Consider the following 71804-nt stretch of genomic DNA (forward strand, 5'->3'; position numbering starts at 1 on the left):
GATTACTTCCCAATACTGCTTGATTTTATCGCATGTCGACCACATGTGGTAGAAATCACCGTCCTTCACCTCACATTTCCAACATTTCTTATCGTAACTTCTATACATTTAAGTTAGTAAAACAGACGGAAATAAGAAAAAGCGAGGAAGTAGAGAGAAGTTAGAAAACCAGAGAAGAGAAGGAGGGAAGTCAGAAAACTCGACGGAGTTTTATGTAATACTGTAAAATACTGTATGTTCAACTTGTTTGTATTTTATCTGCTGAAAAATAAAAAGATATTGAAAAAGAAAGAAAAAAAAGAAAGAAAATGTTTTAAGCAGGTGCCAACAAGAGTACAACAAAGGCGCCTGCTTGGCATCAGTAGGCAGGGAGTTCCAAAGTATAAGTGCTGCCACACTAAAATATCAAGTTCATGAAAGTACGGAACAAGTTACCAGTGCCTGAGCCACTGTGGTCAAGCTATTACTGTATGTTCTTATGCTGTTGGGGGTGGGGGTGGGGTAGGGGGTGATGCTACAACACTCGCACTGTCTGTTTACTCACACCTGCACATTTTTGGGCCAATTAGATGTGATGTGGGGGATCTTGATCATGGAGGCTCCAATACGTTATGGCTTATTTGGCCTGAAGCTGAACAGGGAAGAGCAAACAGATAGTTTTCTGAAGGAGCATCACTTCTCGCGAAGCAACAAAATCTTGCCACTGTGCCTTGCCTGTCCCCAGCCGTCTTTCCAAGTAAATAACCTTCAGCAGAATTTTGCCTCTGTGATGACTAATGATCAATCACGCCTTAATTGGACATGCAATGTTGGCTTAACAACAAGAGTGTAAGATGTCTCTGGGATGTGCTAATGGAACAGAAATGCCTGTCCACTGGGACTGCTTGAAGCCTTAACGTCCACTAGTTCTCCACTTGCAAAAGCAACGCTTGACCGCAAGGCATCCTTTGAACTAGTTAGCAGAGGAGTAAATTGTTTTGCATAGGCAGGCATAGGGTGGGTGTTCTTGATGAGGGAAGAAGCAGGGATTACAGTGAGGCAATGCTAACCATTACTTATACACATGCACTCACACAAGGGTGTATGTTACTGCATTTAAAAAAGAAAAACCCTCCATTTGGGTGACTTTAATGGTGAGGGGAGGGCTTTTCTCCCAAGCTGACTATTATGGAGAAATATTTGGATTCAAGCCAGTCCAATGAACAATAGATTAAAGCATTAACATCATTCTTAACTAGATCGTTCAATACCAAGCAAACGATAGAGTGAGTGTTCTTGATTCTAATCTTCTTAGCTGCTGCCAGACATAAAAATGCTTTTGTAAATAACATATTTAAGCCACATTGGCCAGAAAATAAATAAACTTGTCAGGACCCATAATTCCAGAGACATTTCTAAATGGTACCATAAGGAAATTGTCTCCGGGATCCTTGCATAACGAGCAACAAAAAAAACGTAAAAGCTATCTTCTGTAGAATATGTAGGCACACCAGAGGATTTGCCAATGAAATTTAACCCTCCTTAGAGGGTTAAAGGCAAATAGCCAATCATCAGGGATGAGGGAAGTTATTCAGCAATCTCTGGTGTGTAATTGAACATACAGCACCTGCTGAAATGCAAGGGTTTTTCTACTTCCTGCGTTTTCCTTGTTTTGTGCCAAGACAACCTCAGCTGGTCAGGTTTCCAGTCACTGAAGCCACTTGGTTCCATATCCATTCTGTTTCCCTTTTCATTGCAAACTACATAGCCCGTGTCCAGTGTATCTAGTATCTCTGAAGCAGAGGTAGCCAACATGGTGCCCTCCACATGACCTTTGACTTTGGCTGATGGGACCTGCAGCCCAGCAACATCTGGGGCACACCACATCGACTACCCAAGAATTTGTCACTACTCACACTTGTCTTGGTGTATGCAGTAGTGAACAGACTTTGAACAGGGAAAGCTGGGTTTAAATCCCCACTCAGCCACGAAGTTCACAGTGTAACCTTGGGCTACCCAGTCTCACACTCGGCCTAATCTCTTGCGGGGTAGTTGTGAGATTAAAGTGGGTGAACTTCATGTATGCTCAATGAAGGAAGGGTGGAATAAGCATGCATTTCTCTAAAACGACGCTTGCAGAGGTATGAATTCTGTCAGACTATAGCAGGCTTCCTCAACCTTGGCTCTCCAGATGTTTTGAGATTACAGTTCCCATCATCCCTGAACACTGGTCCTGCTAGCTAGGGATCACGGGATGAACACTGGTCCTGCTAGCTAGGGTGACACCTGACTTGAGAGCAGTACATGTGAAAAGGATCTAGGAGTCTTGGTAGACCACAAACTTGACATGAGTCAACAGTGTGATGCAGCAGCTAAAAAAGCCAATGCAAGTCTGGGCTGCATCAATAGGAGTATAGCGTCTAGATCAAGGGAGGTAATAGTACCACTATATTCCGCTCTGGTCAGACCTCACCTGGAATACTGTGTCCAGTTCTGGGCACCACAGTTCAAGAAGGATACTGACAAGCTGGAACGTGTCCAGAAGAGGGCAACCAATATGGTCAAAGGCCTGGAAACGATGCCTTATGAGGAACGGCTTAGGGAGCTGGGTATGTTTACCCTGGAGAAGAGAAGGTTAAGGGGTGATATGATAGCCATGTTCAAATATATAAAAGGATGTCATATAGAGGAGGGTGAAAGGTTGTTTTCTGCTGCTCCAGAGAAGTGGACATGGGGCAATGGATTCAAACTACAAGAAAGAAGATTCCACCTAAACATTAGGAAGAACTTCCTGACAGTGAGAGCTGTTCGGCAGTAGAATTTACTACCAAGGAGTGTGGTGGAGTCTCCTTCTTTGGAGGTCTTTAAGCAGAGGCTTGACAGGCATCTGTCAGGAATGCTTTGATGCTGTTTCCTGCTTGGCAGGGTGTTGGACTGGATGGCCCTTGTGGTCTTTTCCAACTCTATGATTCTATGAGTTGTAGGCCAAAAACACCTGGAGGGCCGAGGTTGAGGAAGCCTGGACTATAGTGTTACAAACACAGAACTTCCTAATTAAAAAATAAATAGGAATATCTGAGGCAGAGGTATTATGCTCACATTATTACATTGTTATGGCCGACGTCACTGGCTGTTGTGAAAATTGCCTTATAAATTACAATAATGAATAAAGGGTCCAACTCACAGACGGCAAATCAGATCACACCTGAAGTTTTACTTAGTCAATTCTGAAGCTAGAAGGGATTCTCTGTTCAAGCAAGTCTGGAAAAAGCCCGCCTTTCCTTTTTTTTGTTTTTGCTAGTGCCTTGACTCCCATCCATCAGAACTAAACTCTTAAGTATTTTGCTCAGCTGGAGCTGAGTTCTCGTCTTCTTCAGCCTCCATTAGCACCAGTCTCTCTGAATCCATTTTAAACTGTTCCATTTACCACCACACGGCTCAAAGCACATACAGGTATTGCCTCCTACACACACTGTCTCTCCCTTCCTCTAACAAAGGAGAAGACAATGGGGGTCTTGTGATTCAGTAGAAGTGCTGTCAAAGCTTGGAGAATTAGTAATCCATCTTCAGGAGAGTTGGATATCCATGGAAGAAAGTGGATTCACCAGATGAATAGCTCCTCGCAAACTGAGTTACCAGGTGATGTTTTTAAAAATTTAAACATTCTAAATTATTTTGTCTGTTTCCTTTCAGAATGCCAGAGCTCTACAGAACATAACGGACTCAATATATTTTGGAACATGATGGTTCCGTGATATCCTATATATTGGGATGTTTGGATAAGGTGACCTTCTCTCTGTGTCAAGTGGAACCGAACAAAGCTTGAGATTAGTAGATAGACTGAGAGCTCTATTTTTAATCCGCACCCCAAAACTTGGGGGAAAAAAGCATTTTGCTGATGAACAATGATCTGAAAATTGCTAGGGGAGAAAGTAAACAGAATAAGTTTGCAAATGTATGGCATTGGTTTATTGGGTATACAAGAGTATAGATAGATAGATAGATTTATTTATTGTCATTGTCCGTATATACACAGTATACACAACAACGAAAATCAAACACCCAAAGACCGGATTTACCATACACATTTGCACATATCTCCAACACTCTCATCCTTATTAAAACATAATCTATTAAAACATAACATAATCCAGAGTATAACATAACCTATTAAAAGCATAGCATAACCTAAAAGCCTGTCTCATTCCTTACTACTCACTGCTTACTATTACTTACTACTGACCCTGAGATCATTATTAAGTGCAATCAAAGCTCTTGGATAGAAACTATTCAGAAGGCGTGTGGTTCGAGTTTTCATTATCCTGTATCTTCTGCCCGAAGGCAACAGTTCAAAAAGGTTGTGAGCAGGATGGGTGGGATCTCTCAGGATGTTGTGTGACTTCTTCAAACAGCGAGACGTGAAGATCTCATCCAGGGTTGGTAGTTGGAGCCCAATAACATTCTGGGCAATTTTAATTATTCTCTGTAAAGCTTTTTTATCCGTTACAGAGCTGCTCCCATACCACGATAGTATACTATAGGTTAAGACACTCTCAATGGTACTGTGATAATAGGACAGGAGTAGGTGCTGAGATAGATTCAATCCCCTGAGCATTCTCAGGAAATACAACCTCCCCTGCACCTTCCTCACAGCCATATTAATATTTACAGTCCATGAGAGGTCCTCGGAGATGTGCCATGTAAGGTCATGTAAGGTCATCCCCTGCCTGCAACATATTCTTGTTTGTAGTTGCAATAATAATTTTTGGCCTGGGAAGGAAGTAAAGAGTAACCTTGAACCTGCAAGGAAGATTATTATTAACTTGAAATTGTCAACAAGCTAGATTGTATTTGTCTGCTCAATTTTTCCAACTGTAATAGTAGATGATCTACAATTTGTAACCATCCTTGACCATGCTTTTGTAATTTGTTTTGTACTGGTTGAAATTGCTTTCCCTTATAAATTAATAAAAACTATTGAAACAGAAAGAAAAGAACCAGGTCCCCAAGTAAGTTGCAGTCAAATCGGGTCCTCATTGAGGAAATCTTGCCGTTAATCCTATACACTGTCTACTCCCATACAAGCCCCATTAAGCTCAATGGCACTTCCAAGCAATTGTATTTAGGCCTGCAGATTTACTTGTTTAATTGTATGATAAATTCTACAATTGATAAATCTTCATACATTTGTATGTGGAAAACTTGACTATTTCAAAGAAGAGGTGGCTAACCTGTTTGGCTGAGGGTTTCATTTGTTGCTGGTCAACCCTCTGGGGTCCCCAATGGGGGCCCTTATGCCAGTAGTAAAGGGAACCCTGGCCATTAGGTACAGTCATGGATGAATCTGGGGTTGCAGCGCTCATCTTGCATTACTGGTCGAGGGAGGCGGTGTACAGCTTCCGGGTCATGTGGCCAGAATGACTAAGCCGCTTCTGGTGAACCAGAGCAGTGCACGAAAATGCCGTTTACCTTCCCGCCGGAGCGGTACCTATTTATCTCCTTGCCCTTTGATGTGCTTTTGAACTGCTATGTTGGCAGGACCAGGGACGGAGCAACGGGAGCTCACCCCGTCGCGGGGATTCGAATCGCCGACCTTCTGATCGGCAAGCCCTAGGCTCTGTGGTTTAACTCACAGCACTACCCGCATCCCAGAATATGCCAGTAGTAGCTGTGGCCAAAAGTGGGTAAGTCCATCTCTCTGCTCTCACATATACAAACATAAAAACCCTGCTGGATCAGATCAAAGGCCTATCTAGAACAGCATCCTGCTTCCCACAATGGCCAATTGGATGCCCGGAGGAAGCCCACATGATGTAGAGACATCATGATTATTCCAAATATTTGATGTAGCAGCATGGGGATAATGATTTCAGCAAGTTATTTCAGCTCTCTGACATAGCAGGCAGGAGACAGCTTCTTCATGTCTTTATTCAGGCAAACAAGACTGGGGAACTGAGGAGAGGGAAGCTACATTTATAGGAACAGAAGACTGGCTAGAAAGGATACATTTTGGAGGGAACAATCTCAAGCAATCACAAAGCTGCCTTTTGGTGGGAACCAATAAGACTGAGGATCCAAATGCAGCAACTTGAATGAACCAATAGTAGCTGTTCCTTCTGGAACAGGAAGGCAGTTACTTTCCCCTAATGTGAATACAGACAATAGTAATACAGATATGATAACCCTTGAATCAATACACAACATTTGAGAGGCACAGAATATAGATAGATAGATAGATAGATAGATAGATAGATAGAGTCTAAAACAGTGATATCCAAACAACAATACTAGATGTAAACTTTTAAGTGCAAGCAAGTGTACAGTGATGCATGTTGGTGCAAATTCTCTACCTTAATTTCACATATACACTTATCGGGTCTGAACTGGTGTTGACTGACCAGAGAAGAGATATTAGGGTCATGCTGAATTTCTTGATGAAAATGTGAAGCTAGGAATCAATGAAAGGGGTTTTAAATAAAGCTTCCAGTATCATAATGCCATTATACAAATCTACAGTGCAGGTACGCTGGTTGTTGTTGTTGTTGTTCAGTCGTTCAGTCGTGTCCGACTCTTCGTGACCCCATGGACCAGAGCACGCCAGGCACGCCTATCCTTCACTGCCTCTCACAGTTTGGCCAAATTCATGTTAGTAGCTTCGAGAACACTGTCCAGCCATCTCATCCTCTGTCGTCCCCTTCTCCTTGTGCCCTCCATCTTTCCCAACATCAGGGTCATTTCTAGGGAGTCTTCTCTTCTCATGAGGTGACCAAAGTACTGGAGCCTCAACTTCAGGATCTGTCCTTCTAGTGAGCACTCAGGGCTGATTTCTTTGAGAATGGATAGATTTGATCTTCTTGCAGTCCATGGGACTCTCAAGAGTCTCCCTCCAGCACCATAATTCAAGCCCTTTTCCAGCCCTACAATATCCTTTTTGAGGAGTGGTACGCTGGTTGCCACTCCTCAAAAAGGATATTGTAGGGCTGGAAAAGGTTCAGAAAAGGGCAACCAAATTCATCACTGGGCTAGGACAACTCCCCTAAGATGAAAGTTTAGAAAATTTGGGGCATTTTAGTTCAGAAAAAGAATGTGAGTAGTGGGACACCAGCAGGTCTAAAATTATGCATGGCTTGGAGAAAGAGATATTTTTTCTCTCCCTCTCTCAACTCAGGAACATCCCATGAAGATTCAGGACAGACAAAAGGAGATGCGCCTTCATTCAAATACATAGTCAAACTCTGTAATTCACTACTGCAAGATGTAGTGATGGCCACCGACTTGGACGTATCAATGGCTATTTCATTTATAACCTGAGCTGATGGTCTGTCCTCCCTTTTCCTCTCACCCCCCCCCTGTATTCCTTGCTGCTGCTTCTCTTTGTTAAGTTTGTTATTAACGTTTGATTGAAAAGAAAGGGGATTAGACAAATTCATGAAAAAGGGCTGTTAAAACCACAAGTTTATTATAGGAATAGGAATAGGAATAATTTATTATTGGCCAAGTACATTTTCCAACATACTTGGAATTTGTTTCGGCTACATTGCAATGTAAACATACAGACACTGTTCATCTCACAATACAAAGAAGCAAAGAAACCCCGCCCATATTGTACCTCCCCTTAAGCTATACAACTATGAATTTAACAATTTAATGGCACAAGGGAAAAAACTATTCTTGTGCCTGGCCAATTTTGTATATGAAGTCCTGTAGCGACGTCCAGATGGAAGTAAATCAAGCAGATGATGACCGGGATGTAAGGTGCTACTGGAAGGATTTTTTTTATTTTGTTTCGACTACAGCAGGCCAACACGGCTACCTACCTGTAACTAGAAATAATCTTATCAGTGCAATCCAGTGCATGGCTATGTAGAAGCAAGTTCTTCTGAGTTTCAGAGAACTGATTTCCCTAGTACATAGGATTATGGTCTTAGTAATGCATTCAAAACAAAACAAAACAAAAACCTCACAATACTTGGGTGTAATAAATGCAGGGGGCAGGGATACTGAAAAGTTACCACCTCTGCATCTTAACTGCAGTGCAAACACAATGTTGCTGTTGTACCGTTATATACTGAGTGTGTACAATTCATGCAGTGGTTTATTTAAAATTCACCTGTATTGTGTCTGTCTCCCCCCCCCCTCACCCACTGCTGCTATTAAGTGAGGGTGTTAAGTGGGTGAAATAGTGCAGGAGGAAGTGTTAACTCCCCCTCCCCAGCACTGTGACCCTGTTTCATATTGGGTTCCCTAAACCTGCTTTTAACATTGTGCGATCTCATCACAGTGCAACCCCCTATGTCATATTTAGTTTAGCCCCTAATAAGGCTACTTCCAGGTGTCAGTCTTTCTAGGTCAAAAGCGTGGGTTGTGAAAAACAGAGCAGTCAAATACAACATTCCTAGAGTGGACATGTTTGGACCAGTTACAGGTAGGTAGCTGTGTTGGTCTGCCATAGTCGAAACAAAATAGAAAAATTCCCTGCAGTAGCACCTTAGAGACCAACTAAGTTAGTTATAGGTATGAGCTTAGTTGGTCTCTAAGGTGCTACTGGAAGGAATGTTTGGACCAGCCAGTCGGAACTTCCTGTTTTCCCCTAGGCTGGGACAAACTTCCTCTACATGTGACCAGAGGTGGGTGTAACATAAGCACAGGGCTGGCTGGCCACCATCTCTCTATCATCTCCATCTTGCTTTCGTCGTAGAAGCATCAGCTGCTTAGCCTGAGATGCTCTCTTGGCCTCCAGCCAAGAGAGGACAAAGGAACTATCTCCTTACGGGATAGATTCCAAGTGTATATATTTTGTAACCTAAGTCTGCCTTCTGGGATCCATCTGTGAACAGAATGTGTGAGTAAATTATTTTATACCTTTTATACAACACTGTGTCATGTCTGTTTCTTTTTAGGAGGGAAAGAAGGGGAATTAAGCAAGCCTGGCAACAAGTTATCCGCTGTGTAAGTTTAAAAAGGCAATGTTACTCTGCTAAATTATAGAACTTGCTAACACAAGCTACGAAGGGTGTTATTAAACAATATATCCTCTCCTGCCTCCCTGAACATTCCCACAGAAAGAAGGATGCAGAGTAGTAGTCAGAGTGGCCGCTGCTCCCTTCTGACAGCTGTTGCATGAAATTCATCCCCGATATAAGATGCATCAAACACCAGGATGTGAATGTGTTCTTTTGTTACATTTCCTCTGCACCTGTATGCAGGCTGGTGAGTCTGCAGAGGATCTCCCCCCTTCACCCTAAACTTGCACTTGCTTTGATGTCTGTTTTCCTTTATTCCTACTGCTTGTGTCAAAATTGTTAAGAAATTTTCTGTCCTCACATGTCACACCCTCGCGCTGACAGCTTATCATCTTGTCGTCACAAGTGGGCTGTAGGGGTTTTGCAGTGTGTATCTGCGCACGCATATGCATGTGTGTAAATGCACATCTACAGCGCACCTTGTTCACTCCTTCCCTCTGCTTCTAATATGCGCTAGTTTAGACAGTGTGGGATAAATTGGTGGGAGAGAATAATGAACATGTGAGTGATCCTGTCTTGGGGCAAAGGCAGTAGGACATTAGAACTTTATAAATTCTGGTTCCTTCCAACATTGTGCTGTGTGAGACCACAGGTATATGCATGTGTGCTCCTGACACAATGCATATAAATATGTTTAACGTGTGTGGCATGCACAGAAATAAATACATGCAGTGCTTTTCTACTAGAAAAAAGGTGCCAGTACTCACCAGGAAGTTGCTACAGTAAGTGCCATGATCCTAATAACATTTACAGATTTTGAGGTGTTCCAAAGGCATTTGTGTTTTCTCTTAGTAACACTGTGCTGTATCCATGGAACTGCATATTTTGTGTGATTATGACTAGGGATGCCAGAGAATTCTGAAAGAAACAGAAGTAGGAATGGAACTTGCCAGGTTTGCTTATTTGTCCTGTATCCGGAATGCAAATCAATCCAGTGAATACGATGTGAATATTCAATGTGAATATTCATTGTTGACAATGGATCCCGCCGCCGCCCCCACCTTGGCCCATTTGCACAGAAATGAATGATGTGGAACAACATGATAATATAAATAATTGCATAATTAATTACATAAAACCCCACCACAGCGAACAGCAAGCCGAACGTCAGTGGAGATAGCACTGCATCCTTCCACGACAGATCAGAATGGAAATCAAAGACTTCTCACAGCCCTAATCATAACATGCAGTGCCTGTATATATCCATATATGAATATATATCCATTTGAAGGGTGTGGCATATACAGTGTAGTGTATTTATTTATCTATGAATTGTGGGGCTTGTGCAAGCATGTTACAGGCAGTGAATTTTTATATGCATAGTATTTTGGTTAGGAATGACCTCATAGATGCTACATGGGGTTCTACGGGTTGAAGATGGAGAGTTGTGCATTAGTAAACATGAATAGCTGCTTTTAATGTGTCATTTTATTTGTCACACTTATTTGTCCCACCCTTCCAAAGGAGCTTAAAGTGGCATGAAGCTACCTCATTTTCATCCTTGGTTAGCCCAAGAGAGAGTGACTTGCCCAAACCCGTTCACTTTTTATTCCCTGCTCTCGTCCCTCTATTCCACACAGTAACTTTCTCCCCCCCTCCTAGAAACAGTGTCTGGAGTTTTCTTTTGGCCTGCATAAGCCTATTCCTTTAATTCCACTTTGTGGGAGAGTTCTTTCAATTCCCTTATACTCAGCACATCAAGGATTCCCACTGTCTTGGCAAATCAGCTTCATCAAGGTCCATAATTCATAAATGTCTCATGTGGTGAGATTTGCAACTGGCTCCCCTTACTGGTACCAGTGAGGGGCTAAGCTGCCAACCGGTGGGAGCAATATTCTTCTGAGTATCCTTCTTGCAGGGAGGTAGAGGAGAGTAATGATTTTGACTTCATATGCATTGGAAATAAATATCTGCATCTAAACTGTTGTCTCTCCATAGTGCATAAACAAGTCCATGCAAATAACTTGCTCACTTCTGACATGGCTCCATTTACCGGTATTCATGTCCAGTGGCGGAGGAAGCCTCCGCACCACCTGGAGCGGCATGTGGAGGACGGGGTGTCACGAGGTCATGAAGCACATCAGGACGGGCTGCGCATGTGCAGAAAAGCCGCTACGACCAGGCGGGCCACCGGGTGGGCAGCGGCTTGTGGGCTGCCCTGTCAGTGCCACTTTACGGACGGGGCAGCCCCACGAGCTGCCACTCACTTGGTGGCCCGCCCAGTTGCCGCGGGAGCAGTGACGCCGACTCAGATGCACTGAGCATGCCCGGAATTTCCGGGCATGCGCAGTGCATCCCGCCCAGCGCTGCTGCTCCCGTGGCGACTGGCGGCTCGGGGGGCTGCCCCGACCGTCCGTGGAACAGCATGGACAGGGGGCCAGGTGGTGGGGAGTGGCGGGAGGGGCCGCCAAGTGTCATCCCCCTTTCCTGGAATCCGGGGCGCAGCGCCCCCTACGCCCCGCCCTTCCTACACCACTGTTGATGTCCATCTATCTAGTTATCTAGTGGTTTCCTAGAATTCAGGTATCCTCGCTCCAGCTACCAACCCCACCTATGAAATCTTATTCCTTACCTAGTCAGGGACAGAACACAGAAGTTCTGGAATGTAAAGCAAAGAAGCCATTAACACACAAATTAGCCAACCCATAATACATGCACCTTGACAAAGTCACTTGCCCCATAGGTGTAGGGTTTGCATTGTCAACGGTAGGACCTATAGCAGCAAGAACAACAAAGAACTCGTTTTATCATGTTGTTAGGATGAGACCCTAATATAATGTTCCAAAACTATTTCAGTATTTTTAGATCAGTCTCTCTCCCTCTCTCTTTTAAGTATAGCTCTGCTAGGGACTGCACTATGTTTGAGGTTCATCTACATCATATGACTGGGAAAGGATTAATAGGAAAGTGTCTAAGATGCTCAATTTTAGAAAGATGGCTTTTTTTAAAAAAATGACGGAAAGTTGGGGATAGAGATACCAGCAGAAGTGTGGGAATAGGTTTGGGCCAATGTAACAAAAATATTAATTTAAATTACGCTAAAGCAGAGTGTTCACAAAATATTGGTGGTTTCTTACTCTGCATCTTAACCTAATCTATAATGCAATGAAAAGCTCCCACACCCTTGACATTGTGAGGAGCTGCATACTGATTTCTTACATAAGTTTTGGAAATATTTTATTACCCCTTCCTTTTCTGTTTCCCCTGTGTCCATATTAGACTGATAGCTCCTTTGGGCAGGGGCTTGTCGAACCTCAGGCCTTTTGCATTATTTCTCATGATTCAATGTGGCCCAGTATTTGATATTAACTTCTTAACATTAGTACCTTATTTCTGATTATATTATTTACTGAACAGAGTGTATGTGAATGATTCTGTGTTTATTTAATTATGATACACTTGTTCTTGCATGTGTGTGTATATTTTTTTTAAAAAAATAAGATTCCAATTATGTATGTTTCTTTAAACTGCAGATCTAAACTCCACAGGGCTGGTCTAATCACTGAACTTTAATATCTTCTGGTGCAGTAGGTGGTTAAGTATTCTGGAAGAAAGAGCTGATAGTTCCAGAAAGATTTATAATTGATGTGTTATTGATTAGCTAATCAAAGTTGGAGCTTGTTTCTCAAGTGGTATTCTGGACTGTTCAAAATCATACTGGAATTTCAATACTAAAGTGTAAGCTAAAACAAATAAAAGAATGGTATCTTGTCAAATTAGAAACATGAGGAAGTAGAGATGGAAAATGTAGAACTTTCTGACACGGTTGTCAAGAATTAATTCACTGTGGGTGCACATGTGTGTAGTACACAGATTGGATCTGGGACTTATTAATGTTCTGGTGTAGTCTTGTGAGGATTAACAAACCTGTGTGGGGTTACACTATAGCATGAATTTAGGATAACTATGGATAGCTTCCGTTGCTTGGTCCCAGCTCCTTCCTAGCAGTTCGAAAGCACATCAAAGTGCAAGTAGATAAATATGGACCGCTCTGGCGGGAAGGTAAACGGCGTTTCCATGCGCTGCTCTGGTTTGCCAGAAGCGGCTTTGTCATGCTGGCCACATGACCCGGAAGCTGTCTGCGGACAAACGCCGGCTTCCTTGGCCTACAGAGCAAGATGAGCGCCGCAACCCCACAGTCGGACACCTAATGGTCAGGGGCCCCTTTACCTTTACCTATGGATTATCTGCTATCTTTCATACTCAAACAGTTAGTTGTTGTACATTTTAAAAGAATTATGTAACATTTATTCCTTGAAATGAATTGAAATGAGTATCCATGAAATGAATTGACCAGCAATCTCTTTTAAGGTTGGGGCAGTTTCAGAAATTAAGGCATATTTCCTTTCATCCTCTGCTGCTTTTATATTAAAGTGGGTCTGAATCAGCCGGCCCAATTAATGTAATGAGATCAGGTTGTGTCTGGCAGCACCAGCCGGCATGGTACGGTCCTTGTGCCATGAAAAATGAATGTCACATAACAGCAGCCATCAGATTGGCAAGAGCAACACCCAAGGTGGTTGTTTCCCTCGCAGGAAGTTTTCAGGGGGAGAGCCATTGCAGAGCTATTACGACTTTGCAATCAGGTGGGGCAATGCGTTTATTAATTAGGCCTTCTCTTCCCAAGACTCATTTAATTATCATCCCAGTCTTCACAGATGCTCCCCTTTGCTTGGGGCTGAGAGCTGGATTCGTACATGACTCACAATGTCCCAGTTGTTGCCACATGTGTGTTCAAGTGACACTTTAGACTGAAGTGGTCGTTGTAATGGAGATGATGACAAAGCGGATGGAGCAGATGTGTGAATCCTAAAGTGGCAAAAAGAAGGGGGAGGCAAAAGAGAGGGGTAAACAGAAGGCTAGGAAGTTGAAAGGTGACTGTGGCCGTCCTTGCATCTTGTTGTTTCATATTTATGTGGTTTGCATTATCAGCACAGCAGTACAACAGCTTTGGGTAAATTATAAACCTTAAAAAAGTAAGTCACTGTCAAGGACTGGGCAGAGGTGGAATGGTGGAGACCACCTCCCCATCCTGACCCTTCCAGGGAGGAGGAGGAAGAAGAAGGTATAGATTTTACAACAGGGAGTTGAGAGAGGTAGCAGCTCAGAGGCAGATGAGGGGGAAAGCTAGGAAATCATGGGAGAGTCAGGACAACACCCAACTGACATGTTGTCATTAGAAAGCATTCCAGACCTTCCATCTCCCAGAACCCGCTAAGCCTTAAAAGTAGGAGAGCAAACAGCTCAAAGACAGAGGGCGTGTTGCAGCACCCGTAGAGGAGATGATGATGACGAATGAAGAAGTGGGAGAGAAGAGGGTGGGGGTGGAGATTCACTCAGGAGAATGACATTATCCAAGGGGCTGGGGTCTATAGCCTCTCTCTGTTAAGGTAAAGGTACCCTTGACTGTTAGGTCCAGTTGCAAACGACTCTGGGGTTGCGGTGCTCATCTCACTTTACAGGCCGAGGGAGCCGGCGTTTGTCTGCAGACAGTTTTTCTGGGTCATGTGGCCAGCATGACTAAGCGACTGCTGGCAAACCAGAGCAGCACACGGACACGCCATATACCTTCCCGCTGGAGTGGTACCTATTTATCTACTTGCACTTTGACATGCTTTTGAAATGCTAGGTGGGCAGGAGCTGAGACCGAACAACGGGAGCTCTCTGTAAAGGTTGAAATAAAAACGGTCTGTAAGAAACTTTTCCTTGTCTTTATAATTTCCTGGGCAACCAGCCAGGAGCTGCTGATAGTATCCTGACTGTCACATAGTTTTCAGGCCCACTTTGTGATTGGGAGGAACTTTCTTGACAGGTGATTTTTTAAAAAGTGTTTGCTTGGTGTTCCAAGTGCTCCAACATGCCAATATGTATGAAGAGTAATGGACTCAACAGCTCAGTCCTATGCATGTACATTCACAAGTTCTGCTGGGTTCAATTAGACTTATTCCCAGGTAAAAGTTTATTTTTTTAATCAATGGGAGGGGATCTTCAGTCTGTTCTCTGTTGTTTCTCAAATGAATTTTCAAAACACAAAACCACCATCTAGATGAACATGCACTACTGGTTCAGTTGGAGTATTTTAGCAGTGATGATTTCTATGACAGTGATTTGTTAGCTTCTTTACAATATGGGGGCTGTTGCAGAGACTGGCAGAGTCAATGTTATCCTATGCATGTGTTATCTTACTCAGAAATAAGTCCCACTGTGTTCAATGACAGCATGGTGTGCAACAAAGCAGTATAATTCCAGTCTCATACCATAGCTGTCTTCTGCTGGTCACCTCTATTATATACTTCAATTGCATTAGAACATTGATGTCTCATAGAAGCTGAGAATCCTTGAAGTATATTGACAATTGCTGAGCTAAGGAGAATGCAGTAGCCTGCATATACAAAACCAGCCTTCTCCAACCTGCTGCCATCCAGATGCTTTGGACTCCAACTCCCATCAGACATCAAAACATCATCAAAAGTCAGAGATGATGGGAGTTTTAGTCCAAAACATTTGGAGAGCATCAGGTTGGGGAAATGCTGGACAAGATAAATAGATGCTTCAAACAGTCATTTTTGCAAAATGGTTGGAGAAATGGCCTCCATAATGTAACATAATGTCCCGGGAATGACATGGTAATATGATTCCAGTTACAGGTAGGTAGCCGTGTTGGTCTGCCATAGTCATAACAAAATTAAAAATTAAAAAAAAAATTCCTTCCAGTAGCACCTTAGAGACCAACTAAGTTTGTTCTTGGTATGAGCTTTCGTGTGCATACACACTTCTTCAGATACACTGAAACAGAAGTCACCAGACCCTTATATATAGTGAGAGAGTGAGGAGGGGTATTACTCAGAAGGGTGGTGGGAATGATGTAACCACATGAGATTGCACTCTGTTTGCACAAACAATTTGATTCCTAAAAAGTGGTCTTGTGAATCAGCTCAAAAAAGGAAATGTGGGTGTGGATGGGGAAACAGGGGGGCTAGTTCATGCACAAACCACTCCTTAATTAGAGAGATGAAACTGCACGAGATAGCGTATGGTTCCAGGAACAAAGCTGATGTTCTGGATCCATTCCATATGGAATTCAGTCCTAGTTTGAGGACCAACAGAGAACCTAGGAGGAACATCAGAGATGGAAGCTGATAGTACAATTCTCTTTGTTATTCTAGACCTCTCAGCAGCTTTCAACATAATTTGAACACTAAACATCACTGCATCATCAAATATTGACTCAAAATGCTCTATCCGTTTGTCATGCTGGCTGCCTTTCCCTCTGCCCTTTCCATCAGTTGCTTGGGAGGTGCCATATATCAGGGGTGGCGAAACTTCTTTTTTTTCTGTTGAGGGCTGCACTCAATTGGGGGTAGTGTCTTGAGGGCTGTATACTGGCAGCACAAGAGGTCAGTGTCAAAAGTGGGCAGGGGTAGAACCCAAACACGCCAGGAGCTCAGTCTTTCTGCCACTTATCTCTCTTTCTCTCTGTTTCTGCCGCCCTCTTTTCTTTCTTGCTCTTATTGGCAAGAGGATGGAAGGAAATCTATACCAAGGTCAACATTTTGTGTCTTGACATGTGCGTTTTAATAAATTAAATAAAAAAGACGTTAATAGAATCATAGAATTGTAGAGCTGGGAGGGACAAGGATAATCTAGTCCAACTCCCTGCAATGCAGGAATCTTTTGCCCAACGTGGGGCTCAAACCGATGACCCTGAGATTAAGAGTCTTATGTTCTATTGGCTGAGCTGTGCACTAGAGTTAAAATAGATCCCCATTCATTCAGATATTTAACTTCTTAAGACCCAGGGAAGGGACCCGAAACAGAAAGCTCTCCAGTGCTAACATTATCTGAAGAAGTGTGCATGCACACGAAAGCTCATACCAAGAACAAACTTAGTTGGTCTCTAAGGTGCTACTGGAAGGATTTTTTTTATTTTATTTTGTTTATTCTTTTAAAAGTTAGACAACAAAACAGGGGAAATGTACCTGAACACAGAAACATTTGGAGCATGAATGATGTGTGAAAGATTCATTAGGATGGATTCTATTGTTTACAAGTGTGACAGTGTTATCTCTGTGTGACTGAGTGACATGTGCATGAAAGTGAAAGTGTGAGTGGGTAGCACTGAGATACAGAATTTTTTAAATTTTACATAAAAGAGGGGAAGGTATATGAGCAATACACAGTGAGAAACAGCGAGGAGTAATATGTTTGGTTTTGAGAACAGGAATGCATATGTTTGTTGAGGCTGAAATTACAAATGCATTTTTACACACTTTAATCATCATAACACAACAATCTTCCCCCTACTTCTGTTAATGTGTGTTACCACCACTATTCACAATGCATGCTTTCCCAGCTTCAAATGTCATCACGTCATCCTTCAGTTAGCAGGTGCAGAAGACTCCCCAACTTGCCTTCTCCAGATTCATGGTACATTGTCATCAGACTCTGATCATGATGTGGCTGGTGACAGTCCTGACAGTGTTGCCATCCCATTTTCTGCATCACCTGCTTGCTGCACTATTCTCTCCAATCCCAGAGCTAATGAAATAGTAAGCTGGCAGGATAGTCCTTGTCAATTTCACTGATGCCTTCTCGGTGTTTCTAACAATTATTGCTATGCTTTAATGAAACTGAAAAATGCTTTCTACTGACATCTGCGGTGACTGGATAGCAAAGTGTAGGAGGTGCTTCCAGGTGACCCATTTATTGAGCATTCACCCTGATTCGTTTGCAGAGAGGTTTGACGGTGCTGCATCAAACCAAGAGTTATCACACACTTTCCAGTGCATTTTGCTGTCTCTTTCCTTATTGCAAAAAGTCTTCTATTTGGGGGAAGTGTGCTTGTTGCACATGACCTCCCAATTTGCCAGTATGTGGCTGAATCCCAACCAAAACTAGCAACAGTCCAGAAGTGCCCTAATATAGGGTCATGCCACAATTGAAGGCCATGGCAGACTTTAGGCTTTCAAATTTCAACGGTGACTCCTGTGTGACTCCAAAATTCACCTCCCCTCACCTCTCACCTTCCGTTCTACATCATTGTTTCAGTGTGCAGTGCAGGCAAACTGGTTTCACTCCCCTTAACCTCCCACCTCTCTCCCCCTTCTCTCCCTAATGTCTCAACAACAACAACAACCAATCTGTAAAAATGTTATATGGAAAAATACGAGAGAGACATTGCATTACCTTTGTAAATCAAGAAAATCTTTAATAAAAATATTTTTATTTTAAAAAAAACTAAATCCAAAAAGCAAAACAAAAAACAAAAAAATCCACCTCTGATGGAAAATTGAGGGAGCTGGTCTGCTCCTGTGAGTGATCACTGTCAAAGCAGCACTTTTGTGATGTGAGAAACTGTGAGCAGGTGAGTGGGGCGGGGGGAGTCACTTCCACGTGTATATAAGTACATTATAGCAATGCTGGATCACATGAGCGCAATAACCTTCTCCTGCTCATGTTCCCCAGAAACTGGTATTCCGAAGCATGGGAGTTAATATACCCACCATAACTAAGAGCAGGCATAGGCAAACTCCGGCCCTCCAGATGTTTTGGGACTACACTTCCCATCATCCTACAGGACCAGTGGTCAGGGATGATAGGAATTGTAGTCCCAAATATCTGGAGGGCCGGAGTTTGCCGATGCCTGACTAAGAGCCACTGACAGCTTGAAATGGTGGAATCCTCCTTTAAAGCAGTCCAGATTGATGGCCATCACTACGTGGTGTGGTGTTGAATCCCCCAGCAAGCCAGTGTAGCCTGGTCAGAGCATTGGGCCACGGATCAAATGCTCACCCATCCACCAGGTTCACTGAGTGACCTTGGGCCAGTCACAGACTCTCAGCCTAACCTACCTCACAGGGTTGTTGTGAAGACAGAAATGGAGAGGGGGGGGAAACCATGTCGGCCGGGCCACCTGAAGCTTTGCTTTGGAGGAGAAGTGGGACAGAAGTGTCACAAATAAGCAAATAATAGCTCAACCATGCACTGTGTGAAGAACTGCCTTTCATTTTGGTGTGCCTTCCAGCATTCGGCTTCCTTTAATGGCCATGGGTCCTGCTGGTGTCACCACCACGGCAGAGGGAGAAATGTTTACCTCTTGCCACTTGGGATCACTCACTTAGATAGACATGAGAACCTTCGTCTCGGGGTCCAGGGTTTGAGCCCCATGTTGTTGGGCAAAAGATTCCTGCTTTGCAGGGGATCGGACCAGATGACCCTCGTGGTCCTTTCCATTCACTACAATTCTATGATTCCTCTGTAGAAGAAGAAGAAGAGTTTGGATTTGATATCCCGCTTTTCACTACCTGAAGGAGTCTCAAAGCAGCTAACATTCTCCTTTCCCTTCCTTCCCCACAACAAGCACTCTGTGAGGTGAGTGGGGCTGAGGGACTTCAGAGAAGTGTGACTGGCCCAAGGTCACCCAGCAGCTGCATGTGGAGGAGCGGAGACGCGAACCCGGTTCCCCAGATTACGAGTCTACCGCTCTTAACCACTACACCACACTGCCATGCTTTATCTTACGGACCTCTTACCAGGTCCTCTCCTACGACGAGCCTTCTTCACGGGCGAGTTGTTCCGGGCCCTTGGTCATCATTTGCCCTTTTCTCCACTTCTACAAGGTGAGCTAACGGCGCAAAGTATCCCTGCGCATTCCACACACCTCCCCCTCCGTGCGCGCGCGCGCCTCCTTTCCGCGCCTGGGGTTTCGTGGGGTGCGGGTGCGGGTGGGGGGCTGGAAGGCGCGCGCGCAGGCGGCGCGTGGGCAGGAAGGGGGCGCCGCTCCCAGACCCGTCCCCCGCCCTCCCCGAGAGGCGCTCTCCAATCCCCGGCAGCCAGCCTCTTATTAAAGTGGCGCGGCGGACGGGCGGCGAGGCACTCACTCTTCGCCGCGGCTCCTCCGACTTCGAGCGCGCTTGCTTCTTCTTCACCTCGAGCTTGCTTCTTCTTCACCTGCCGCGCGAGCGGGGGCCGAAAAGGCGCTCGGAGAGCAGCGCCGTCCTTCGCTGCAGCCGCCCTCAGCCGAGGCAGCGCTTGCCGTCCGCGCGAGAGCGCGCGCCGCGGACTTCCCGCCAAATCGCCCTCCTCCGCCAGGTGGGTGATTCTCACGGCCCCAACTCGTGGTTGGGAGAGGGGGGGGCGGGGAGGGGGCGGCATACCCCAAAGTGCGGGAAATGGGTTGGGTGTGTATCCATAAAGTGTGGGGCAAACAGTTTTAGAGCTCACCTAACTTCGTTTAACAGGGAGACCGGATCTTCTAAGAGTACTGCCACTTTCTCCTCCTGACGAGGCTTTCGGAGCTTTTGAACCAATACTGTGTAGTAATACAGTAATAATAATAATAATAATAATAATAATAATAATAATATACTGTGTAGAGCACAGGGCAAAAATTCGACAGAAGTTTTCCCATCCCTGAGTTTCTGTCATGAGGAAAGCTCCACCTGTTGAATTTCCGCTTGCAAAATAATTTGCTCAAGGCAGAGGGCGGGTGTGTGTGTGTGTGTGTGTGTGTGTGTTTGGGTTTGGGTTTGTGCGAATGCGACTCATTGATCTCCCTGTCATATTCTCTGGTTCAGCATGCATTTGAGATTGCTGAGTGATGCTTAATAAAGGGAGAAACACAAATTAGTCGCTTCCTAAAAACTGCTAGCCATCCTGCCATATTCTCCATTTGTTGTTGTTCAGTCGTGTCCGACTCTTCGTGACCCCATGGACCAGAGCACGCCAGGCACGCCTATCCTCCACTGCCTCTCGCAGTTTGGCCAAACTCATGTTAGTAGCTTCAAGAACACTGTCCAACCATCTCATCCTCTGTCGTCCCCTTCTCCTTGTGCCCTCCATCTTTCCCAACATCAGGGTCTTTTCAAGGGATTCTTCTCTTCTCATGAGGTGGCCAAAGTACTGGAGCCTCAACTTCAGGATCTGTCCTTCTAGTGAGCACTCAGGCCTGATTTCTTTAAGGATGGATAGGTTTGATCTTCTTGCATTCCATGGGACTCTCAAGTCTCCTCCAGCACCATAATTCAAAAGCATCAATTCTTCGGCGATCAGCCTTCTTGATGGTCCAGCTCTCACTTCCGTACATTACTACTGGGAAAACCATAGCTTTAACTATACGGACCTTTGTCAGCAAGGTGATGTCTTTGCTTTTTAAGATGCTGTCTAGGTTTGTCATTGCTTTATTCTCCATTAGCAGAGGTTTATGGTTGCTCCAAAGTGTGGGGAAATGTGGGTTCTAATCTGCATGAGTGGCTCTGAGGCTGCCACTACACATTGAGGGCACTTTTGAGGGACATGCTTTTCCCTCAAAGAATTCTGGGCACTGTAGTTTTACCCCCCCCCCCAGTTGCAATTGCCAGGAACCCTTACCAAACCACAGTGCCCAGAATTCTTTGAGGGAAAGAACATGCTTCAAATGTGCCTGAGAGGCATAGTATGGAACCAGTGGGTGGGAATCAGTCGTTTTGAATCAATTGCCACAGAATACGAAGACGCCATGTGCATGTGTAGCAGAGAGGGAAGGGCATGTCCAGGCAGAGGTGTCCTCCTCATATACCTGGAGAAGAGAAGCTTAAGGGGAGACGTGATAACAGTCTTCTTCAAATACCTGAAGAACTGCTGCACAGAAGACCAAGCAGAATTCCTCTCTCTCTTGCACCGGAGGGTTTGGGCTAGAATTTATGGGTGGAAATGGTAGGGAAGCAGATTTCAGCTAAATAGTAGAAAAAATGACTGTTTGTCTGGGGAGTGGACTGCCTTGGGAGGTAGTAGCCTGTCATTCACTGGAGGTATTACAGTTGTGCTGTGTTTCTCCTAAAATAAGACACCGTCTTATATTCCCCCCCCCCAACAAAACACAGTATGGCTTATTTTCAGGGGATGTCTTATTTTAACCGCATTGCATCGGTACGCTGCATAGCCACGCCTCTCCAGGCTGTTTTAATGAAATTAACTATATCAAGATTAACAGACCAAAGTTTCTACATGAGACCCAGCAACTAATTATTTATTTGTCTGACCAATGAACCAAGTTACCCCAGGGATAACAGCGCAATCTCCTTTTAGAGTCCATATCGACAAGGGGGTTTACGACCTCGATGTTGGATCAGGGCACCCCAATGGTGCAGCCGTCACTATGGCTTATTTTTGGGGTATGCCTTATTTTCAGGGAACGGCTTATATTTCGCAAATGCATAGAAATCCTGCTATGGCTTATTTTATGGCTATGTCTTATTTTAGGAGAGACACGGTACCTCAGGTTACATACGGTTCAGTTTTACATGCGCTTCAGGTTACATACCGTACTCCGCTAACCCAGAAATAATGCTTCATGTTAAGAACTTTGCTTCAGGATAAGAACAGAAATTGTGCTCTGGTGGCGCAGTGGCAGCGGGAGGTCCCATTAGCTAATGTGATGCTTCAGGTTAAGAACAGTTTCAGGTTAAGAACGGACCTCCAGAATGAATTAAGTTCTTAACCCGAGGTACCACTGTATTTACATAGAGGTGGTGCTGTCGGAACGTGGGTGGCACTGTGGTCTAAACCACAGAGCCCTAGGGGCTTGCTGATCAGAAGGTCGGCAGTTCGTATCCCCATAACGGGGTGAGCTCCCATTGTTCGCTCCCAGCTCCTGCTCACCTAGCAGTTCGAAAGCATGTCAAAGTGCAAGTAGATAAATAGGTACCGCTCTGGTGGGCAGGTAAATGGCATTTCCGTGTGCTGCTCTGGCTCACCAGTAGTGGCTTAGTCATGCTGGCCACATGACCCAGAAGCTGTCTGCGGACAAACGCCGGCTCCTTCAGCCTATAGAGCAAGATGAGCGCGCAAACCCAGAGTCGTACACGACTGGACCTAATAGTCAGGGGTACCTTTACCTTTAAAAGATGCTGTAGCATCCAGGGTATATGAGGACCCCTTTGCTTTGCCGAAGAGACATACATTCAACTCAGATTTCAGGTGATGTGGCCACGCCTATGAAAATGCACGATATTCCGGCACAGGAATCCAGAGACTCAATGGTTGTCGGTCCCCGCAAGGGTCCGGCCAGTGCCCGAGTCCAGGGGACATCAGGACGGCTGATAGGGGTACCCCTACCAGCAGCTGTCCCTGGTGTTCATCCTTTTCTGTCCCACGAACCTAGCTCTGGGACAGGGCTGCCTGCAGGGGTGCAGGGAGATAGTCGAACCAGAACCTATGCAACCACTCACTTGGTTGTAATCAATAAAGTTGTGGCCTAAATTCTGCCCAAAACCAAACCAAATATCTGTCTCTGGTGTGAATTCATTTGGGGAGGGTTAAAGGTCTAAACATGCAAGGATGAACTGTTTGGTAGGCAGGATCAAGTGCTGCTGAGTGCCCAGTTTACTACTACCTTGCATCTCTGGCAGGACAGCTGCTGAAACTTTGTGCAAGTTAACTGTTTGCTAACAGACTGGCTGCATTTTAGAGGAGTAGCTAGAAAAGACCCTGATGTTGGGAAAGATGGAGGGCACAAGGAGAAGGGGACGACAAAGGATGAGATGGTTGGGTGGTGTTCTCGAAGCTACTAACATGAGTTTGGCCAAACTGCGAGAGGCAGTGAAGGATAGGCGTGCCTGGCGTGCTCTGGTCCATGGGGTCACGAAGAGTCGGGAACGACTGAACAACAACAACAACAACAACAGCTTCTCTTTTGGTAGGAACTGTTTTTCAGTGTAAATGAGTGGGGCTGCTATTTTCAGGGTTATAGCAATTTTGCTGTAAGTGTGGGGAGGTGAACTGTTAGTTTACCAAATGATTTTCCTTTAATGGAGAAAACACTTGGCATCAGACCAAGCAAGTAAGTTTTGAATACCGCCTTTAATCTGGTATATTTGGGGGTATTTCTCCATGGATTACAGTACCTCATTTCAGACATAACACACTTCTGCTTCAGGTATGTGTATAAGCAAATGTCCAAGTGGCATTAGATGGCTGACCAAGGCCAAGATAGCATGAGGGTGAACATCAATGTGCTGGTTACAGGTAGGTAGCCGTGTTGGTCTGCCATAGTCAAAACAAACAAACAAACAAATCCTTCCAGTAGCACCTTAGAGACCAACTAAGTTTGTTGTATCAATATGCTGGGACAATATCTAGGAACAAGCAGCAATATGGGTGCAGGAAGGAGTGTGTGTGTGAGAGAAAACTTTTTAAATAACAGTGTGTTTGTTTAGTATGGCATACACAATGCATACAGTAAGCAGGCATATGTATGCATCCATGTAATGTGAATATATTGATAAGCATGGATCAAGATGTGTAAGAGCATCTATGTAATTGCACACTGCAGTTATGTAAAGACTGCAATCCTCAAAGTTAGGCTCCTTATGTTCAGAATAACAGGATGGCAGCCAAAGTCATCAGCCCTTGCATGCTCTCTCCTCTCCAAGGATCTCATGACTATCGGCTATTTAGAATTAGGGTTGCATTTTTAAAGGACCGGTAAGAAGCAATTGCTATGCATTATATGGGGCACTTTCATAACACCTTTCCTATGAACAAAGACACGTGCACAAGCTCAACACCAGCGGGCAGCCCAGTTGGGCACTGGCTAAGGACTCCAGAGGATCAGAAGGCCCATCACCAGCCTGCCCTGCCACCCGCCACCCACCTTACTAGGCATCTAGAACTACTTTTGAATGGGAGCAACCTTGGCTCCCCTTTGCAGTCACCACCAGGGGCATAGCAAAGGGGGGGGCGGGCTGCCCCAAGTTCCATAATGGAGGGGGTGACAAATTATGAAGGAAAATTTGTTTTTGTTTTTTTTGAAAATGCCTGCTCCGAAGGTCTTATCTTACTATACTAGGGATTATATAGCTATATATGAAATTTCATGCATATCGGTTAATATCTTGACCCTCCTCCACCAAAATAGCTGTTCACTTGGCTGTTTTCCTATAAAGGCTGAAATTTCAGTTCAGAGAACACTTACTGTTCATCAACCCTAACCCTGTGGAAAGCCATCTAATTAGACTTTAATTTGATTTCGAGATGTTTTTAGAAGGTAATTTAATTATTGTTTGATTTTATACCAATGTTATGTATCTGATGTTAACCACCCTGAGCCCGACTTTGGCTGGGGAGTATGGGATATAAATAAAAGTTTATTATTATTATTACTTGTTATTATTCCTTTGTAAGAAAATATGAAATAATGTAAAACCATTTTTTTGCAGGGGGGGGAATCAATGGGGGGGTTGACAAGAAATTTTCCGCACCAGGTACCACCTGACCTTCCCATGCCGGGGGGGGGGGGGACGGACAAAAAATTTACCTTGCTAAGCCCCTGGTCACCACCCACTAAGTTTAATAACGAAAAATGCATTGCCCTGGCCTATAGAGGTATAAAATTCATTCCCAAATATACTGGGGCCAGGAGGTGGAACTGGCAGGGAGGATGGTGAGTGGCAGCCCAGAATAAGGGGAAGTTGTGCTGGTGCTCTCCCTATGTGTGGTGGCAAACAGGACAGGTGTCCTGTCCTGGTTTGGGGCAGGGACAATGTTGGGAGAATGGGGTGACCCAGTGAGAGAGGCACATTGCTATCACTGCATGCAGAAATGGGAAAGAGTCCTGCCCTAGTCTGGAGCGGTGAGGGACTTGTCAGCAGCACTGGGCTGAGAGTCCCCTTTAAGTCTGGCTCTGGCCCTGCTTTTTCATAGAAATGTACATATGCGGGGGAGGTAAGTTGTTTGCATGCATATGCTTGATTTAAAATATAGTTGTACTAGCCTTTTAATAAAAGAATACTTTTTTTTTTACAAAATAATTTAATATTTGGACAAAATAATTTAAGAACATTAGTAAAAGCTGTCATTCCATCTCTCCTGTTATCCTGCTTAAGAAAATGGCCTGGAATTGTAAATGTATGAAATTGTCTTGCGCAGAGTCATAACGTTCTGGCTGAAATTAGCTCAAAGACTAAGGCAGAGGCTTTTTCAGGTTTTGCCAGAGATCCTTTAAATGGGGGTGTTAGAGGCTGAACCCCAGACTACAAACTACAATCCTTGTCTTAACATCATGTCTGAAATAGGGATTGCTGGTGGGTTTTTGGCAAAGTTATCCTTATATACGTTTTGTCCCTTTAATGATGATGACATTTACACATTTCTATGTGCATCTATATACATTACATGGTGCTTAAATTAAAACACCATAGGTGTAAGGAATTGGGAATTGAGTTTTTAAGGATTGTGTGCAAGGGTGAGTATGTGTACATGCATATACGTTGTAGTTATTGCCTGGAGTTTGGTGAATGACAGTATCCATATGTGAATATTGATAATCTGGCATCATTGTGCGTTTAATTTATAATTATTTTATAAATAAATAACTTATTTTATGCTGACAGTTTATACGGTTGTTTATAATATCTCTTGAGTAGCCACCCACTTGATTTATCATTCTGCATTGCTTTAATATGATTTTATGTTCCTGCACATCACCCTGGTGTTTTGCAAAAGGGCAGTACAGTGGTACCTCGGGTTACAGACGCTTCAGGTTACAGACACTTCAGGTTACAGACTCCGCTAACCCAGAAATAGTACCTCGGGTTAAGAACTTCGCTTCAGGGTGAGAACAGAAATCATGCGGCAGCGGCGGCGTGGCGGCTGTGGGAGGCCCCATTAGCTAAAGTGGTACTTCAGGACAGGTTAAGAACAGTTTCAGGTTAAGAACGGACCTCCAGAACGAATTAAGTTCTTAACCCGAGGTACCACGGTATATAAATACTTCTATAAATAAATGAATAATTTTCAGTGTGTAATGTTGCATATTCACACTCGTCAGACATACACAAGAGCTTATCAGCCCACCTGGTACCTTCCATATGGTGTTGGACTCCAGCGCCCATCAACCCTGAAAATTGGCCATCCTGCTGGGGCTGATGGGAGTTGTTGTCCAACATCATCTGGAGGCCACCACATTGACTAACCCTGCATTAGAGAATGCTAATAATCTGATTTGGGTTACTGTGAACCATTGCTACTGTACCTCCAAGTTTTTGTAATCCACCTAGAGGTCCTTTTTACAATCAAGCAGTATATACTTATGGTTAAATAGCTAGCTGAATAAAGATATGTTACCTCACCAGTTTTAACACTGCATTCTGTTTTTGAAAGCATTCTTTGTGTGTGTAAACTCACAGAAAAGTTTGTAATCCTGGTTGAGATGAGTTTAGAAAAGCTTTGAAACTGAAAATGGGAAAGTAAGTGATAAAAAGGAAAAAAAAACATGCAGGAGGAAATGTAAAAACGATTAATCTTGTTTACAACTATTTTATTCATATAAAACATTTTAAGCTGTATTCTCTGTCTGCTGCCTCCAAAGTTGCAAACAGTTACAAATAATAAAATACTGAAATAATGTGTAACCATATAAAACCTGACAGGAAGACAGTAATAGTAGCCAGCAGATTTAAAAGTTACTATCTATTAGCTTCCTTTACAAGCCACATTTCCCCTTGTTTCTGGAAGGAAGCTGGGTAGACTTAAAGTGGGGAACGTATCATGTGGGTGCCATGGAGGAGACCAATGCCCTCGCTGGGCTTCCTTGTCTAAAAAGATTGGTCCCAGATTTTAAAGGGCTTTAAAGGTTAACTATCAGCACTTTGTAATGAGTTCCAGAAGGAAACAGGCAGCCACAGTGGTTGAATCTGAGATATGAAAGCTAGGAGCTAAATGGCACATTGAACCTAGGTTATCGGCACAACAATGGAATATCTAGGTGCTACTGGAAGGATTTTTTTATTTTTTTATTTTGTTTTGTTTTGTTTTGTTTTTTTATTTTGTTTTTTGTTTTTTGTTTTGTTTTGACCAACACAGCTACTTACCTGTAACTGGAACAATGGAATATCTAGGCATGCTATTTTTATAACAAGGATATAAAGCTGAAAATGAACGAACGGCAGCTAAAACATTATGTTAATTTTTTTCACATGGTCTAGTCCTTTCCCTGCCCACCCCCCCTAATATTCTTAAGAGGGTCTCCAGTCTCCAGAGAGTAGCTAGAAGTGGGGAGGCAGAAAAGGGCCCTCCTTTCCTTCCACTCTGCAGTTTTAATCTGAAATCTTAGGTGCAGCCAGAGCTCAGAAGCTACTTGCGCTAATGAAATTCCCTGTCGCAAAATGAACAATGGGAGTTTCGAACTCTGGAACCAAAATGAGAATAATGCATGTGCCCTGTGACATGCCTCTCTCAGGCTGCTGCATTTTGCACCAGCGGCAACTTCAAAAAGGCAGAGCACATTGCAGTCACCCAAGTGCATTTTAGGCACCCATCTGCGTCTTAGAAAAGGGCAAAATGACCCATTTCCCTTCTTAAATTTTAAAATTTTAAATTATTTGTTTATTACTTCCCCCTTGCCATGCACAGGGATTCCACACCTGCCCACATTGTCATCTGTTCAGGAGCACAATCAGTAAGGCAAAAAGCTTATCATGGTGCATCCAAACAGAATTCATAAACTGAGCCAGTGTGGTGTAGTGGTTAAGAGTGGTGGACTCGTAATCTGGGGAACCGGGTTCGTGTCTCCACTCCTCCACATGCAGCTGCTGGGTGACCTTGGGCTAGTCACACTTCTCTGAAGTCTCTCAGCCCCACTCACCTCACAGAGTGTTTGTTGTGGGGGAGGAAGGGAAAGGAGAATGTTAGCCGCTTTGAGACTCCTTCGGGTAGTGATAAAGTGGGATATCAAATCCAAACTCTTCTTCTTCTCTCCTTGCTGGTGCTACAGTCCAGCTTTGGTGTTGTATAGTGGCCTCCAGCCAGTGACACCCTCTTAGCTAGGAACAATGGCGTAAATTTCACCACCTCATCAGCAAACCTGAATTTGCAAGCTGCTGCTAGCTTATTAAGGACTTTATTCTGAAGCTTAATTAGGAACACAATATTTTAAATCCACCAGAGTAGAAATCCTACTTCATATATTTTACATGAGGTACATGCAAGTCACCAGATGAGATTCTTGCAATGCCCCCTGTGTTGGCATACTCACGGGGTGCAGAATCCTGTTGCTTGGCTGGTAACAAATATGAGCCTGTGCTGAAACAACTGAGTTGGTTACTGTACTAGTTTGCTTCCAATGCTTCTGTGGGCTGTCCATTCATTTGCCTCTTTAATGAAATGAATCTTGTTTTGCTGTCCCGTTGGAAGTCAGTCCCTTTCCAATTTTCTGCTGTTGATGCTTTTGTATCGAATCTTGTTTCACTTTAGTTTATTTTATTATTTATATTCTAATTGCTTTTATATTATTGCTTGCATATCACTTCAGAGCCATAGCTGTCAACTTTCCCCCCTTTTAAGGGAAATTCCCTTATTCCGAATAGGATTACTCGCAAGAAAAGGGAAAAGTTGACAGCTATGTTCAGAGCATAAGCTGAAAAGAAGCATATGCATCTTTTAAATAATTTCCAAACAATTGTGGCCAGTGTACCAAATGTTTCCTGCTACCAAGGAGACCTTTTTTATCTTACTGTGGCCAATGAAGCCAGCTGAGACTGTACCTTCTTAATTAAATATCAGGGCAGACAGCGTTCTTGATCCATGGTGGTTTTATTAGATTGTGCCCACAATTAACCTAGGCTTGTTAATCCAGTGATGGGTTCCAAATTCTGACACATGGGCTGATTGGCTGGGGAAGTTATGCCCTTGTCTTCAGTAGAGAGGATATGTCTGGCTGATAAAGGTTAATACAAATATTATATTGGGTTGTATCAAATGCCATAATCTGTGAGTCCAGATTGCATGCCACTAGGTAGGTAATTTCAGTTTGATTCGTTCTGTTCCTGAGTAGGAGACAGAAAGCAACATTTTGATTGTGTGCAAAGAGAGCAGCAGAGGTGGAATTTAAGTGTAAGAGTTCAAAGAAGGGAGGTAGCTAAGAAAGCATTGCTTTATTGTCTTCTAAGGCTGTGCAGAGAAACTATTTCTGTGGAGCAACAAGAGTAACTTCACATCACTATCAGATTCCGTTTCAGTAACTTGATATTTTTTTTTTTTAATTTAATGAAAGAGAATGGGAGCCTTTTTGTAGGTGGGGCTGCCTGATGTGACATTTTCATTTAAAAGAAATTTAAACACTCACAAATGTTGTCCGCAGTTCATGTGTCTTGCTGTAGGAAATAACCAGGTTTGCATATGCAGTAAACATGTTTGACAGGTAAAGTATGGTGGTGTTCTGTTTCTAGCTTTAGAGAGGATTCAGTATAATCTTTTTTTAAAAAAAAAACAAAGTGCTAGCTTTCCCAGAAATTAATTGGCCAGCCATTTTGTAGTACTTATAAGGGTATAATAGGCAATGACCTCTTGTTCCTCTTACAAATCTGAAGCGTGAAAATGGCAGTGTGCTAATTAAAGTCCCACACAAAAGTGCTTGCTATTATTTATCTGCTTTCTTTTTCTTTCCAAGATGAAGGGATATGTATGTTGGTACTCCTGTGCTCCCTCCACACCTTACAGTTTCCATTTTTTCATGCTGATATTCTCCCGCTTTCTCTCTCTTTCTGAACCCTCTCCCACCGCTACCCTTCCCAAGCTGTCCCTCCCCCAGGAAAAGAGAATGAAGACTCCACTCCTGCTGACAGTGCTGCTGTCCTTACTAGCAGCAAAACTGTGCCATGCTTACTGTATCGAGTCTCAGGAGCAGCAGATGCCCAGCGGAATGCAAACAAAGGTGAGAGTGGCTAGAATTTTGTTGGAAGAGGGGATAGGAGGTTGCTGATAAGTGGAACGGCTTCTGTGCTGGGTAAGGATCTGCTTAAAATACCGTATTTTTTCCTCCATAAGACACACTTTTTTCCTTCTAAAAAGTAAGGGGAAATATCTGTGCGTCTTAGGGAGAGAATGGTGGGTCCCTGGAGCTGAATTGCCCAGGGGCCAAAAGAGGATCGTGCTTTTTATTTTACAAAGAGAAAAGGGGGTGTTGAAAGGACCCCGCTCAGCAGCTGATCAGCAAGAGATCGGGAGAGAGATAAGAGTCCCGGCTCCCTTTCAGCCCCGTCCTCCATTGTTGAATGTGCTGCAGAGGGAGGTTGTTTGTTTCCCCAGCGACATGTGACTGGCTGATTAGATTATCTGTCTGGAAACTGTAGAAAAGGCTCCCTTTCTTTTAGAAGCTGCAGAAATGTGAGTTGAACCTCATAAAAACGGGGCTTTTCCTCTTTGCTTTTCCCCCTTTGCAAAAGGAGCTTTGCTTTTCCCCCTTTGCAAAAAAAAAAGCTGCAAAACCTTTAGCTGATCCTCAAAAAAACAGGGCTTTTAGAGGAGGAAAACCAGAAAAATTAATTTTTTTTATTGTTTCCTCCTCTAAAAACGATGTGCGTCCTATGGTCCGGTGCGCCCTATGGCGCGAAAAATATGGTACATTCCTGCCAGTGTGGTTTTTAGAGCCTTGCATTTCAGGAGTTGAAACTGAACCCATCACCCACTTCGGAAAACCTGAGCACTCAAAATACTAAAGTTAATGCATAATTTTGTTTTACCCAGATAGCAGCTAATTAAACAGAAATAATAATCCCCAAACACTCTCCTGTTGTGGCTTCCGCAACAGTAAATTGTCCAAGGCTTGCAAAAGTTATTCTGATGTTTCACTATATTTCATGGGTTTCTTTCCAACATACTTTTTCTTCTAATGTTTTGCAAACAGGATACCTTATTTCAAGTTTTGACATACAGCACAAAATTGGATTCCACCCCCTGCCCCCAATTTCATTATTTTTACCTGATTTCCTACAGTGTAAAATGGGAACGAACAAACAAATAATGAAAAATACATTACCAATGTACACATTGGTAATCAGGAAATGTGACCATGGCCTAGTCACTTTCTCAAGGCTAGAAACCTGAATCAGTTAAAAAGAAATGTGGTACTGTGTAATTTATCTGTTAACTTTCATCTGCAGTTGCTACAGTTTGAAGGAGCGTTGAGGTTTATAATACAGAGGAAGATCCTATTTCCTTCCTATAAAATATTAATTTGGCTCCCCCATAAATACACTCCATGGCAAGACATTCATACATCCTTCATGTAAGGCAGTGGTTCTTACCCTTTTTTGGGGGGGGGGTCACAAACGTCTTTGAGAATTTGATAAAGGCTGGACCCTGCTCCCAGAAAAATGCACATAAACACACACATAATTTTGCCCAGTTCACAGACCCCTGGAAGCCAGAGCAATGTACTTCAGACAACTTCTCCTTTTATCCACACAACAACCCTGTGGAGTAGGTTAGGCTGTGATACAGCAATTGGCCCATGGAACTCATGGCTCAGTGTTGATTGAATCCTTGTATTCCCAGCCTTGAGTCCAAACTTCTAAAATGATAAACTGCCTTCCTGAACAACTGAATTTCTCAAGAGAGAAGCTTCCGTAATGTTCAGACCACAGCAGAGAACCCGAGCAGCTGCTGAATTAATCTTGTTTGATGATAACATGTTGAGCAAACCTGAATCTGAAAACAAATACTTATTTCCCTACTACTCCGTGTTTTCATTGTGACTCCTTTGGAACAGGGATTACCTCTCCTGAGCCTGCTAAGAGAGCCCAGAAGCATCTGCCTGGCCATGGCTGGCTACAGAATGCTGTGCTAGATGGACTTTCATTCTGCTCCTGCAGGGCTCTTCATACGTTTCTGGCACAACTAGAACTTTGGGATTGCTTTGGCTCACAAATCTTACCAATCTATTTATTACACAAGAAGAACAGGACCTAAACGCAGCAGGAGAGGTGTCCAAATTCCTCATTAATGAGCCCTGCTTTACATGCAGTGATTTTGTACACAGATGTAACTTCTGTGTAGGAAAACCATAAGCATTCTCTGTGCGTGCCGTCCTGTGAAGTGCACGTGAATCATACACACACACTTTCTGCATTGGTGGGACTTGAGGCAGAAACCTGGTGGTTTCCCATCTAGACACTGAGCAGATCCAGACCAGCTTAGCTTCATGTTACTAAAGGCCTTTCCTTGGTGACCTTTTGCTACACATGGACTCTGTATAACAGTGAACACTTGGCAAACGGCAGTTTAATTTGGTACATGCGCACAATGATTCAGTGAACTAGCCACATGTGAACCCATCACAGGCAAATGTGTACATAAGGTTTTCCAGCATGGGTGTGGTACCTGTGTTTGTCACACATCTCCGTCCCCCACAAGAAAATAAAATAAAAAACCCTGGGATCCGCAGTTCGTTAAGCTCCATGAAAGGTAAACTTCAGTTCCCTGATTTCTTTGAGGGGAGCCATGTGCTTTCAATATGCTTTAAATGTATGGTGTGGATGAGACTGAAGTAGCCTTCCACCTCTTCTGTTATCTGTGATGGAACAATGGGACTCAAGTGTAAATTATGCTAGCTGAATCAGAGCAGTTATTGCATGGGTTTGAAGGCTGGAAACTGTTCAATGAACAGACGAGAACAGAGAAGAGGTAATGAAGAAGTAAATGCAAAACTGGTGCCCTAGTTCAGGCATAGGCAAACTCGGCCCTCCAGATGTTTTGGGACTACAGTTCCCATCATCCCTGCTAGCTAGGGATCATGGGAGTTGTAGGCTAAAAACACCTGGAGGGCCGAGTTTGCCTATGCCTGCCCTAGTTTGTAACAAAGAAAATGTGGCTTTGAAGGCAATTCTATCAGATGTGGACACCAGCAGTACAAAGAGAGATAACCCCACCTGCTACTCATACCTGGTGTGTACCTACAACACAGGGAGCAGGCTTGACATCCCTCTGCCCCCCCCAAACCCATGAGCGATCTTGTCCATCATATGCAGTGGTTCATAGTTTGCAGTTTAGTAAATAAATAACATCAAATTTCCTCTCCTGGGCACTCATTCACTTATTTTATATCAACAGACTATTCAGCCATTAATATTGATGATAGCGTGCTTTATTTTGAATGGGGCGGGGAGCACTGTACTGTGATGGGAAGGGAAGCTCAAGTAAGTGAGAGACAATGTGGGCATATAGATGGAAAAGCATGACTAGAGGCCAAGAGATTTGCTGGGTGGGGCAGACAGATTTGAAGGGAATGAAGCTCCCCATTATTGCATACTGGAGCCTTCCCCAGAAATGGCCCCTATGTTTCCAAAACATATCATATGCACCATAAGCAATATACAAATATCTTATTTATTTTATTTATTTATCAGTTTATATACCACTTACTAACAGGGGTGCCAACTTGAATAAAATATTGGGGGTGCAGGTAAGTCGTACCCCACAAGACGTGGCACATGCACACCATTTGATTGGCAATGCCCATCAAATTGGGGGGGGGCAGCCCTCTCAAATATTTTAGGGGGGGTGAAGGAACATCAGCCCCTACAAATTGGCTTCCATGATCACAGTCATGTAGAAGAAACCTAGTAAATTAGACTAAAACGATTCAAACTATAAAACCAGAGTTCAATTTTAAAAGCCCTGCTGAGATACAAAAAAGAATAAGTCTTCAGTAACGACTAGAAGTTCAGCTGGAAGGGATTTCCAAAAAATTGGGCCCACACTACTGAATGTACGAGCTCCTTGTGGGTACGAGCTGTGCATCCAAGTCATGGGGGGGGGCCACTAACAGCTACTCCCCCAAAGACCTCAAGGGTCAAACGGAGAGATATAAGGGGTCAGGATCTTGGTCTGTATCCTGTTCTACTTTTGATTCCTTGGAGTTAGTTGTGTATCTCTCAGTGTTAGGTTGTTGGTCCCTCACTGCTTTTGTGATGGGGCTTTGTTCATAATGAAACAACGTGGTTCAAAGAAGGCTCTTTGGTGCAGTTACATAAAGTTGCTCTTTCTTTCTTTTTTTTTATTCAAAGCTGTTGTTGTTGTAGTTGTTGTTCAGTCATGTCCGACTCTTTGTGACCCCATGGACCAGAGCATGCCAGGCACCCCTATCCTCCACTGCCTCCCGCAGTTTGGCCAAACTCCTGTTAGTCGCTTCGAGAACACTGTCCAACCATCTCATCCTCTGTCGTCCCCTTCTCCTTGTGCCCTCCATCTTTCCCAACATCAGGATCTTTTCCAGGGAGTCTTCTCTTCTCATGAGGTGGCCAAAGTACTGGAGCCTCAACTTCAGGATCTGTCCTTCCAGTGAGCACTCAGGGCTGATTTCTTTAAGGATGGATAAGTTTGATCTTCTTGCAGTCCATGGGACTCTCAAGAGTCTCCTCCAGCACCATAATTCAAAAGTATCAATTCTTCAGCGATCCGCCTTCTTTATGGTCCAGCTCTCACTTCCATACATTACTACTGGGAAAACCATAGCTTTAACTATACGGACCTTTGTTGGCAAGGTGATGTCTTTGCTTTTTAAGATGCTGTCTAGGTTTGTCATTGCTTTTCTCCCAAGAAGCAGGCGTCTTCTAATTTCGTGACTGCTGTCACCATCTGCAGTGATCATGGAGCCCAAGAAAGTGAAATCTCTCACTGCCTCCATTTCTTCCCCTTCTATTTGCCAGGAGGTGATGGGACCAGTGATGGGACCCATCAAAGCTGTTACAACAACCTAAAAGCCTATACATCCTGTGGAGAATAAAATGTTGGTCTGCGATAATGACTAAACAGTAGGGAACATCTCTCCCACTGCAGTCTGAAATGAGAGCTTCTATGAGCCAGTGGTCTCTTGGTAGCCAAGCGATGGCTTGAGAGCCAAGCACTTCAGAGCCAAGCATCTGCATGTGCGAATAGGTTGATTTCTACGTATTAGAGAAATTATTTAAAATAGCTTCACTGTGAAATGAAGCAAGTATAAAACCATCCAAGAGCCTGGCTTCAAAGGCTCATACTTTTGGCTTGGTTCGTTGTTGTTGTTGTTGTTGTTGTTTTGCAAATAAATTATATTGTTGAAATGTTTACACCACAACCTTTCCCCATTAAAAAAGATATCAAAGTACAGTGGTACCTCGCAAGACGAATGCCTCGCTAGACGAAAAACTCGCTAGACGAAAGGCATTCGCTAACGAAAGGCTGACTCGCAAGACAAATTTCCCTATGTGCACTACTCGCAAGACAAAAAATTTTCGTGATTCCCCCCGTCAAACCGCTCTTCCCCCGTCCGTGCTTCGCAAGACGAAATTTTCGCTAGACGACAGCACTCGCAGAACGAATTAATTTCGTCTTGCGAGGCACCACTGTATTAAATCATTTGCCCAAGGTCATGAAGGCAGACTTTGTTCAGTCATTCAGTCGTGTCTGACTCTTCGTGACCCCATGGACCAGAGCACGCCAGGCACCCCTATCCTCCACTGCCTCCCGCAATTTGGCCAAACTCATGCCAGCCTTTAGTGGAACTCAAATCTCTCAGTCCCTAAAATACTGTAACCAAACAGCTCCAATCTAGTATAAAATTAGATGTCTTGCTAATGAGAGGTTGAGGGAGATCTGTGAGCTTGATCACTCGCTGTCTTGTTTTCAAAGCAAAAGCAGAAAGTTCGGAGAGAACAATTTCTATTGCTGTCTTTCACACGCAGAGATAATGGCAGCTTCACTATTGTATATCACCTAGGACAAGGCTGGGGAATCTGTGGTCTCCAGATGTTATTGGACTACAGCTTCCACGATCCCTATTAGCCATGTTGGTTAGTGCTGATGGGAGTTGTAGTCCAAAAACACCTGGACAGGTCAGTGAAGGCTGATCTACTAGTGGTGCTGAATGCATAGAGCAGGCCGCACAGTCTCCTGGCATTTGGAAGCAACATGTATGGTGGAACACCTTCTTGGTAGCCAAAACTATAATCATCTTTCCATATTCTAAGTCTGCTGAAGAGGCTTTCAATGTGTAGATGGTCTCTGGTCTGGTGTAAAAGGGGCATTCTTTCATAGGAATGAAAAGGGGTAGTTAAAAAGAGGATGAGCCCCCCCCCCCCAATCTCTCTTAAAAAGAGCTTTCTGCTCTGCAAAATTACTTTTGTAGACAAGACCCAGCTGGAGTCTTAAGTGGCTGTTTTTGTCAAATCCCATCTGAATTAGTTCTGCTGAGGATAAAAAAGCTTTGAGAAATCCAATTCAACCCTCTCCCATCACCTTCTCTTCCTGTCACATCCTTCCTGTCCAAAAAGAAAAAGCCTCAAATTACTGTAGCTTTAAGGCTCTCACGAAGCAATTCTGCATTTTTGGATGCAGCTGACCTTTGGACCAATTTCACATTTCTCTCTCCTGGAATTACTTCTTCACTCTTAGCATAGGCAGCTCTTTTAACCAGCTTAAATTAGAGGGCATCCCCACCCCCGCCTTGCCCCCGCTTTCTTCTTCAAGACAGATTTAAATTCTGTAACTACTGGTAGATGTAATTGACAAAGTTTTTCACTTGAAAATTATGCTTTGATTACGGGAAATAAGGATGGAACTTCATATCCATCAAAATCTGCAGACATTCTAGTGCTACCTGTCCAGGACTGCCTATTGACTGCCAAAGGAGATGTACAAGTGAGAGCCTTGTGCCTGAAGGCTGTGTTTTCTTCATGTCAGGACCTTTAAGTCTGATGGCCAACATTTACTCCAAAAACTTGGTTCTTACATGATTTGGATTTTTGTGTGTGGGGGGGGGGATGTCTGGGATGACAGAAGCCATCGTGTAGGAGAAGGGCAAGGAAATGATTCCCCACTGAGAGCAATACATGGCCTTCTTCTTTGGCAATCATTCGTAGCCAAGTAAGATTGTCTTCCACAAACACAGTTTTAACAGTGAGTCTGTAAGTGACTGTGGAGGTCAATTCTGTATCCACACATCCTTCCACAGTGGAGACATAGGTTTCCGGGCAGGAGCTGATCATGGTGAGGGTTTGCCAAGCATGCTTTCCTTAGCACGTTTCTCCCTTTCATCCTGAGTTCAAGCATCTTCAAAGCCCATGACATCTTTGGTAAAGGCTGTTCTCTAATTGGAGCACTCACAAACCCGTGTTTCCCAGTTGTCAGTGTTTATACCACTTTTTTTTTTTAAGTTCGGAATAGAGTAGTTGCTTTGGAAGAGGATAATCAGGCATCCGTACAACATGACCAGTTCAACGAAGTTGATGTTGAAGAATCATTGCTTCAACACTGGTGATCTTCGCTTCTTCCAGTACACTGGCATTAGTTTGCCTGTCTTCCCAAGTTATGGGTAAAAATTTTCAGAGACACTGTTGATGGAATCTTTCGGGGAGTTGGAGATGGTGTTTATATGTGGTTCATGTTTCACAAGCGTACAGCAAGGTTGGTAGTACAATAGCTTTGTAAACAAGCATTTTGGTTTCCCTGCAAATGTCCCGGTCCTCAAACACTCTGCACTTCAATCGGGAGAAAGCTGCACTCAAAGAGCTCATGCATTATACTCATGCCTTCTGAACAGTGGTTGCCCTGCAGAGTCCCACTCTACTTTCTGACTCTTCACCTTCATGTTTCTACATGCTATGAAGGCTTTGTTAAATATGCTGTTGAAATTCTTGCACTGCACTCAGGCTGTCAGTACCACAGAAACATCTTTTTTTGGTACAAATATTAATCACAATGACAAAAGATGCAATGTGTCTGTCAGATCACAATGTCGGAAATAATAGCACCTGTTCTGTGGAGTGCTGAGCATACGAAAGAAAAATTGAACAGAAAATAGAAAACAAATTTTAATTTAAAAATACTACTGGGGATGTTTACATTGTAATATGTGCGATAACAATGGAAGTCAAGGGCAGTTATTTTAGACAAAGTCTAGATACTATTGCACACAAAACCTGTCTGCTGATTTTCACATTTCAGAAACAAATGTAAGCCCTGCAACACCGACTTTTGCATCCCAAAATGCCTTGTTAAGCACCATTCAGTTCCATATTGATAGAGTATTATTTTTACAAGATTGTATTTGGAAATGATGAATTCAAAGGTTGAAGATTTTGCTATGTTTTGAATCTGCTCAAAACTTTCCCACCCTAAGGTTTGCCAGTTGCCACAATAAGCAAAATGCAAAAGTTTATATGAATGTTTATTCACAATGGGGGTGGGGTGGGGGAGGCAGAGCCCACTTTTACCCTCTGTGACAAAATGGGTAGATCTGGCACTGGAGGAGCCTCACTATCAATCACAGAAACACATAGGGAGCACCTCCCCCACCCCCCACCCCTGGGAAGGCTTATATCCCACTGTATCTTAGTCCCTGCATCACTATGTACATACTACGTAGTGTTCATATGGGGTTCTTCTAGGTGTTCATAAGCTTTCCTGCTTGGGAGGGGGACACAGCTGAATGGTACCTACACAGGTGCCCTTCTTCTCCTCAATTGCTCAGTGATAAAGTCAGCAATATAGAAATCGTTTTGAAGAGATCCATTGAGGAATTGTATCTTCCCCACTTTGTAGCCCTCGTTTCCTTGTGAGATGTGTTGCCTTGCCAGCCTTGCTGCTGGGATCTCAACGCTTCTCTTCCTACTGCGACTCACTCTCTGAAGCAGGCAATTTCTCTTCACAGTGAAAGCAGCTCAGCGCATGGACTTTGTCAGATTGAGGCGGGTCATCAGGGTCCTGCCTACTGTACAAGTAATGCACAATAATGACAGCAGTGTATCAGAAAGGGGGTTCTGTAGCAATCTGGCTTTAACGGGAGCACGCGTTCTTTCCCAGGAGCAGGTTTCACGGACCAACAGGAATCTGACAACAATTATTTCTTTTGTCCATTGCTCCACACTGAATGCTGAAGAATAAAGATGCTTTTGAATTATGGTGCTGGAGGAGACTCTTGAGAGTCCCATGGACTGCAAGAAGATCAAACCTATCCATTCTTAAAGAAATCAGCCCTGGGTGCTCGCTAGAAGGACAGATCCTGAAGTTGAGGCTCCAGTACCGGTACTTTGGCCACCTCATGAAAAGAGAAGACTCCCTAGAAAAGACCCTGATGTTGGGAAAGATGGAGGGCACAAGGAGAAGGGGACAACTGAGGATGAGATGGTTGGACAGTGTTCTCAAAGCTACCAACATGAGTTTGGCCAAACTGCGAGAGGCAGTGAAAGATAGGCGTGCCTGGCATGCACTGGTCCATGGGGTCACGAAGAGTCGGACACGACTGAACGACTGAACAACAACAACAACAAAATTTCTGTTATGCCTTTTCAGATAGAAGTTTTCTCTGAATTGTTGTAGGACAGAAGGGGTATGGGTCTCTTTAAATCACTCAGCCTTTTATATGCCCATACTCAACAGCTCAACTGAGGAATGCAAATCCACACAGAAGTAGTAAAAAGAGAGAGGTGGGGGACACACCGGTGTAGAACTCAAAACTTTAGAGTAGGTGTCAGCAACTGGAAGTCCATGGGACAAGTCCAATTTGCGTAGAAACAGAAACAAGGTGGGGAGCTGCATGGAGACAGTCATATCTATGCCAGCAAAGCTTTCTGACTATCCATTTTAGAGGGTGAAAGTTCTGGTACAATACCTCCCTCCTCACCCCCACCCTATTCTGGAATCTGGAAAAAATGAGACTCAAAAGTCTTAGCAAGACATATTGATTTACACTCAGTAGTATTCAAAAATCTCCAGTGAGAATTTAGAGAATTCCATGCAAAGCAACTGCAAAATCCAAAATCCCACATAGCTACTGTGGAGAACTAGCCCAAGGCCAGGTAGGGGTTAACTTTTCTGACAGTTAGAACCCTCAGGGGCGGGCTTAGCCTGGGTATAAAACACCCCTCCCAGTGGACAGTAGGGCAGTTGAAGTATGGGCAGGAGGAGTTAGAGTTAAGTGCGGGGAGTTAGAGTTGGAGTTGAAGTGTGAGTCAAGAGATAGAGCTGGGAGTTTAGAGTCTTAGGTGGATGTTAGCAGAGAGGATAAAGAGATTGTGAAACGCGTTGTTCTTGATATTTAGTTAACTATTAGAGGTATTAGGCCGGTAACATTTAGAGGTATTAGGCCGGTATAGGACAACTGTTATAAGCTTATTGAACAACCTTTATTTCATCAGCAACCACAAGCTTTGTACGCAATAAACATCTTTTTAGTTCACAATATCCTCTTCTGTGGTGAATGAAGTAAGCAGGATCCAGCTAGTAGTCAGGAGGGCTGCAGCTGGGGACTGTTTGTCGTTGGTGCAGCACTCATAGACCGTAAAACGTCCGGGGGTGGGCTGTACAGGGCGAAGGGCCCGCGACATTAAAGTGGTGGCAGCGTCGGGACGAAAGATTGTCATAAAGTGGTGGTCACGTTGAGATCAGAGATCTAAAGTGTTGGCAAGAAGTGCCAAGGTACAAGAAAGATTTAAGGGTTACGCATTGTGTGAAGTGTGAAGCTTAAAGAGGATTTAAGCAAACTTCTGTGAGACTCTACAATCTAGTCAGGAAGGGGGATCGCATACACCTGGAAAGGGAGAAGGGGAATTCAGAGAGGAATTACCTGGCCCTAGGGTATGGTGTGATAGCGCCTAAGACTGTGAGATTGTGAGAGAGTTACAAAGATACTTTGCGTTTGAAACTATTTCAGGCAGAAAGGTTTATAGTGAGAGGTCGGAAAAGTACGCTGGACAAAGTGCACTGAGGTAACTTTAGGCGTGACTTTGGACCTAAACTGTGGAAACTAAGCCTGGAGAAATAGTTTAACTGAAACATCCTTGATTTAAGTACAGAAATAATACCACCAAATAAATAGAAAATGCCACCTAGAAAGACTAAAACAGCTCTTAGGGACTCACAAGTAGAAAGCTCTGAAGAAGAAAATGGGGTTTCCCAGATTGAGGAAACCAGTACTGAAACAGTTAACAAAAATCCTACTGAGGGGACGAGTTTTAAAGCCTCAGAGGAATTTGAAAAATGGAAACTTGAGAAGGAATTTAATTTGAAAATCGAACTAGCAAAGCTAGATATTGAAAGAGAAAGGGAGGCAATGGCACTGAAAGAGAGAGAATTAAGGTTACAAGCTGAGGCAAAAGAGAGAGAATTAAATATTGAGAGAGAGAGAGAAAGAGAGGCAATGGCACTGAAAGAGAAAGAAATGACCTTAAAGTTACAAGCTGAGGCAAAAGAGAGAGAATTAAAGTTACAAGCTGAGGCAAAAGAGAGAGAATTAAAGTTACAAGCTGAAGCAAAAGAGAGAGAACTGAAAGAGAAAGAAATGACCTTAGCTATTGAGAGAGAAAGAGAACGGGAAGAAAGAGAATATTTACTAGAAATGAAAAGACTTGAATTATCAGCTGTAGAAAATAGAAACAACAACAATAGTTCCACACAAAATCCTAGCAGGGTGGATTTAAAAAGATTCCCTGACTTCAAAGATAAAGACGATCCTGAAGCGTTTATCATTTCTTTTGAGAGGGCTTGCGAAGATTTTGAAGTAAAAGATGAGGAGAAAATGCAAATACTGAGAGCGCGTATTAGTGGAACATTAACAGAGATTTATTCTCAAATGCCATCTGATCAATCTAAAGATTTTGAAGCATTTAAACAGTTGGTTTATGTTAGATTCGGAATTACTGCAGAACAACTGAGACAAAAGTTTAGAACAATAAAAAAGGTGCGTGAGGAAACATTTGCTCAACTAGGAGCTAAAACTACAAATTATTTAAACAAGTGGCTAGAACAGGAGGGGGCCGATTCTGTGGCGAAAATAAAAGAGGTGATCGCATTAGAACAATTTTATGACACGATTAATAGTCATCTGAAGTATTTAATTAAAGAAAGACGCCCTAAAACCATCCTGGAAGCTGCTAATCTGGCAGATGAAATAAATGAAATCCGAGAACACGCTTATGATGCCCCAAAATATAAGGACAAACAGTGGGAAACAAATAAGTTTAAGAGAATGCAACAGCCCACAAAGTTTACCACAGAAACTGCCAAGAAAATTTTTCCCGCCAATGCAAATGTTCCCCATAACACGCCTATGACAACGGGGGGGACTGAGGGAAAAGTAAATAAATATAGTGAGGGTAAAAGACCTGAATTAATCTGTTGGCAATGTGGGAAAAAAGGCCATCGACAATTGGACTGTAGAACTGAACTCAGAACTAAGAGTGTAAATAATATCCCTCAGAAGCAGACATATTGTGTCCAAACTGTGGAGACAGAGCCAACTGCCAACATGGTTGCCACGGCAACCGAGGCCCAGTCTAGAGAACAGGCTGATGAGTTACCAGTGGCCCAAGTTGTGAGGTGCTATATAATTCAACAAGATGACATGCTATTACACAAAACAGGAGAAGAAATTTGGGTGAATGGTAAACAATATAAAGGCTTAAAGGACACAGGGTCTCAGATTAGTATTGTACATCCTGATTTATTAAAGCCAGAAGACTTTATTAAAGGCAAAACAATCAGTTTAAAAGGAATATCAAAACAGCCAGAAATCTTGCCAGTCGCATTAGTTAATCTGACATATAAACAATGGTCTGGAAAATGGCAAGTAGCAGTTTCACCAGAAATCCCAGCTCCAATGTTAATTGGGTGGGATCTACTTGACCATGTACAGAGTGCATTTGTGATAACTAGGGCACAAAAACTGCGACAGTTACCTCAGGAGGAAAGGCCTGATACAATTGTTGAACTGACACAGGATACAAGTATAATACCAGTTACAAATAGTCAAGCAGCTAGTTTTGCAGCCAAGCAGAAACTAGATGCAGATTTACAGAAATATTTTCAAGCCACCGACTTGAATACAGTATTAACCCCGGAAAGCCCGGAGCGGTTTATAGTCAACAATGGGTTGCTATACAGAGAGATTCTTTTAAAGCCTAATAGAGGGGGTAATGAAATCCACAGGCAACTGATAGTACCTACTGAATTCAGAACCAAGATAATACAACATGCACATGGCAGTATCTTTGGAGGTCACTTGGGAATCACCAGAACCAAACAAAGGGTGTCCCAAAATTTCTTTTGGCCTGGGATGGGCAAGCAAATAAAGTTATTTTGTCGAACGTGTCATACTTGCCAATTACAAGGACATGGGCAAGATAAGACGAAAGCACGTGAGAGATCTTTTGAGCCAGGACAAGATATTTTATTAATCAGACCAGTAAACAGTGACAAGTTACAACTGACATGGGAAGGTCCTTTTAAGATCATTTCAAAAATGAATGATGTAAACGATATAATTCAATACGGTGAAGGGAGGCGGGTCATGCATGTGAATATGATAAACCCAATCAAGTCCCTAAACCATGAACCCAATCTAGACTACAGTAGTCACGTTATTGAAAAAGCCTGTGATATTGGTAAAGGAGTGTCTACCTGCAATGTGACCAGTGACCTATCTGTGAGATCAGTTAGAACAACTAGTCAAATTTATGATAAACCCTTCATCAGTTGGAAAGATAGAAAGAAAGACGTGCTAGAAGTTATAGCTGACATGGGGTCCCATCGACTTTCTATGAAAGTGAAAGTGTTTCCTACACTAGAGATTGTGTGGTGGGAGGATGGGTACCCTGCTGCTCATGCAACACAAATAAATGTCCAAAATGAATGTGGTTACACAGCATTAACAGGACTACCACGTCAAAGGCATACAAAAGTAGTCTTAAAATTGCTCGAAGTGGGAACTGATAAATCAATACAGACCAAAGATGAACTGACAACAAGGGAGATTGCTATGAGCAATAAGCAATCAGAGCTTTTTAGCCTACTTTCATTAAGTGATCACGCTTGCCTCGAAAGCTTCAGCAAGCTGACTAAAAAAGAAGATATCCGCAAACTTCTGAAAATAGTTCCCAGTGCATTTAAAAGCCAGACAACCAGTTCTTATGCAGCTTATGATGACCTGGAGATGTGTGTACAAGTCTGCGAGCTTAAACATTTAACAGAGATCCTGAAGGAGGGAGAGGTTGAACTAAGAGAGCTTTTGGCCCTGAGAAACAAGGACTCTACCCAGCTTGGGATCCACAATCGTTACAGACGCCTCGAGTGCAGGGATCGGCATGGGATTGTGTCATCTGGCCGAGGACGACAGCTTACATCCCATCACGTATGGCAGAGAAAAGACTGGTGCCCAGAGAAAGATACTTCTTGCGACGGGTAAGGACGATAAGGAGCGTGAAAGGATCCTAAACATCATCGCAGACGCCTTAAAATGAAGACCCAAAGACAAAGGTTAATGGACAGTTACGGTTTTCTTGCAATAAAGACCTAATGCTGCATGAACTATTGTATATAATGTTCACAACTATATGTACTTTTACTGAAGAGGTAATATTATGCCATAGTTAGGTAATATAGGTAAGAGTTATAAAATGTTTGTTTATGTAATGTCTATAGTGATGTTTAAAATGTTGTTTGTATCAGAGGGATACTTTGGCTAGTAACTCCTCTGATACAAACCTAAAAAGGAGGGAGGTATGTGGAGAACTAGCCCAAGGCCAGGTAGGGGTTAACTTTTCTGACAGTTAGAACCCTCAGGGGCGGGCTTAGCCTGGGTATAAAACACCCCTCCCAGTGGACAGTAGGGCAGTTGAAGTATGGGCAGGAGGAGTTAGAGTTAAGTGCGGGGAGTTAGAGTTGGAGTTGAAGTGTGAGTCAAGAGATAGAGCTGGGAGTTTAGAGTCTTAGGTGGATGTTAGCAGAGAGGATAAAGAGATTGTGAAACGCGTTGTTCTTGATATTTAGTTAACTATTAGAGGTATTAGGCCGGTAACATTTAGAGGTATTAGGCCGGTATAGGACAACTGTTATAAGCTTATTGAACAACCTTTATTTCATCAGCAACCACAAGCTTTGTACGCAATAAACATCTTTTTAGTTCACAATATCCTCGTCTGTGGTGAATGAAGTAAGCAGGATCCAGCTAGTAGTCAGGAGGGCTGCAGCTGGGGACTGTTTGTCGTTGGTGCAGCACTCATAGACCGTAAAACGTCCGGGGGTGGGCTGTACAGGGCGAAGGGCCCGCGACAGCTACATTAATAATTTTGAGAAGTGATTGGGTGGTGTGCATGTCAAACTTTGCAACGTATCTATTTAAAATTTATGTTCTGAATACCTACCCGCTTTCCCAGGGAATGGGGAGGAATTGCTCTTTCAGCACTAAACATCCTGTTGTTTCACACATGTCTTGCTACATACGGGTACAGATTAGCATGCTGTTCCCGCTGGTTTGGGAAAGATCCCCTTGTTCACTTACCCATCTCCAAGACAGCCTTCCACCACAGCCTTATGTATTAGGCATTCTCATATTTTGCACTGGATAGAGTCTGTGAGTTCCCCATTTCCCCTTGTGCAAGTAGCTTGGAGGTTGCACATTTACCTGGCATTAAGCTCCAATGAACAAATTGCTAATTTCTTCCAGGTTAATAATGTGCATAGGAACCAGGCTGCAAGAAAGATTGACAGACGAGGTTTTCATAGCGAGCGCTGTTAGGCAAATCTTCCTGACAGATTCACTGCTGCCCAGCAGGCTGGATAAAGTTTGGCCTAGTCTTCTCTTCTGGGCTTCTGGGGATTCTGCAATAAGGAAGGACCCTCTGTACTGTGATGGTTGTGACCAGAGGGGACAGCAGGAATGGGCATGTCAAAGCACAGAGGCATCACTTGATGTGCCAGGGAGGAAAGGGGGAGAAGGAAGCTTGCTGTTTAAACCTGCTATTTTTTCCCTCTCCGGTGAAACCTAGCCATAGGGAGAAAATGGGATTGGTGGCTGCATATCCCAGCACATTATGTGGAATAGCCTTGAATACGCAGATTGTGAGGAAAAGTTCAGAAATAACAATGAGCATGCAGAATAGAGGAAGATGGAGAAAAGCTTGGGGATTGAGAGCATTCTGGGGGAACGACTAGAAAAGAAGGCTAACAGAAGACTAAAAACATTTTTATTCTGTGTGTGAGCTCAGCTACTACATTTTGCATTAATGCTTTTCTTCGTAAACTATTGTACAGTTAAAACCATGTAGCAGTTTAGTTCCTAAGCAATGATACCCCTTAATCGTGAACTGAATTCTATGGTTCTCAAGGCTACTAACATGAGTTTGGCCAAACTGCGGGAGGCAGTGAAGGATAGGCGTGCCTGGTGTGCTCTGGTCCATGGGGTCACGAAGAGTCGGACACGACTGAACGACTGAACAACAACAACAACAAAAAGGTGGCAGTGGCCATCACTGAACCAACTCTTTTGCTACATACCTTGTACATATTGGGGAAAGTAGTACTTTTAAAACTGCCTTCTCATTGAAATTTGATATGCCCGTGTTAGGGTTACTGAAGGTGACAGTGGGGATTATTTGTTTGGGGAAGATTTTAGCTGATTCTGCTATACATTGCCACAGGAGCTTTGGTGCTTATTTCCAAGTTGTCCTCTCCTTTCTTTCCAACAGAAGAGCTCAGACTTCTATAAGACTCCTCCATCTTTGCTCCGGCGATTGTATGATGGCCAAGGGATTTCCTATGAGGCACTGCTCAGACTGTCAGGCAAAGAGGAAGTCAGTAAGTCCTGTTCCCCTCCACCTTTCGAATAGTTACGGCAGTTTCACATGAAACAAAGAGTGAATTTGGCATTTATGCAACTCAAGGCACCTTGGTTACTTGAAAAGCCTTTTTTTGTAAGCTGCTTTGAGGCTTTTTCTTACAACCAAGAGGTATATAAATTTTATGAAATAAAAACAAAGTAAAAAAACTGGAAATGGGACATTTTTATGTTTCTCGTTCAAAGTACGTTATATGAAGTCTACTTTACAATAGCAGCAAGCATTCCAGTAGAGAGCCAGGCAAGCTATGCATGGAATAGAATAGATTTGGGGGTTGCCTTCACATATATGAACCATCCTCAGATTTCCTGTTGTAAATATTACATTTATATCCTGCCTTTCCTCCAAGGAGCTCAAGACTTTTCACCTTCCCACCACTTCAAAATGCTAATGATTTTTTAAAAAAATAAATCTTCACAACAACTCTGTGTTGTGAGAGACAGTGACTGCCCCAAGGTCTTCTAATGTGCTTAACAGCTGAGTGGGGAATTGAGCTCTGGTCTCCATCACAGGTCCTAGTCCAACATTTGGACGAAGGGGAGATTTGCAGCGGCAGCCAAAAATGTAAATCTAAATGCAGGATGAGCCACACCTACAACAAAATGGACATTGTGTGTGAGAGTTTAATCATCCTTGGATTTGGGATGCGAAAAGTTTCTAGAGAGAGTCGGGAATATTTCTATTAATGCAAAATGCAAGCTGTATTTCCTGGCAGGAATAACAATAACACCTTAAGATATCGAAAGGTGTAGTCAACACCTGAAAGTGTCATTCAGTGACAAAAGTTTTCAGCCCAATTATTTCAGAATATTCTTGATGACACCATTGGGCACCAGCAGTTAAATAGGCTATGCACTGGAATCCTAATAAACACATGAACACACAAAGGAAAAATCATGAAATAAAGACTTAAAAGACATTAATAAAGACATTAGCATTATCTCTAAAGGCATCCAGTACATCAAGGGCCTCGATAAGTAAGCTCTCTGCTGACTATTAGAAAGCACACTTCCCCCTTTCTTAAACTCCATGGAGATACATAGGAACAGAAGCAACCTGGAAAGTAAGTTAAGTCCATAGATCTTCACCCAAAGTATTTTAGATCTTAATCTTAAATTAAAAACTCACTACTTAAGTCCCAGCAGGCATCTGTTCCACCTTACAAACCAATCATGGCCTGGAGATGTGTATTGTGCCTTGGTAGCCCAGAACCCCTGTTCTTTCTTTCTTTTTTCAGATCCTCAGGCACTTGCCTCTTCCCAGAAACGTAAGTCAGCTCTTCTTTAGCTTGCTTTGCACACCAGGAGGTCCCTGGGCTATGGCTTGATCCCTAACGATTGCTTGAAGTGACTGTTGAAGGGTGAGGCTAAGGGCTCAACCAGACTTGCGCTTGCCCTGCCACTTTCCCCGGGAAACCTGATCTTTACCGCGGAATCGGAACAAACATCAGGTTTTCTCCAAATTGATGTTTGTTCCAATTTAGCACTAAAGAGTGGATATTCGGGGGGGGGGACGACAGCGGGGCAAAGGCTTGGACCTGTGGCTAGAAAGCACAGGATGAGATGAAAAACGCTCATACTCCTGCTTTCTAGGCACAGAACAAGTGGAAGTTTGGACAAGCCCTAAGGTTGCTTACAGCCACCTAGTGAATTCACGGTGGAGGAAACATTTCCATGAGAGAGTCACAGTCTAATAAGGTTTTTAAACCATGCGTAAAAAGCAGAAGAAGCTGAAATGGGGCTCTGTGCTTCATCTGCAGCCACCCATATCTTTCACTCTGGGGGTTTTCTGTTCTCTCTCTTCCCCTATGGTACTTGGCATTTACAGCATGGCCAGTCCAGGCCAATGGCTTCACTGAAGCCAGGATTCCCAATGGCACTGTGGTAAGAGCAATGGAAGTAGTTCCTAGGATGACTGGCATAAGAATTAGGTAGAGGTGTGTGCAGGTGAGACTGGGAACAACGTGTAAGAATGATAGAATGAGACAGGAGGAAGAAAAGAGAACAGTTTTCTGCTTGTGATAAAAAAGTGATGAGAGAGTGAAAAGAAGACTTCTGACTGTTGATTAAGACTGCAATCCTATACACACTTACCCAGGAGTAAGTCCCATTTTACCCGAATAGATAGGTAAAGGATTGTTCTGTAAGGCTGCAGTCCTAAACCTGGTTAGGGAGGAGTAACCTCCAATTAACTCTTTGGGCTTACCTCTGAGTAAACATGCAAAGGATTACAATTGAAAGCAATGCCCCACAGGGGGAAAAGAACCTGTTATCTTTGCCACTGTCAGTTCCAGATGATAGCAACAGCAACAACTATTATTATTATTATTATTATTATTATTATTATTATTATTCCCTGTCCATCTGACTGTGCTGCCATTGTACAAGGCCACTGAATAGGCAGTGGCAGGAGGTATGACAAAGAAAAGATGGGTGGAATCTCTAGAAGATGAATGAATGCAGATGGTTATAGGACACAAGTGAGAGATGAATGTCAGGGAACAGATGACCAAAGACAGATTTCTCTCTCTCTCTCTCTCTCTCTCTCTCTCTCTCTCTCTCTCTCTCTCACACACACACACACACACACACACACACACACCCCTACTTGGCTTTTCTGCTTTACCTGCTCGCTGTGCCCACTGCTATCATGATGCAGTTGGCATAGCCATCTATTGTCAGTTTCACAAACTGCTCCATGACATTTTTTAAAAAACATAAACATTATATAGTAAGAAATGAATGAAGTGTTCAGCATGATACTGATATTCCATAAGTTCCTCAATATCTCCCTTTCTGAGAAGCTGGTTTAAAATGGTGGCGGCAGTGTGTTATTTACAGAAACTTGTTTGTGACCACTGTACTTCACAGCTAATTGGAGTCATGATCTCCGATGATCAGAATGCAAGTATCTAATCGAGAGTCTACAAGAAAGGCACCCAACCACCACCATAGCAGATTTAGAAGCCATTCATTACAATAGTGCTGTTGTTTCTTTTCTAAAATCAGAAATCCAGCTGGTACTTTGACCTGTTGTAACCCTCTTGTTTTTCTCTGTAGGAGACATGCATGATTTCTTTGTTGGACTCATGGGGAAAAGGACCACAGAGCCTGGTAGGTGTGTAAGCCAAGAGATTTCACACTCAGACACACTCCTTGAAAATCTTGATAGGTTTCAATAGATTTCTTGGTAGATTTCTTAGTTGGAAAGTACAGTAAGGGTTCTTTCTTTCAACTTACTAATTCTTAGGCAGGGCTGGGTGTGTGATGCAGTTCTGTGGAAACGGAGGAAAAACTCAAAACACGGCATTAGTTTTAGAGCGCAGTTTCATGGGAATCTGAGTTTTCATTTTTAAAAGCAATTACCTGGTGAGTTTGTGGTTAAGGGCCAATATCCAAGGCTTAATCTGAGGAGGCACCTACTTTTCAGATTGCATTAAACTTTTCAGATTGCATTAAACTAGATCATACAGCTGTGGAGAAGGTGGAACATGGTAAAGCAGCTACAGCTAAAAGGAAAGCAAAAAACATGGGTAAGGAAGGAGGAAGGAGAAACTGTCATATTTGTAGTGGGTGATTTCTATTTCTTGTTTGGTCTGCTCTACCCCTGGACAAATGGAACTGCAGAAACAGAATCTGGCTGTAGCTTGTTTCTTCCCTCCCCACCTTCCATAGTTGGTCCTCAGGATAAGCACACTTGTTCCTTCAGCTTTTCTCATAGAACCTTCCATCTTGATGACCACCATTTGAGGTGTAACAACAGGAGTGAGATGTGTCCCATTGCTAATGCATGTGCGAATCAATATACTCTCAGAAGAAACTCCATGTGCCCATAGCGGTTATTTATGACTGTCTGAAATGGAAATATCATTCACTCATAACTCAAGAGTTGAATGAAAAAATGAATTCTGCCATGTTAACTGATTGCCAAGGTTTGGAAACCGGGCAAGGAATCCTTTGATGTCATTACCTTTGAGTTAGAGGGAAGATGTGGTACCCACCAAAGGGACTGAACAGAAATGCCTCTGGGGGAAACTAACTTTCTTCGTTCTCTAATTTCAGATAATCCCACAGACGTCAATAAGGGAACACTCACTGGTTTTGGCGACCTAAAGTATTCATTGAATGCAGAATGAGGTAAGGAAGAAGGGGCCCAGAACTTGACTATAAGGGAGAGAATGATTCTTTGAAATACTGATTCGCATTCACGCGCACACAAACATTCACCAACACATGCACAAATGCAAACCTAAGTGCACTCACACCTGCTTATACAGTTTTCTTTTGTGATTAAGCTGAAGTGTAGATTCCTGCCCCTCAAAATAGAAGAACAATATGTTGATCTCCAGGCATTTCCAGTGCAAGTCAGAGGCACATTGCAGATGCCACAAACCTGGCACCAATGTCATCTATTCAGTACAACAGGAGCGGGGGGGGGGGGAGGATATTTAAAGAGAAATGCTCATACAAGGAACAAAGCTACTTTGATAGGTTGCTGTATGTAGACCTAGAGACCATGACAAGTCCAACTTTGATGGGTTCACAAGATTGCAATTTACAAGTGGGAAAGTTACACTAGAATTGGTTAGCCCAGTCACTTTTCTGGAAGAAAGCAATGGACAAGAAATGGTCATGGAATTATTTTCAGAAATCTTATGACATGATATGTCTAGTAAGAGAGGGTAAACTCATAGTTTCTTCTCCCTGTGTCTTTAAAATGAGTTCACCCTCGCCTCTTAACTGTATCATAAAATGGGTGGAATTGATCAAGGGGTGACTTTCAGGAGGCAATCTTTCCAGCTTGGTAAAGAAAATAAAAGAGAAAGTTACATGTCCTCATTGCAGCATAAAACTACCCTTCTTCTTCTGTTGCGTGAGGACTATGTTACATGCCAAAGCTGCTTTTTCAGCCATCTGGGGAAACATTGACCATCTACATCAGACTGTTAACAGTCAACTGTAACTCCTTTTGATGGCATATCTCCAATTATCATAGTGAATGGGTATGTGACCTCCTTTTCTGTTAACTCCTCAGTTCCAATAATTTGGTGAATGACAGTAGATATTCCATTATGATGAATTTGTGATGTAATTTCAGTGCTGCTGCTGATAAGCCAATGGCACTTAGACTGTAGAACAATGTTTTCCCCCAGAGCCACTAACTTCCAAATGCAATTGCTATGCATTTTCAGGATACAGAAAAATTAAGCATTTTGGGAACCTCACACAGATGAATCAACTGCTTTCTACTAGTTGGCTCCTGTGCTTCTGTGTGTGTCTACAATAATTCTATATATTTAACTGAACACTGTTAGCATGTGGGTGTATGTTGTTGGTATAATGTTTGTGTATACAATACCTAAGTGATGCTGCATGTGCGAAATGGCTGTATCATTGGCTTCACACTTCAGACTTTGCTCCCTCGTCACTTCAAACACAATTGAAACAAGAGTTAACAATGCAGCGGAGTCAGTTCACGAATTCAAATTCAGTTATGAGTCACTTGGTAATAAGACAGTGACTCAGCGGCACATAATTTGTCAAAACACTTTCTAGTCTGAAATGCAGCTAAAAAAAAATTTTAAATTGTATTTTAATAACCTGTGTCTTGCTTTTCTCTGTCTAAGGTTGAACCCAAAGTAGGTAAAAACCAAAATAATCAAATAAGACAATAAACCACAGTATTCGGCAACTACTAAAATCCAGTCTATAAAATATGCAGATTTCATTGCCATTCAGAACTGGAAACAAGCATTGATGTATCTAATGATGCAACCAGGTGGTGGCCTTTTTCCATGTTCCATCCTGCCAACATTGCAGGTGGCAGTGGCAGTGGAAGTAACAAGGGTCAATTCCAGACTGTTGCTCTTTTGTGGGTGGGGTTCAATACCATACCCACCTAAATTCATGTTCTACAAAGTGGATTTCTTGTGCTAGAAACCCAATTCCGAGGAAATTAGGCCTTTTGGAGTAAGGAAGCAGCAGGAATCTCTCTATAAATATGTAAAAAATGGTTGCTATATTTTATAAGATTTTAAAAATAATATAGAATAGGTAATAACCAAGTTTTTTTAATATTTCAGATCCAAGATTAGTAAAGAATATAGTTTGTTCCCCCCCTTCCCCCCTCTGCCTTTAATATTACATAATTAGTACTGAACTCAGATGCAATAGTCTTTTATGCATTTTTTTTTACAGAAACCTGTGCAAGAAATTTAAATATCCGTCTAACTCAGACTGAAATCTGAATTTTTAAATTACCCACCTAAAAGTCTTGGCTACTATTTTGGACACAATCGTTGAACCAATGCTTTGATAGTTGTCATCGATAATAACGTTTCCACACTGGGCGTGCAAATTTGGCTTGCCAAGCTGATCTCACAGTTGCACATACTTAAGGGATAAACAAAAGCTGAACAAGGTGGTAGCATGGGCCTTTTAGGATACAGATCAGGTATGCACATTATGTTCCAAAAGCAGCCATCCTGTGCTGTCCCCACTGGAACACTGATACAAAACAGCTTCATCTTGAGCAAGTGTCATTGAAATTCTTAGGAACTGTACTTGCTCCAGTAGAGAAACTGAAGTAATAGTTTTGGCTTGACAAACCAAACATTGGAAATGTGGTGTACTGAGTGAAACACAAAAGCTTGCCTTGTACTTCCTTGGACTCTGAACATTCTTGCAATTTAGTCCCTGGGTCCAAAGAACCACAAAGCCTTTCCATGAAGCTTTAACACCAGCCACTCCCACCCATGTTACATGACAGCTGCTTCCCAAGCAGTTGGTAGTATGGGATGGGGATCAGCTGTTGAAGTGGGGGAGTAAAAAAAATCACCTGTGCAACCCTCTAATTTAAGCAGCTATTTGGATTCCAGCCTGCCATTTTCTTCCATGCCCAGACCTGATTCCAAGACAGGTAACTGTGCTGAATGTTGGAACCAATTTAACTTCAGCCTTCTCTGCCGCCAACCCCCCCCCCTCCGATCTCTCTTACAGGTATCCATGTAGGAGTGTGGACAATCACAATGTCTGCAGGACCTCAAGAAACCAACACAAAGCTGATTTCATCCACCAAAGCCCAGCACACTCTCAACCAAACCAGAACCCTTCAATGTACTATGGAGACCTCATATTGTCCTGTGCCTCCTTGTTGCCACGTTCTTTTCCTTGATTCTGCCCTTTATTCCAGCCTTTTTCCTCGCTGTAACTCTTTAGTGTTCACTGTTTGGAGATTTTGAAAGTAGCCCTTCCCCATGGTGCTTTGTCCCTCTGTGCACATATTTACCTGATCTGCAGAAAACTCCTATGCCACAAGCAAAATCACCCTCACTGCCCACCCTTTTGTGGCACAGATTAAGAACACCTCAAAGTCTTCTATAATTACAGGGTTTTTACTTATGACCTGCCACTGTGTGTCTCTCGTTCTTTCTTTGATATTTAATACAATTGTGGAGGGGATTGTGCTGTCACAAAATGAACCAACACAGCTTAAAATGGTGTAACTTGGAGAACAGAGGTGCAGTGTTATTGGGAGAAAGGGGTAGTCAAGAGTCTGTGGTGCTGAGGAGGCTAAGGAACTTACCGTTGGGGAATGTAAATACATAAAGAAGCAGCTCAAGAGGCAAATTTCTAGCTGACGCCGTGAGACCAAGAAGAAGAAGAGTTTGGATTTGATATCCCGCTTTTCACTACCCGAAGGAGTCTCAAAGCGGCTCTCCTTTCCCTTCCTCCCCCACAACAAACACTCTGTGAGGTGAGTGGGGCTGAGAGACTTCAGAAGAAGTGTGACTAGCCCAAGGTCACCCAGCAGCTGCATGTGGAGGAGAGGAGACGCGAACCCGGTTCACCAGATTACGAGTCTACCGCTCTTAACCACTACACCACACTGGCTCTCAAGGAACACTCTATCCTGCTAACCAGGATTCTATAATATTCTCTGAGTGTTTCCGTGCCTCAGGCAGAAGCATTTCCTAGCCATCTGCAGCCGAGATAGTTTTCAGTCAGAGATACTGGGGATTGAGGCTGGGACTTTATGTGCACAGATCATGGCTCTTTATGATTGAACTATGCCCAGACTCTCATCAGCAACTTGCGCTGCAGGCCAGTGATTAATTATTCTTTCGAATGAGATGGACCTGGCCTCAGACCTGCTTGGAAGTTAAGCCAGATAGGTGGAATTGCTAAAATGCAGCCTCACTCAAAAGTTAATTCACTGGAACTGGGCTCCAAAGTTCGAGTTAAGCTCTTCAGATGTTGTCGGACTCCAGCTCCCATCTGCCCCTGCCAGTTTAGTCAGGGACGATGGGTGTTGTGATCCAACAGCATTTGGAGTGGTGCAGGTTCCTCATGCCTTCTTCAGCCATGCATAATATCAGAATCCAAAAGCCTTGATGGATCAAACTAATATTCTATCTTAGTCCTGCATTCTGTTTGCAGCACTGGCCAGCCACATCAGCCTTCAAAATTTATCACGGAATTGGTTTTAAATTACTCTACACATTTATTTTCTGCTTTCTGTGGAGGAAATTGCCCTGTGGTAAAGGCCCATGGTCAGAATTGTTACCATACTGAGCTAGATGAACTCAGCATAAGGTGGCTTCATGCATTTGCATTGTAACAGACAGCACAAAAGAGTGATTGAAAGCAACCGTTGCAGATTTACTATAATTGCAAAACAGCCCTTATGTTCAACCTTCTACTACTGTTCATTTTTAACGCACACAGCAAAGTATGCATATTTAGTAGCCTACAGTATCTTATTTTGCTGTGTGATTCTATCACAATTAATAGTGTGCTCATTTTGTTCCTCCCATTTATTTTGTTTGGCATTTTATGTAAGGTAATTCAATTAAGTATGATTCACTAATTACTATTTTATTACTGTTATTTCTTTAATGCATATCAATATATCTCATAATGTGCTGTTTTTGATTTGTCTGCCTGGGCTGTGAGGTACATCATGCTACTAGATGTATCTTTTAACTCAATTATTTCTGGAGGAGCCATGTAGGCAGTCTGTATTCAGTCTGCTCCCACCACTGTTTTAGGAAGCAGTGTACGTATGACGTTAGCCACAACCCATATCTATTCTGTATTTATCCTGTCACTTCTTATGAAGTGGTGCATTTTGATGCATTCCCGCCCCCCCCCCCCCAGCTTCAATCCAAATTGAGAAAAACCTTGCTATGGGCATTCACTAATCTTTGGTGTGTCTTGTTCTCTTGGCACAAGGAAACAGGTCTGTAGTAAGGATTAAAGAGTAAGCTGAGGTGAGCAAGTTATCAAAACATGGAATCTGTGGAAAGGGTTCCCCATATTATATTTGATTCCACAGTACAGAAACCTCTAAAATGTATCCATCAGATTGGGCAGGCAGCTCTCTGGTGGTGGTGTTGTATGGCACCACCTGCCCCCATTACAAATTCGGAAAAAACAGAAAGACAATCATTTTCCTTGCCCATTACAAATTCAGCAAGCACAAGACATTAAACTCTTAAATATTTCACTTGGCTCTAGAGTCCACCCAGTAGTACTGAATTTACTACACTCCCCTCTTAGATATATTTCCATGGAACTGTTTCTTCTCACTTCAATTTTCCATTTCCGTCCCCCTTTTAAAAATATTTAAACCAAATTAAACATCTGTAAGTGAAAATGGTTCCAAGTTTCTTCCGACCCCCCTCAACTTTTTGCATTCCCACTGTTCACATCAGTGTTTATGCTGAAACAAACTGGCAAGGAAAATATAAAAAAGCTTGTGGCTTTGAAATAAGTCCAGACAAATGATAAAATAATCATGGATACCAAAGAACACACTGCTTATTTACAGAGTTGTTTCTCTCGTGCGTCAGAAGCATCGGTTCCCATAGAAAATTCTGCATTTGTCTGCCCTGCTGTAGCACAAAACCCATTGACTTCAGAACGAGTAAATTGACCAGAAAGAATAAATAATACTATTTTGGATTAGCAACAAGGGTAATTTAACAGGGGGGGGGGGATGCCCTTAGGCTCTGCCTATCTGCTGTCTCCGCTATCTGAAAAGGTACATTACATCTTAAAATCCAAGAGACCTCCCTGGGATTGATGAGGGGGGGAAGGGGGGGGACAAAAAAAACAGTATTTACACAAAACTTCGTAGGAAAAAGAATTTACACAGGCTGCTGCTCCCACACTAGGAAAATCAGGTTCTCTGGATACTGAAGGGAGACTGCCATCTTGTGTGTTTAACTTTATATTGCAGCTTTGTAATAACCAGATCAAATTGTTCGGTTACATAAGTCAAATTAAGCGACTAGCTGCTTCAGTACAGTATGATGATCAAAGCACGTTTGGGAAGTGCTTATCATGCTGCCTAAAATGAGGACTTTTATTCACCCAAGCATTTCTGAAGAAGACAAGAGTGCTCATTATGCTAAGAATTTTTAAAGTTCCCCGTTGTCAGAATTTTGAGAGGGCTTTTTATTGCATTTATATCCCTTTTATCCAAAGAACTCAAGGTATCATATATGGTTCTCCCCCTCATTTAATCCCCCCCAACTACCCTGTGAGGTAGATTAGTCCGAGAGGCAGTGAGTGGCCCAGTCAGCTTCACAGCCGAGTGGGGATTTGAACTCTAGTCTCCCAGGTCCTAGTCCGACACTAACCACCACACCACGTTGGATTTACCAAGACAAGTTTCTCATGCACCGGCTACTTTCCTACCTTATCAGAATCGGGGGAAATGTTTCTTTTGAATCTATAGGACTATCCTACTGAGACTGCAAACTATGCCTATTTACGTAGAACAATTATCTTTGAACTCATTGGGACTTGTTTCAGGATAGAAAGGCATGCATTAGGTTGAGGGGGGAAAGGGGGGGCAGCACTCTTCAGTTTTAACAGACTTGTCTTGAAGCCCAATCCAAGTTTGGAAGACACTTTCTGTTTCTTTCCAAGCTTCCATGGCTTTGTTTGGATTGCATGCGCAGTACGTTTGAAGTACTTTCAAAATAGCAGCAAACATACATTCTAGCCAATGTGAGTTTTGAACTTGAATCGTATCTACGGAAGCCAAAACCATCTCACAAAAGAGCATGTGCCGCAGCTGGAAACGGAAGTTCTAGTTTCATAATTCACACCGTCTTTCCTTTCTATGCGGAAACACCTCTGCCACTCAATTCACACGACAGCGGGTTCACACTGAGTTTCTCCTTAACGGTGAAGCATACCTGGCAACTCTGCTCATAGAGTTTGCAGAATAGTGCTCGGTGCATATGGAAAATGTATCTTATAGCTCAGGGTTGGCCAACTCGCAAGATCTACTCACAGAGTAAAGACTGGCTGTGATCTACCCCCTTTTGAGGGGTTCAGGTTAAAGCTTTTTTGGGGGGAGCCAAACTTGTTAGCATCTTTGGTGGGAGCCAGTCATCTACCAATCATCTACCGCAGATGTGCAGTGATCTACCAGTAGATCACGATCCACCTGTTGGATGATGAAGAAGAAGCAGAGTTTGGATTTGATATCCCGCTTTATCACTACCCAAAGGAGTCTCAAAGAGGCTAACAGTCTCCTTTCCCTTCCTCCCCCACAACAAACACTCTGTGAGGTGAGTGGGGCTGAGAGACTTCAGAGAGTGTGACTAGCCCAAGGTCACCCAGCAGCTGCATGTGGAGGAGCGGGGAAGCGAACCCGGTCCCCCAGATTACGAGTCCACCGCTCTTAACCACTACACCACACTGGCTGAGCCTGTTTATAGCTTTACAAGTGTTATTCAGTACTGTAGGATACTTCCCACTGGCAAGCACATTTTCCACCGTGCAGACACATGGCAGAGGTGAATTGCATCCAGTCCCGCTCCCTTGGTGCAGTTGCATTTCTCACTTCCCTGAGGTCACCCACTATGTGTGCATGCTGATCTCCAACAACTTGCTTGTGCCTCTCACCTTCATATAGCAAGCCAGGCCTCTGCACCTCAAACTTAGAACCTTAATACCCCTATTATGCATGCACTTGCATCATGGCCACTTTTAATTCATTTTTCTGCCTGTTCTCAATAGAGCTAGAGGCAGTGCATCTAGGGTCCCCAGGCCATCTGTTATCCAGGCACTGACAATGCCTGGACCTGGTTAGCTGCATCACATTCCTTTAGATCAAGCAAGGGAAACTGTGGCCCTCCACATATTGGACTCAATCTCCCACCAGCCCCACCAGTGTGGATAGTGCCAGGGATGGTGGGAGTTGGTAGTCCAACATCTGGAGAGCTACAAGATCCCCAGTCCTGCTTAGACCAAAGTCCTGGGCATTAGGCAGGGTGCTGGGATCTTACTTAGGCAGTATAGTGGTACCTCGGGTTACAGGCGCTTCAGGTTACAGATGCTTCAGGTTACAGACTCCGCTAACCCAGAAATAGTACCTCAGTTTAAGAACTTTGCTTCAGGACAAGAATAGAAATCACACGGCGGTGGCACGGTGGCTGCGGGAGGCCCCATTAGCTAAAGTGGTACCTCAGGTTAAGAATGGTTTCAGGTTAAGAACAGACCTCCAAAACAAATTAAGATCTTAACCCGAGGTACCACTGTACTTAATTACTGTTTTACATTTTTGCCACCATAGAAAGGCACCACATGGACTTTTCTTTTTAATGCCACACACAAACAGTGATTTGGACCATCCCACTCTCTCCACACACACAAACATATAAACATGTTTTGCATGGCCTAGGACAGTTAAGTCCAGTCGCGAACGACTCTGGGGTTGTGGTGCTCATCTCGCTTTATATGCCGAGGGAGCCGGCGTTTGTCCGCTTCCGCAGACAGTTTTTCCAGGTCATGTGGCCAGCATGACTAAGCCGCTTCTGGCAAAGCCAGAGCAGCACATGGAAATGCTGTTTTCCTTCCTGCTGGAGCAGTACCTATTTATCTACTTGCACTGCATGCTTTCGAACTGCTAGGTAGGTAGGAGCTGGGACCGAACAACAGGAGCTCACCCCGGCGCAGGGCCTCGAACTGCCAACCTTCTGATCAGCAAGTCCAAGCGGCACAGTGGTTTAAACCACAGCGCCACCCACGTCCCTTTTTGCATGGCCTACACCTACATAAATGTAAGGTGAGAAGCAGCACATAACATTCAGAGAATGAGCCGTTTGCCTGCTTCATCTAAAATGCGGAAGTTTATGAAATGCATCACTTTTTTTCCAGGTGGGCAGAATAGGACAGAATTTGCAGGTGTGCAATTTGGCAAAGAGGATTTCAAACACCCCTTTCCTCTTGAGGGCTGGACACCAGCCTCCATTTCTTCACCACCAATGGAGAGCATTGTCCTCTACTGCACAGCTAATTGCTCCCTTGTTCCCCAGGCATAATCTGATAACCAAACGCCTTTCAATCTTCAACAACCACATTACGCCACCTTGAGCTTCAGGAAAGCGGCAACTTGCAAGGCACGATATACATGTAATAAGAAAAGAGGAAGAGGTTTTTAAACATCCGGCAACTGGGGTTCAATTATCCGTGCTAGGGCTTCGGCAGCACAGCTCCCCTTCCAATGCCAGGGCTCAAGCTGGAACCCAATTTTTTATTTATATTTATTAAATTTCCATACTGCCCCTCATCTGAAGATACCAGGGCGATTCACAACAGAAAAACACAAAACGAGAATACATTAACTGATTACTGGTTGACATTCATCAGTCTTGGGAGACAGTGGGCCTGTGGGGGTGAAGTCAAACTGTTGGAAGGTTGCAGTGTCTGCTGTGGCTGCATAGACCGATACAGGAGAGACATGCTTTGTTGCAGCTGGGGCAGGTGAAGGTGTCTGGTTGCGCTGCTGCAGCTGCACCATGACGTTTCTTCTCTCTGTGCTCCTCCCAGTGGCCGTTCCTCCTCTGGTCACTGCTAGGGATGCACGACCTGTCTGTCTCCAGGCACTGTGGTCATCTGCAAGGGATTCTCCCACAGCAGGGCTGATGTTGCCAGCCTCACATTTGCAAATATCTTTGTAACGCAGAAAAGGGCCTGGTGCATGAAGCCAGCTCCCTGTAGAGCACGTCCTTGGGGAGCCTGCCATCTTCCATCCTGTGGACACGACGGAGCCAGTGTAGACACAAGGGTGAACATGCTTGGCAGGGGGCACCAATACAGCTCCTTGCCAAAGGCACAAGGGAGCCTAGCTACTCCTCTGAACAGCCAACTCCTAGGGGTTGAGGTCCCTTCACCCCCCCACTCCCAAATAAAATATTGCCCCCCTCAAGTTGATGTGCATTTCCATTCCAATGCTGTGTGTGTGTGTATGCTTGTGCCACGTCTTGTGATAGTGCAGGGTGGGGCTTGTCAGGGCTCCCCAAAATTTCATTCACGTTGGAGCCCCACCTCTGAATAAAACAAAACCAAAGCAAATCAATAACCCCCTCCAGGGCCGGATTTAGGTTTGATGAGGCCCTAAGCTACTGAAGGTAATGGCGCCCTTTATATGTCCCGCTGTCCTTTGTCAACAACAAATTGTCACTGTTTTTTGTGTTGAATATATGCTATATGGGACGCGGGTGGCGCCGTGGGTTAAACCACAGAGCCTAGGGCTTTCTGATCAGAAGGTTGGCGGTTCGAATCCCCGCAACGGGGTGAGCTCCCATTGCTCGGTCCCAGCTCCTGCCCACCTAGCAGTTCGAAAGCACGTCAAAAGTGCAAGTAGATAAATAGGTACCGCTCCAGCGGGAAGGTAAACGGCGTTTCCGTGCACTGCTCTGGTTCGCCAGAAGCGGCTTTGTCATGCTGGCCACATCACCCAGAAGCTGTATGCCGGCTCCTTCGGCCAGTAACGTGACCCCAGAGTCAGACACGACTGGACCAAACGGTCAGGGGTCCCTATACCTTTATATGCTATATGGTAATTTATGGGCCTAATAGGTATCTAAAGCCATTTGCACACAGCAAAATATGTATTTTATCAAAATAATTGTTGAACTGAAATACAATTAAGAAGTATATCAATAGTGAATTTTTTTTGGGGGGGGGCCAAGAGAGTGGGGCCCTAAACTATAGCTTGTTTAGCTTATACGTAAATCCGGCTCTGACCCTCTCCCACAAACACATTAAAAAAACCATATAACATTAATCAACCCAAGAAGCTGGGGTGCAGGCAAAAGTGCCCCTGAGCTGGTGCAGAGTGCGTCCCCCCCCCACACACATCAGGATTCAGGAAGGGGAAGGAAGACCTTCCAGAGGCTGGGTCACGGCGGCCGGGCCTGCTTTTGGTTTCACCTTCCCCCTGCCCCCCGCCATTCCCGCCTCCCGCGTCGCCTCAGCCGGGAGGATCCCCTCTCTCCCTTCTCCCGCCCCGCCGCGCCGCATCTCCCCGCGCGCATCCCCTGCAGCCGGGGCTGCTGCAGTGCCCCCTCCGGGGCTGGGGGCGGCGCTGGGCCCGGCCGTCTCGGGGCCGGATGGAGCCTCTTGGCCGGGTCCGGAGCAGCGCCTCCTCGGCGAGTCCGGGCGGGCGGTGTGTGGGGCTGGCGGGGTGGGCAGGGAGGCCGGGCCGGGGGGGAGCCGGAGCCCTTTGTGTGTATGTGAGAGAGAGAGCCGCGGGGATGGCGCCCACCGCCGCCGCCTCCTCCTCCTCCCGGGTAAGGGGCCGCCTCCCCGGAGCAGAGCAGCTCCTTTTTTCCCTGAGGCGCAGCCTCGCCTCCCCGGCTGGCTGCTCCCTTCGCACTTCCCCGCCCCGCTCGCCTCAGGCTGGCGAACCTCGCTCGCCCCTTTCCCCGCTTCGCCCGCGGCTCCCCCTCCGGCCCCCATTCCGGGACAGGAGGAGCCCCTTCTCCTTCGCCCCGCCGCTCGCTCGGCTCCCCCCCCCCCAGCTCCACGGGGCTTGCTGTGCCCCTTCTCCCTTCTGCGCATCGCCTTGCCCTCCATCCCATCCTCGCCCGCAATTTCCCCCCCTTTCGACTCCAAACTTGTTTTCCCTCCCAGTTTTGGCCGCCCTCTTTTTCCCCCTCCATCCCCGCTTTCTCCTCTGGGTCTGACCTGCCCCCGCCCGAGGCCCATTTCTCCTCCCCACTTGCCAAATGAGAGGTGCCCTTCCCCCTTATCATTCCAATTTTAACGTTATTTCCACACCTCCTTGACTTACCAAAAAGAGAGAGGAAGAAATCCGTGTTCACGACCCTGACAGAACCTTGCGCCTCAAACCTATTTGCACTTGCATCTTTTCTTTTCTTTTTTGCAGTGATGATGTCCATCGTCACTGCAAAAAAATAATAATAATGATGCAGTGATGATGTCCATCGTCGTCATCATTCACTTTGGTTATGAAGAGATCCCCATCACCTCATGTTGTAGCATCTCCCTGGAGTTTCCTTTCGTTTTCATGGAGGGCATTAGGGGCCCAGAGTGCTTGAAATTGTGCTAAGATAGCACCCCTGCCTGCTTGCTTAATGCATAGAACCTTAGGAAAGAACACAAGGGAGTTTTAACATGCACTGCACATATTTATTTTATTGTGTTGGTCCACCCTGGTTAAAAGTTAAAACCCACCTGGAGGCTCATAAACAAAAAAGAGACAACAGGTTGTGTTTGGAAGGAAATGTGCAGAGGGGAGCTTAAATTTCTAGTCTTTTGGCCTTCTGCCAACCAAGTTTTAAAACTTTCAGTCCGGTTGTTAAAAGGGGTTAGTAGAACTTATTTTCACAGTAGATGTGTCTTTAAAAAGGAGGTTTTCTGAAAGTGACAGGCTAAAATGAAATTTTTTAAAACATAGATAGGAATTGCAGTTTTGAACAACCCGAAAGGGAATGGTGTGAACTGGCAATCACACTCCCCCTGCCCCCAATTTGGAGAATTACTGTTATATCTGTGATGGAAAGATAGCTGGTGAACTGGTTCCAGAACTGTGAATATGTAGACCTAGAAAATGGTATGGAAATGTGTAATGTTACATTATGCAGAGTGATGCTACGTTCTGACTTTCTAATTTGTAGTATATGCACACCACACTCTTTCCCACCTCACACCCTCATAGCATTTTGTCAAAAGCAGCTATGTTTTCTTGTAATAAAAATAATAAATGTATGGAGTTTATTTATTTATTTATTTATTTAAGTCATCTTTACTCCACCTTTCCCTTTACAGAATGTCCAAGGTGGCATACTAATATTTTAGGTTTATTATATTTTTGGCTTCATTCAAAACCAGTAAGAACAGAAACTTAACTTTTCATTTTCTCCTCTCTAGAGGACCTTGCCAGGTGAGCTTCAGAGCCTGGAAGCCGCCTTCTGGTGCAGCTGAGGAACGGTCAGGAGTAAACAAGAAGTGAGCAGGAGAAAGAGGTTTTCAGCAGCTGTCAAGATGGGCATGAGGATCAAGCTGCACAGCACTGACCACCCCAACAACTTGCTGAGGGAACTTAACAAATGCCGATTGTCAGAGACTATGTGTGATGTTACCATTGTGGTGGGTAGTCGTACCTTCCCTGCACACAAAGCAGTGCTGGCGTGTGCAGCAGGCTACTTCCAGAACCTTTTCCTCAGTACAGGCCTGGATGTGGCCCGCACCTACGTGGTGGATTTCATTACTCCAGCCAACTTTGAAAAGATTCTGAACTTTGTCTATACCTCAGAGCTCTTTACAGACCTGATCAATGTGGGTGTCATTTACGAGGTTGCTGAAAAATTGGGCATGGATGATTTGCTGAAGGCTTGCCATTCCACGTTCCCAGACTTGGAAAACTCAGCCAACACGAAACAACCTTCTGTCTCAGGTGAAAGCCGGCCAACTGGCATGTCGACTGAGCCGAACCATGCCCTGGGTGAAATCCGAAACAGTGGGGAGCACCCGGGACCAGAGCGGAGTTGCAGTATGCAGAATGAAGCACCAGGTGGCTACAAAGAAGATTCTGCAAATGAAGGCAGCCATAACTTAATGCACCAGCAGACTCCCAAAACTGAAGAACAGGAATCGCCAGCACAGTTTACTGGTGCCATGAGCATTATGACACAGGGTGGTCTCAGCAGTGTCAGCATGGCTGTTCAAACCACTGTCAACTCATGTCACCCATATAAACTCCAGAACAATGGGGATTACAACAAAGGCAATTTTTTTGCTTCGGATGCATCACTGGATATATCAACAGGCAGCAACTCCTGCCCTAGCAATAGTGATCACTCCAAAGACCAGGGCTTTGGACAGATGGACGAGCTGCAGCTAGAAGATCTAGGAGAAGATGAACTACATTTTGAAGATCCCAGCGAGGAGCTAGGTGCTGCAGAGGAAGTTATTGAGCTGAGCGATGATAGTGAAGAGGAGCTATCCTTTGAGAATGACAGCCGTGATAACAAGGCCATGCCCTGTCAAGTGTGCAAAAAGGTTTTAGAGCCCAACATACAGCTGATCCGCCAACATGCCAGAGACCATGTGGACCTACTGACTGGCAACTGCAAAGTCTGCGAGACCCATTTCCAAGACAGGAACTCCAGAGTCACCCACGTCCTGTCTCACATTGGGATATTCCTCTTCTCCTGTGATATGTGCGAGACAAAGTTTTTCACCCAGTGGCAGCTCAGCCTTCACCGCCGCGAAGGGGTGTTTGACAACAACATTATCATCCATCCTAGTGACCCACTTATAGGAAAGGTCAACTTGTTCAGTGGGGATTTAGCATGTGCCACCTGTGGGAAGCCCCTCACCAAGGATTTTCATATGGTTCGGGGCCACATCTTGGACCATGTTAACTTGAAAAGCCAAACGTGTGGCGTGTGTGACCAGCGGCACCTCAATCTCTGCAGCTTGATGTGGCACACCCTTTCCCACTTGGGCATTTCTGTTTTTTCTTGCTCCGTTTGTGCCAACAGTTTTGTGGACAGGCACCTCCTGGAGAAGCACATGGCAGTCCACCAAAGCATGGAGGAAGCCCTCTTTCGGTGTCACTACTGTGGCCAAGCTTTTAAGCTGGAAGCTGCTTACCGCTACCATGTCAGCCAGCACAAGTGCAGCTCTGGCTTGGACCTTGTCCGGCCCAGTTTTGGCGACCGAATCCACCAGCAAGCTCTGCAGAAGAGGAAGCTGACAGAGGAGTTCCTAAGTGAGGATGTGGCTCTTCAGAGCCAACCTGGAAACAGTAAGTACAGCTGCAAGGTGTGCGGAAAGAGATTTGCCCACACAAGCGAATTCAATTACCACCGGCGGATCCACACAGGGGAGAAGCCATATCAGTGCAAAGTGTGCCACAAGTTCTTCCGCGGGCGTTCCACCATCAAGTGCCACCTGAAGACACATTCTGGGGCTCTCATGTACCGGTGCACAGTTTGTGGGCACTACAGCTCTACCCTTAACCTTATGAGCAAGCATATAGGTGTGCACAAAGGCAGCCTTCCACCCGACTTCACCATTGAACAAACTTTCATGTACATCATCCATTCCAAAGATACGGAGAAAAACACAGAAAGCTGATGTAGCAGTATATGCAGAGTAAGCACTACCTGCAGGTAGCAGAGAAGCTTGTTTCTGTTTTTAAAAAAACAACGTTACATTTTAATGGTCAGGCATCATCAGCATTGTACTTTATTTCCCTTTGCCTTGTTAGAGGGTTTCTTAAATCGCCGTTCTGTGAAAACAACAGCACGTTACATGTGTTATTGTTCTTGAGAAACCTGTCTGTTTACCTCCTGCTGAGTCCAGGGCTCATTATTTCAAGTCTTAGAAACAGGCTGTTGCCCCCCTCCTTCAACGGATAGGTTTCACACCTCATATCTCTCCTCCCTCCATCTCTAATTTGAGATCTTGAAAAGGTTTATGCTGCTAAGATATATTAATGCTACGCATCAGTAGGGATAGCAGGAGAGAAAGTGGGTGAGGGGGGGGGGTTAAAGGAATTGTTTTATGTGCTGCTATTGGGAGGGTAGAAGTTCTATAAAAACTTACAAATTTAGTCTCCAGCATGCTTACTCAGAGGTAAGTCCACCTTTGTTTAATGGTGACTTGCTGTCTGCCATGTAAGTGTGCTTTGGATTCTTAGCCTTAGCTTCATGTCAATAAGTTTGTATTTCCCTCCCACCGGGATTGCCATATATATGTTTTTTGGTTTTTTTTGGACAGCTCTTCCTCCTGTGCCTTTAACAACCATGTGATCTGCAGACATTCCTGAGTGTTAGGGCTGATTTCCATGTCACTTGCTGATTTCTGTAGGTAAAAACTGCCGGAAAAAGGCACAGTAGCAGATTAGGCTAGTTGTTTTGGTTTTTTTCTTCCAGTTCGCACCCAGCCTCTGCCTATTGCCCTTTTCCATGAAACTGTGAGTCGGTTTTACAAAGTTACAGTTTAACAAAATCAAAAGAGGGCATAAAAATGGTGTGGTGGAATGGAGGAGAGTTTTGCCAATGTGAACATTCTGGATTTTTTCTTTTTCTTTTGAAGGGGTGCCCTAGAAAGGACTCTTAGCTTTGAGCATAAGCATATAGAGGCTTTAGCAATAGTGTTTCATCTCCAACATCCACTTAAAAAAAAGAAATGTTCTTAGGGCACCATAAAACAGCTTTTGGGCTCCTTCCTTTCTTCCAGCAATATTAACTCAGTGCTGGTGTCTTGAACATTGAGATGAATGTCTCAAGGGTCACATTCTTGAAAGTCTTTGACATAGCTCTGTGGACAGTTCCTGGGTTTTAGGTTGCAGTTCTATACACAGCTGGGAATAAGTCCCATTGATCTCAAGAGGGCTTACTTCAGACTAGTTATGTATATTATTGCACTGTTAGTTCTGTTTGAAAATATATTGTTGCCTTAAGGAAATCTCTCTGGAAGGAGGAATGACAGGTTTGGGGCAGATTATTATCTCTCTTTTTTGAAGGGGTCCGTGTTGCATATTAAATATTCAGCTCTTAATCATTTGTTTGGAGGGATTCATACATCTTCTCAAAGTAGCACTTTTGTTGCAGGGGTATCCTATTTTGCAGCACACAAACCATAGTGTTTTGTTGCAGGGAGGAAAGCAATCCCTCCCTCTCCTCGCCCCAGCCCCCTTCTAGCACATCCACTGTGACTGTTTCATGTACAATGTGATTGTGTTGGTGTCACAGGTGCTATTGGCATGAAGAGATGTAACTTTTGTGCAGCGGTGAGGCCAGTTTGAATGTGCCTTTACCATTCAGTACATATAGACCTTTTCTCCAGGATTATGCTCTGACCAAAAAAACCAAACCCAAACAAATTTATCCAAAACACCCAGTTCTGCAAGTTTTCAGCAAAAGCCGGCTGTGGGTGGCATCAGTATCCTAATACCCATTACATCACCAAGAAGCATGTACCCAAATCCCCACAGCTTTTAAAATAGGCTCATTTTAGAAGGTACAGGATGAACAAAAAATGAGTAAGCATACAAGTGATGCTTTATAAAGAGGTGGGCACCCCCTCTGAAGTATGGGAAGAAGGACAAGCCTAGTGGTCAATCCAGCATTTGACTTGATAGGATGTGTGTTTGTCATACAGATTATTTAAACTGGGAGGATAAAGAATTTGCAGTGAAAGGTCATTCTTAAATTATATGTCTCTTCATCCTTGGGCAGCATGACATCACAACCATGGAGCGACATTAATTCCCCCTATCTCCATTGCAGAGCAATTATATAATCTTTTAAAATGTTTTATTCTCATTAATATTTTTAAAGTTGTCTTTAGAGTTTGAGGGCTGTCATGCTGGAATGCTTATTTAGCCCATCATCAAGAAGCAGTGGGAAAAACCATCAATTGATTTTTTTGTTTTTAAGTTCTTTAAGGGCTGTGCACTTTCCCCCTCCAGCCTGGAACACACTTCCCTTCTTGTTTTAATTTTTTACACTATAGCAAGGTATTCCCCCCCCCCCTTTATTACAGTGGTACTGGATTTGTGCTAGCATATGGGTTTTTTGTCATCTGAAATGCCTATGGGTTTTTGTCCCTTGTGGCAATGAAAAACCAGTGTGTGCTTGTGTAATTGACAATAACAATTCTGCTGTCTTTTGAAGTGAGGTTGTAACCTACCTTCCTTTTCCTTTTCCTTTTCCTTTTCCTTTTCCTTTTCCTTTTCCTTTTCCTTTTCCTTTCCTTTTCCTTTCCTTTTCCTGCAACCCTAACAGGTGCTTTCTGGAGGGATGCAACAGAACAGATTGATCGCAGGGCACAGATCCTGACTCAATTTGAACTACACTTGTGGCTTTATCCTATAGGTTGTACTTTATGCTTTCTAAGTGCAGTACTATGTGAAATCCAGGCAGGGGGAGGGATGAGAGAAGCGGAACGTTGACAAATGTAGCAGCTGGCTTGAGATCTGCCCCTAAGTTTAATGCAAACTACCTCATAAGGAGGAAGTCCTGGAGTCTTAAAAACCAGTGGTATGTACAAATAGGCTTCCAGGCTTCTGTATATGAAAACACTGTTATTAAAGAAAAACAGAAACCCACATAATGCTGCTCTAGCCCTGACGTATGGGGGGATGGAAAAACTGTACAGCCCCAGGAATCTCAGCTCTGAAAGTAATTCCAGTAGGGCAGCCTTGGGCAGGTTGCTTTGCTCTCTGCTTACAGTACCTACCTCTAAGGGTGTTGTGAAGATTGACTGCTTTGATTTTTGTCAAGGAGAAAAAGCACTTAGGTATGTCGTCTTGTTTTCTTATAAGAAAGTTGCCGTCTTAAAATAGCCCCCAGCATGCAGCAAGTGTTCTGGCCTATCTCTCAATTCCTTTCCTTCTTGTGGCCTCTGAATAGCAAACACCAGACAGGACACACTAAGGAATTAACTCAACAATATAGCGGATAAGAATATTCCTAAGTATAAGTAATGCTGGAAGCATTCAGTGTAAGGATATAAGAGTTGTCATAGGAATTTACTACTTCGAGTACCACTAGTATTAAGTTAATTTCAGGGCCACATGGCTAGACCCACAGGGCTTGAGAAAGGAACTGAAGCCCAAGAAAGCCCAAGGTCCAGCTGCGGACTAGTGGCAGATGGGCAGTATTTTAGTATTTATACGAGTCCTGGAAAATCAAAAAGCTTCATACTACCTATCAACTGGAGGGGCTGATGTTACACACTCTTATTGCTCCTTTATGCCTGAAGAGGGCTAGCCCATACAGTAGCACACGAGGCTAAGCCCCAGTCTCATCAGGCTAAGCCCCAGTCTTGGTCGCTGAAGCTCTTGGTTCAAGTTCTGGAGTCCAAAACAATTATGGATGTACCCCCCAGGTGTTGGAACAGAACCATGTTTTTGTAGTTAAGATGCCTTCATTGGAAGTGATGGAGAAGGAGCTACATTGGATCTCACCCAGTAAGGACTTTTCCTTATTCTCGACTTCTAGAGCTGTTTTCGTCTAGTTCTCCAGTGCCAAACTGCATCCAATGCAAACTTGGCCAGCTTTAGAAATTCCATTAAAAAAAAAAAGCATTCTGCCATGACAAAGATATGAATCATTGTGCTTGGTAGCGTAGCTTGGCCCAAGTAACTTCACCTGTCTGCCTCAAACACCCACACATCAACTCACCCCAAATTGTGAGTGAGGAATATTTAAAAATACCTACCTCACAAATGGAAAAGTTGTGAGGTGTAGTAAATGTCTGTAAAGTGCTTTGGAATCCTTAGGCGTGTAGAAAGACAAAGTATTGTAATTAAATAGCTTTGCTCTGTTTGCTATGCTACCATTTGTGAAGAATCCCTACCATTACCACCACAGTAGGGGAGGGTTCAGGCATGGAACAGGTGTTCCAGTCTAACACAGAAATCTTTGAAAATAATAAACAACAATGTTTTTGGAGACTAATGCTTTATTATTGCTCTTATTTTTGTGAACTCAAAACCATGCCCTCTCCCTTTTCCTCCAAAGATCCAGATGTCATGAAATAAAAAAAATAAAGCAGAGCATTGTGATTGCTGTCTAACCTTTCGGTTAAGTTAATTGTAGGTACTGACCTGGTTATTTAAGTGTTTAATATCTATTTGCTGTAAAGTTTGTACATTTTGTAAAACTTTTCTTCCTCAAAGAAAAATAAGTAGATGTCTAAAATCGTTGTACATCGGATTCTTTTATACTCCCATCATTTGGCACAAAAGTGTGGTTTTTATTTAGAATAATAAAATGAAAAACTCGAGAGTTTGCTGCATTGCTCATAGTTTGTGGTTGACACGCTATGGAAATATTTTCAGATCAAACGATAACAGAGGCTGCTCACCTGAGCCTTCTGCCTATGCCAAATGACTTTGCTCTGGGCTACTGGTGCTCCTGACTTCTGTAAATGCCTTGCACAAGGAGAGGCTGCTTTGCATGCAGAGGGTTCCAGGTTCAATCCTGAGCATCCCCAAGTAGGCCTGCAAGAGACTGCTGCCTGCAACCCTGAAGAGCTGCTTCCAGTCAGTGTAGACAGTACTGAGCTAGGTGAACAAATAGTCTGTCCCTGTATAGGGCAGCTTCCTTTCTTTC

General features: G+C 43.8%; 2 protein-coding genes across 5 annotated transcripts; both read left to right on the plus strand.

Annotated features, from left to right (window-relative positions):
• Positions 1–20023: 20023 nt before the first annotated feature.
• On the plus strand, positions 20024–54811 carry TAC3 (tachykinin precursor 3). Of its 3 annotated transcripts, XM_033138418.1 has the most exons (7): positions 20032–20093; positions 30553–30690; positions 47252–47360; positions 48639–48668; positions 50461–50514; positions 51463–51537; positions 54400–54811. In XM_033138418.1, the coding sequence occupies exons 2-6, from the start codon at positions 30577–30579 to the stop codon at positions 51534–51536; spliced, it is 381 nt and encodes a 126-aa protein (XP_032994309.1). In that variant the 5' UTR covers positions 20032–20093; positions 30553–30576; the 3' UTR covers position 51537; positions 54400–54811. The 3 variants fall into 3 exon arrangements, with proteins under 3 accessions (XP_032994310.1, XP_032994311.1, XP_032994309.1); XM_033138419.1 differs by lacking the exon at positions 48639–48668 and having other exon boundaries at positions 20024–20093; XM_033138420.1 differs by lacking the exon at positions 54400–54811 and having other exon boundaries at positions 20024–20093; positions 50461–50518; positions 51463–51540.
• Positions 54812–64572: 9761 nt separating this feature from the next.
• On the plus strand, positions 64573–69826 carry ZBTB39 (zinc finger and BTB domain containing 39). Of its 2 annotated transcripts, XM_033138422.1 has the most exons (2): positions 64573–66481; positions 69471–69826. In XM_033138422.1, the coding sequence occupies exons 1-2, from the start codon at positions 64714–64716 to the stop codon at positions 69635–69637; spliced, it is 1935 nt and encodes a 644-aa protein (XP_032994313.1). In that variant the 5' UTR covers positions 64573–64713; the 3' UTR covers positions 69638–69826. The 2 variants fall into 2 exon arrangements, with proteins under 2 accessions (XP_032994313.1, XP_032994312.1); XM_033138421.1 differs by lacking the exon at positions 69471–69826 and having other exon boundaries at positions 64573–67207.
• The last annotated feature ends 1978 nt before the right edge of the window (positions 69827–71804 follow it).

The sequence above is a fragment of the Lacerta agilis genome, chromosome 2 (assembly GCF_009819535.1).
Source record: "Lacerta agilis isolate rLacAgi1 chromosome 2, rLacAgi1.pri, whole genome shotgun sequence".
Taxonomy (NCBI): Eukaryota; Metazoa; Chordata; class Lepidosauria; order Squamata; family Lacertidae; genus Lacerta; species Lacerta agilis.

What these genes read in the sequence shown, in the direction of transcription:
- TAC3 (XM_033138418.1), top strand. Translation starts at nt 30,577, where the DNA reads ATGAAGACTCCACTCCTGCTGACAGTGCTGCTGTCCTTACTAGCAGCA. An exon ending in CCAGCGGAATGCAAACAAAG is followed by an intron (nt 30,691 to 47,251) that starts GTGAGAGTGGCT and finishes TCTTTCCAACAG; the next exon opens with AAGAGCTCAGACTTCTATAA. An exon ending in GTCAGGCAAAGAGGAAGTCA is followed by an intron (nt 47,361 to 48,638) that starts GTAAGTCCTGTT and finishes TTCTTTTTTCAG; the next exon opens with ATCCTCAGGCACTTGCCTCT.
- ZBTB39 (XM_033138421.1), top strand. Translation starts at nt 64,714, where the DNA reads ATGGGCATGAGGATCAAGCTGCACAGCACTGACCACCCCAACAACTTG.